General features: G+C 35.7%; 5 protein-coding genes and 1 pseudogene across 8 annotated transcripts; 1 reads left to right on the top strand and 5 right to left on the bottom strand.

The window, feature by feature from the left end:
- Positions 1-5,706: 5,706 nt before the first annotated feature.
- On the bottom strand, positions 5,707-12,858 carry LOC140986804 (calmodulin-7). Its single transcript, XM_073455163.1, has 2 exons — positions 12,673-12,858; positions 5,707-6,306 (listed from the first exon to the last, which is right to left on the bottom strand). Exons 1-2 carry the CDS (start codon positions 12,746-12,748, stop codon positions 5,933-5,935), a joined length of 450 nt encoding a protein of 149 aa, XP_073311264.1. The 5' UTR covers positions 12,749-12,858; the 3' UTR covers positions 5,707-5,932.
- Positions 12,859-23,017: 10,159 nt separating this feature from the next.
- On the bottom strand, positions 23,018-28,030 carry LOC140986712 (uncharacterized). 2 transcript variants are annotated; one of them, XM_073455037.1, is made up of 8 exons: positions 27,799-28,030; positions 27,044-27,151; positions 26,317-26,964; positions 25,467-25,546; positions 24,184-24,708; positions 24,016-24,102; positions 23,840-23,934; positions 23,018-23,365 (listed from the first exon to the last, which is right to left on the bottom strand). In XM_073455037.1, exons 1-8 carry the CDS (start codon positions 27,806-27,808, stop codon positions 23,293-23,295), a joined length of 1,626 nt encoding a protein of 541 aa, XP_073311138.1. In that variant the 5' UTR covers positions 27,809-28,030; the 3' UTR covers positions 23,018-23,292. The 2 variants fall into 2 exon arrangements, with proteins under 2 accessions (XP_073311138.1, XP_073311139.1); XM_073455038.1 differs by lacking the exon at positions 27,799-28,030 and adding an exon at positions 27,706-27,730.
- A 576-nt stretch (positions 28,031-28,606) lies between these two features.
- Positions 28,607-31,558, bottom strand: LOC140986273 (uncharacterized protein At2g34460, chloroplastic). The gene is made up of 9 exons (XM_073454401.1): positions 31,189-31,558; positions 30,450-30,562; positions 30,241-30,294; positions 30,035-30,119; positions 29,531-29,636; positions 29,342-29,428; positions 29,154-29,251; positions 28,953-29,062; positions 28,607-28,745 (listed from the first exon to the last, which is right to left on the bottom strand). Exons 1-9 carry the CDS (start codon positions 31,481-31,483, stop codon positions 28,665-28,667), a joined length of 1,029 nt encoding a protein of 342 aa, XP_073310502.1. The 5' UTR covers positions 31,484-31,558; the 3' UTR covers positions 28,607-28,664.
- Positions 31,559-33,868: 2,310 nt separating this feature from the next.
- LOC140986879 (uncharacterized) lies at positions 33,869-37,126 on the top strand. 2 transcript variants are annotated; one of them, XM_073455268.1, is made up of 7 exons: positions 33,869-33,999; positions 34,126-34,242; positions 34,809-35,267; positions 35,370-35,509; positions 35,681-35,801; positions 36,433-36,573; positions 36,833-37,126. In XM_073455268.1, the coding sequence occupies exons 1-7, from the start codon at positions 33,919-33,921 to the stop codon at positions 36,914-36,916; spliced, it is 1,143 nt and encodes a 380-aa protein (XP_073311369.1). In that variant the 5' UTR covers positions 33,869-33,918; the 3' UTR covers positions 36,917-37,126. The 2 variants fall into 2 exon arrangements, with proteins under 2 accessions (XP_073311369.1, XP_073311370.1); XM_073455269.1 differs by lacking the exons at positions 36,433-36,573; positions 36,833-37,126 and adding an exon at positions 35,888-36,028.
- A 790-nt stretch (positions 37,127-37,916) lies between these two features.
- LOC140986272 (hexokinase-3-like) lies at positions 37,917-42,890 on the bottom strand. 2 transcript variants are annotated; one of them, XM_073454399.1, is made up of 10 exons: positions 42,220-42,890; positions 40,677-40,827; positions 40,404-40,586; positions 39,829-39,903; positions 39,348-39,503; positions 39,143-39,241; positions 38,926-39,053; positions 38,762-38,843; positions 38,361-38,685; positions 37,917-38,143 (listed from the first exon to the last, which is right to left on the bottom strand). In XM_073454399.1, the coding sequence occupies exons 1-10, from the start codon at positions 42,489-42,491 to the stop codon at positions 38,133-38,135; spliced, it is 1,482 nt and encodes a 493-aa protein (XP_073310500.1). In that variant the 5' UTR covers positions 42,492-42,890; the 3' UTR covers positions 37,917-38,132. The 2 variants fall into 2 exon arrangements, with proteins under 2 accessions (XP_073310500.1, XP_073310499.1); XM_073454398.1 differs by having other exon boundaries at positions 37,917-38,685; positions 42,220-42,888.
- Positions 42,891-64,202: 21,312 nt separating this feature from the next.
- Positions 64,203-68,984, bottom strand: LOC140985512 (zinc finger CCCH domain-containing protein 55-like; annotated as a pseudogene).
- Positions 68,985-72,089: the final 3,105 nt, after the last annotated feature.

Below are 72,089 nucleotides of genomic sequence, written 5' to 3'. Positions count from 1 at the left end.
ATGCACAAACTAGTGGGAGAAGGCATGTTTGACTTGTCAGACATAAATTCTCTACCTACTTGTGAGTCTTGTCTAAAAAAAATGACCAAGACTCCATTCAATGGAAATGTAGAACGTGCGCATGATCTATTGGATTTGATCCACACTGACGTTTGTGGCCCGCTAAGTGTTAGCACAAAATTTGGGCGATCCTACTTCATTACCTTTACTGATGATCATTCGAGGTATAGGTATGTTTATTTGATGAAACACAAATCTGAAGCATTTGAAAAGTTCAAAGAATTCAGATCTGAAGTAGAAAATCAGCTAGAAAGAAGTATTAAAGAACTTCGATTTCATCAAGGTGGAGAATACTTGAGTGCTGAATTTTTGGGTTATCTAAAATAGAATGAGATTCTCTCACTGTGGACTCCAACAGCAACACCATAATTGAACGTCGCAATCGAACCTTGTTGGACATTGTTCGATCCATGATGGGATTCACTGAATTGCCTACATCGTTTTAGGGCTTTGCGCTTGAAACTGCGGGAATGTTGTTGAATAATGTCCATACTAAAGCAGTGAAAAAAATACCATATGAGATATGGATGGGAAAAATCCCAAATATTCTTACATGAGAATATGGAGATATCCTGCTTACGTGAAGCAGACAGTGAGAGACAAATTGGATAGTAGATCCACTTTGTGCTACTATGTAGGATATCCAAAGAATTCTGTTGGATATTATTTCTATCATCTCAATGAAGCAAAAGTGTTTGTTACAAGAAATGCCACCTTTTAGAAAATGAATTTATATTAGATAAAAAAGGAAAGATGATAAAACTTGAAGAAATTCAAGATACTCCCTCAACTATAGAAGTTGAACCTATTTCCCAACAACCAGTAGTTGAAGTACAAGCTCCTAGAAGGTCTGATAGGGTTATTAGACCACCTGCAAGATATATGCTTCTTCATGAACAAAGCCATGATGAGCATTGTGTTGGATGTGATCCAATGAATTTCAAAGAAGCAATATCTGATACTGATTCAACCAAATGGCTTGAAGCCATGCAGTCAGAAATGGACTCTATGTATTCAAACCAAGTCTGGACATTAGTGGATCCGCCTGAGAGAATCGTTCCCATAGGATACAAATGGATCTACAAAAGAAAGCTTGGGGCGGATAGGAAGGTAGTGACCTTCAAAGCAAGACTGGTTGCAAAAGGTTATACTCAAAGACAAGGAATTGACTATGAGGAAACTTTTTCACCAGTTACTATGTTTAAGTCCATTGGAATACTACTAGTCATAGCAGCATGGTATGACTATGAGATATGACAAATGGATGTATAGACTGCATTCCTCAATGGAGACATCAAATAAAAAATTTATATGTCTCAACCTGAGAGATACACATCAATAGGAAGTGAGGATAAGGTATGCAAACTTCTGAGATCAATATATGGTCTCAAGCAGGCGTCAAGGAGTTGGAACCTCAGATTTGATAGCACTATCAAAGAGTTTGGTTTTGCTATAAATCCTGAGGAACCATGCGTGTACAAGAAAGTTAGTGAGAGTGCAGTGGCATTCCTAGTACTTTATGTTGATGATATCCTACTCATTGGGAATGATGTAGGATTACTGCAATCAACTAAAGTATGGTAGGCAAGTAAATTCTCCATGAAAGACATGGGTGAAGCATCCTATGTATTGGGAATATAAATCTATAGAGATAAATCAAAGAGGATGCTGGGGCTCACCCAAGCCACTTATATTGATACCATTCTGAAGCGATTCTCTATGGAAGAGTCCAAGAGAGGATGCTTACCAATGTGTCACGGTGTTACTCTATCTAAAGCTGTGTGTCCCAAAACTGATGAAGAGATAGAGATGATGACACGTATTCCATATGCGTCAGCCATTGGTAATATCATGTATGGTATGATATTGACATGCCCTGATGTTGCTTACGCTCTGAGTGTTACAAGCAGATATCAGGCGAACCCTGGTCCAATGCATTGGAAGGCCGTGAAAGATATTCTTATGTACTTAAGAAGGACTAAGAACTTGTTCATGGTCTGTGGGGTTGGAGAATTGAAATTGGAGGGCTACACTGATTCTAGCTTCCAATGTGACGTAGATGATTCGAAATCGACATCTGGTTCTGTATTCATGCTAAATGGTGCGGCTGTCTCTTGGAAAAGTTCCAAACAAGACGCCGTTGCGGATTCCACCACTGAAGCTGAATACATTGCTACATCTGCTGCAGCCAAAGAAGCGGTTTGGATGAGGAAGTTTGTCCAAGAGTTGGGCGTTATTCCTAATGGAGTTGATCCAGTCCCGGTGTACTGTGACAACACCGGTGCCGTTCCGCAAGTAAAGGAACCAAGGTCTCATCAGCGATCCAAACATGTACTGAGTAAGTTCCACATCATACGAAAGATTGTGGGAAGAGGAGACCTATCAGTCAAAAGAGTTTCCTCTTCAGATAATGTTGCTGATCCACTTACAAAGCCCTTGTCATGACCATTGTTTGAGAAACATCGCGAAGCAATGGGATTAAAGTTCATGGGTAGTTGGCTCTAGGGCAAGTGGGAGATTGTTAGAGTAGATGCCCTGCAAGCAAACTGTTGGCTAGAGATTTTATTGACTCGGTTGTAATAAACAATCTTTATTTTAATAAAATTAACTTTTAATGGTTTCGTTTCACTTTATCTGTATACCCATGCGATCAGCATAGATAAAGTCCTTGATTATGCTTTAATACAAATGAATCGTAATTCGATGTTGAAACTCATTTGTAAACACTGCATATTTTAAATTCGTTCCTGCTAGGGCAGTGCTTTGACTCGTTTACCGGCTCCAGGAGAGTCATCAGGTGGCGAGGTTGGGTACAGTTGCGACACATATAGGAGCCAGTGCATTGTAGTCGGGGATTCACCGCTCACCTACGGGTGTGGATATCCTATGTGATATAAAGTAAAAATAGTGCATGGAATCTCTGGCCAGAGTATGAGATGTACGTTGGAGAAGGATTTTTCCAAATAGTATACGCGATACCGCTATTATATTTGTCACATTGTTATCGAATTAATATGCAACCCTCGATGAACCAATGGTTGCAGATTCGATCGAGATATATGAGATGAAGGGACCGTACTGTACGTTAATCATAATCGACTGGTTCTTGTAGGCACTATCAGTGATACCTAGGGGATCATGGGGCTAACTAGGGTAAGCCCGAATAAGAATTAATGTTATTCTGAATCACAAGGAGTTGTGAACTCACGACTAGCTGTATCCCTGAACCATTGAGGGTCACACCAGTACTGGATCGTTTGTTCCCATTGAGAGAATAAATTCAAGGAGTTGAATTTATAAAATTTGAGATTTTAATTTATTAAACTCAAATGTTGAGTTTATTAAATATTAAATTTTGGAGGTGATAAATTCAATGAGTTGAATTTATAATTTAAGTATTAAATTCAAATGTTGAATTTATAAGAGATTTAAATTAAATGTAATGGGTATATGTATAATGGGCTTGCAGGAGTACAAGACCAACATACATATTATAAGGTTCTTAATTGGACTTTAAAAGATTAATTACTTAATTAAACTAGTTGGACTAGAATAATTAATTGATTAAGCTCATTAAGTATTAAATTTAATTAATGGGCCTAAGCTTATATATATGTGTATTAGGCTTAGGGTTAAACACAATTTACTCACAATTTTTGAAAATCCTCCTCCTCTCCACAAAATTTCGGCCACTTCTTTTTGAAGGAAAAGTTTGAGCCGTCTCTCATTTTCAATCTCCAACGTAAAAACTTCTTCTAATTTTTCTAGTGCAAATTAGAAGAGGAACAAATTATTTAGTCGTGGACCTGATTAGAAGAATAAAGAAAGGAGTTTTCGAAGAAAGTTCGTAGGGATTCATCAAGAGCTATATCCGCCTAAACCGGATTAGTTGGAGCCAAGTGATTTAATTCACCAAAGGTATAAAATTCCAACGCCCTATGAATGTTTAATTATAAACCATACGAGTGCCTAAAACAAATATATTTTGATTGTCAAAATAAAATAAAAATTTTAAAATTTTCGCTGCGTTTGGGCACGAGAAAACCGAGATCCAACGGATACTCGGGGAAAATGGGTAGATTTGGTATTGAATTCCCAATCGAGGAGTCTCTATTTGTGAATAATGTCTGAGCTGAAATGAACGAGCTTCCAAAAATAGATTTTGACGGAAATTGAGCCCTAACAATCGAGCTCTTGGAATTGGATTCATGACAGCAACTCCTACACACACTTAAACAACAAACTCGTGAATGGTTCGTCCGAAAAGTTTTCTAATGCGGTCACTCCAATGTTAAAATCATATTGGACTCATGAAAAAAAAAAAAAGAAAAATCTCAATATATGTGCATACAAAATGCAATATGACCGAATCAAATGAACACATTAACCTTGGTGTCTCTAGGAGAAGAGTAACAATGACTTTGGTCGCAGAACTCGGAATTCTTGTACGATTAAACATTAGACAACTCTTGTATTAAATTCTTCCTTAAATTCCCTATTAAAATTTTCATTAGATACCACATTAAAAGCTATATTTTGTACCATGGACTAGGATATTCGTCATGTCACTAGCCTCATTAAGTCAACTCCATCTCACTCGTGCGCCACCTGACATGATCATGATTGCAAAATAGGTAGACATCTATAGCGTTGTCCAATCTTTCTCCACATTATTTGGATAAAGCGCTTATCCTCAGGGACGAAGACACCTACTTGATTCTAGTTCTCGTCTTTTGGTTCTAGTTCAACATCCTCCCGGCTGTCTGACTTCCTAACTCATTAGTTTCCCAACTCTCATAACTCGGGATCCGGTGTCAGGAACTTGCCTCTATCTACTTTAATTTACAGCCACCACGGCTTGACCACATTTCAAGTACCCTTTACTTGGATTGATTTAAGGACCTCATAGATACACGAGGTGTCACCAATTATGCTAATATTTATTGAATGTGGAGAGGTCTGCTGGGTGTCCAATCTTCACGGCCATATTTTCAACCCGAAATTACAAACTTCTTGAACTCAGTCAATAAATCGCCGAGTCCATCACTTCATCTTTACCATCTTTACTCATAGATTGTTCGACCTCCTCTTCCTCATATACATCAATTACCTCAGTCATTTACTTTAGTTAGTTCCAGGAATTCAGTCTAGGTCCTAGTGGGGACCTGACAACTATTGAGGGCATCAGTAGGTTCAATTTCAGTTTTATCCAAAAGTTAAAAATTTCAAGTCAATCCAAATATTTGTGATTTTGAAATTATGTAATATGGAGTAAAAAATCATGTGGCAAAATAACATACTCTGACCCTTCAACGAAATTAAAAGTAGCATGAAAGGCACTACCCCAAGCATTATTCTTCATTAGCATCATCGAACTCGCGCTAAATACTAACAGCAGTAACCCTCGTGATTGTTATATTTTCAAGTTCGAGATTATAAAAAACAAAAAACAAAAAACAAAAACAAAATGTAATGTCTCTAAAGTAGGACGCTAAAAATGGTGTTAGTCAAATTATAGTTCTTGTATCTACAAAAGCTAGAAATTGTATCTTATTTACGAGTTTCCAAAATATCCACAATTTTATAATTTGGTAATCGTGAATCACACTTAATGTGTGTATAACAACTCACATATTCTCCAAGTCATGACGCAAAATGATAAACCGAGGAACAATGCAAACAAGCATATAAAAGAATAGCAGCAACTAAAACAATACAAACAAGACACCAAAGCAAGCACCCAATCAAGCTAACAGTACCAGATCATAAAACAACGAGAAACACGAAACTTATCAATTTAATCTCCCCCCTGTTTTCCTTTCGTCAATATGATCATATATGGACAATAATAAAGTTTTAACTTGTTTGTATCTCACTTGGCCATCATAACCTTGACGAACTCCTCATAGTTGATCTGCCCATCACCGTCCACATCTGCCTCACGGATCATCTCATCGACCTCCTCATCAGTGAGCTTCTCACCAAGATTGGTCATAACGTGGCGTAGTTCTGCAGCAGAAATGAAGCCATTCTGGTCCTTGTCAAAAACCCGGAAAGCTTCCTTTAGCTCCTCCTCAGAATCAGTGTCCTTCATTTTCCGAGCCATCAGGTTGAGGAACTCGGGAAAGTCAATTGTTCCATTACCATCAGCATCAACCTCGTTGATCATATCCTGAAGTTCAGCCTCTGTTGGGTTTTGTCCTAAAGAACGCATCACAGTACCAAGCTCCTTGGTAGTGATACAACCTATCAGATTTACAAATGGTACACAAAATCGGGGATTTTAGATTTGAAGTGCATATTGTTGGAATTATTATATTAGAAACATTGTTTCCAGGGCTATGAACAAAAAAGATATCAAGTGAAAAAGCTAGTATCAGAAAATTGTTGTGTGATAGAAGCATTTGAGTTACCTTGATGTCACAACAAGATCGAAAAAAATAAACCTACACAACATTTGGAGAAACATTGCTAGTAATAGAAAATTGACAAGGAAAAAACGCATAATGATCTAAAGCCCAAACAATGTGCGTCCCGGCTAAAGACTCAGCCTTGTATGAATTAAATAAGAACAACCTTTGAGTGCAAAAGGCTCACAGAATCACATCTCGAATCTTGGGAATAATAAAGTGAAGGTGGAACGGAACGCGAGATAATATTTCTCATTCATTCAAAATACTTATATTTTTGCATCAATTTGTTTGTACGGTATACGGTAAGTTGTAAATGATAGATGATAGAAGTTTTTTCAAATATAGAGTATACCTTATTAGTGCTTAAAGAATACCATTTTGATTTAACGAAGGCAAGTGCCTCACCTTGTAGCTCTAAGCTCTACACAATACCCTGAGCTTCTCAGTTCTCATAGTTCCGCCAACAATGTTTCAAATTCCTAGATCGTGTCTTTGAAGAACATCAAAATTTAAATAGCTATCTAGAAAGTTCCCAAATATCCTATTAGATGACATTAATTTTTTTTGACTTATTTTGTCAAGAAAATTAAAAATATTGGTCTGAGATGTTTAAGATATGAAGATATGTTTTGAGATTTATTGAAGATATAACGAAAATGTTCGAAGATATTATCTTGAAAATATAGAAATATATGAATTCGGAAATATTTATTTTATCTTAAAAGATACGATACAAGATTTGGAAAGATTATGTCTATCTTTGATACGTTGGAGTGCTCTATTTTATTAGAGTTCTCGTTCATTTTGAAGATAGCCGGGTGTGGCCACGTGTGCCAAGAGAGGCCGATGTGCTTTCATTGTCAAATCTTTCAAAGAGGTTTTATGGTTGTTTCTTGTTGCTTTTATGCAATATATTATGTGTGAAAGCATCAGTTGAATCACACGGATTTTGGAGAAGAAAAGCTAAACTGTTCATTCTGTGTCGCAACAACTGTTACAACTAGGTGATGATAACTCCACTTATATCTTTTTTATTTTGAGGGTTTCAATTACTAGTGGTGTACACACATTCAAAACGTCATAATTCATTCCTCGAGATAGGAAGGTGACGTTATCGAGAGAGAACAGTCCGCATTTTTAAAAAGACTTCGATTAAGGCGAATCGTGAAGATGAGTGGAGCTCACCAATAGAGGTGTATTGAACGTGTTCCTGGCGTCATTAGAAAAGAGGGAGTTTTAAGTTTGAATAAGTCCTTGAATAATCATAATATTTTATATTTAGTAAACTCACTTGATATCGAGGAGTGACCCCATAGACATATGTCTGCTGGACCGAACTACGTTAAAATTGCATTTGTCTTCTATTTTGCTTTCAATTTTATTTTTATTAATTAGACTAATTATGAAAACTAAGCAAAATAAGATAAACCGAATCAACAAGTGGTATCAAAGAGGGTTCATTATTTAAGATGTTGATCATGGTGTTTAGAGTTCGGTTTTGAAGACAATGATATGATGCATGATGGAGAATACACAAGGCTGTTGCGAGTAGATTTGAAGAAATGGTGATAAATATGTGATGAAGAATCTAACAAGAAAATCACATGGATGACTTTTAGGGGACATTGTATCCATCACGAAGATAGGGGAGAACATTGATTGGAAACTCTCGGTTTGATTTCTCAACTTTTGTTGATTTTTGTCAGAAGGGGGAGAGTTATGTTAATGAGAATTTTCTTGAATATTTTTATGATTTTGTCAAAAATAAGCCAAAGGTGGAGATTGTTAGATGATATTTTTGTTGGCTTAATTTTTTAAATTTTGTAAAGAAAATTAAAAAAATATTGATCTAAGATATTGAAGATGTGAAATAATTAAAGAATATATTCGTAACACCCGAAAATCCGAACACACTAACCACTTGCATGCAAGAAAATTAATTATAACTTATTTAAATATGTGGTCTAAAAGTATGTTTAAGTATTTGGATGATTCAATGGGTATTTAACCGAATGTTATGAATTTGAGCTTTCTGCAGTCGAATACGTGACGTACGGCCAAGGCGAAAGAATCGGGGACGATTTTGATAAAATGTCTATTTTTAGAAGTTTAGGAATTGGAAACTTGTGATTTAGTAATCCAAAATAAGAAAGCGGCAAATTTATTTTTAATAAGAGACGAACTTAATCGGTAACGAACTTTTGCAAGAAAAAGAGAAGTTTCGGAACCTCGATACCAGAAACCAGTGACACCAAATATTTTAATTAGCATTTGGACTTCTACTGGATTAATTATTGAATTAATTAACTCCTTAATGAGCTTAAATTAGTAGTGACTAATTAAAAGAATTAGGGCCTTTAATCTAACCTAAAGCCCATCTAAAAAGTTAATTAAAACCCTAGCCTACTCTCCCACCTCATGTACGCCTCCTACACTTTCAGCACACACAAATCACAGACATTCCTAACCCTAGGTGGCTGAAAGTTCATAGCTAGGAGAGGCAGGGTTTTGAGAGTCCCGTTCATCTCTTGTCGCATCGTCGCTTGTTATTCGTAAACATAAACGATCAAGGCATGTTTTCAACCTTTCTTTGTGTACCATTCAATCCATAATATTGCATGTACTCGATTTGTGTAGAAATTCATGAGGATGAAGATTTTAAGTTTCATACATGTGCATCTCATGTTTTCATAAAAGAATCTTGACATTTTGAGAATTGTTGAAGGGAGGATGCAAACCAAGGGATTCAATAGTCGATCAAAACGTTAGGAGTAAATTTTGAAGGGACAAAAGCCAAAAGAGGGGCCACAAGGGCAGCACCAATTGCGTGCAGGCCGAGAGGGAAAAAAGGGGACGGGTTGGGGTCCCTATGACCAAGGGGGCTGCATGGGGCCCTAAACAAGGTATGGAGAGAAGGATGAGGGTCCTAGGAAAGTCTAGGAAGGGTTCGGCCAGGGCTTGGACAAGCTGGTACAGCTCTGTGGCCACGACTCCAAAAGTTGCACTTGTTGGCTTTGTTTGGTGCGTGTGGTTCCTAGGGGCTAAGGGGACGTGGAAGGGGCTGGACCAGGAGCTAGGGACGTGCTTTAGGGTCCTGGTGAGGGACTGGTGTGAGCCGTGAGCCGAGCCAAGGGCTGCATCTGCCGTAGGATAGCAAGGAGGGCTGCTGCGCGCAAGGGAAGCGCGAGGTAAGCTGCTTATGCGAGAGGTCTAGGGCTTAGGGCGTCGGGTCTGAGCTCAAAAGGGGCTGATCATGGTCTTAGTTAGGTCTAAGGAAGAGGTCTAGGGCCTGGTTCGGGATCATTTCGAGCCGTCGTCTATTCTTAGTCGTAAATTGTCCAAACGTGTCAAAATAGAGACGAATTGGACCTAGGTTTTCTTCAAGTTTCGGCTTTGTCTTGGGTTTGGGAAATTCCAGCAGCTTAAATTATGTCTTAGGATGTTAATAAAGGTCAGGTCTCGGGTTGGTTCGAGTCGGAAGGGTAGTTTGGTCATTTTTTTGCCCGAAAACGCAAAAACGAGGGTAAACGAGTCATCCAGTGAGCGAGTCGTTTTTGAAACATGTCCTAAAATGAAATTTCCAGCAAGTTTTTGGGTATTTTGGGTATTTTTAAAATTATGGAATCGAGTCGCTTTTGTTAGGACAAAGTTCGGAGCCGTGCGAGTAAGTTGAAACGTGGACGGTCGGTTTGAGGAAAAGTCGAGGGCGGTTAACAACTTCCTAAAACAATTTCATATCATGTTAAATGTTATTTTTAGAAGTTTTAACGTATTTGCATACTTATGCTATTTTTAGCAGTCTCGATGTATACAGATATAAGCCATTATTGGAAGTTTTTAGAATATGGATTGTTATGCATGTTTTTATGAAATGATAAAGTAAGAGAAAATATTTTTGAGGAATGTGAATTGATCGTGATGTAAAACTAGTAAGGGATCCGTTGAAAACGGGAACAATGACCTTGCAATGAAAAGGGAGTGAACGGACGAAAACGGGGTCAGGAATCTCAATAATAATGGATCCGTTGAAGAAGTGAACGATGAAGTTATTTTATGATAGTTAGAAAGATCGTCGAAAAAGTGGACGTTGAACCCGGTGGCCTATTACTATGGTTTAAAGATTGATCAATCGACTGAGTATTGTCACTATCAAGGATCGGACTTCACTTTAAAAAATTGTTATTTTTATGGAAAAAGTTCATATTTAAGCATGATTTCAAAAGTTGCATATTTTTGAAGGGTTCTTGTTTGCATGACAAAATCTATTTTTAGTAAACGTAATTTTTATACATATGATTGTATACTTATGTACTTGCTATATCAGGGTTGAGCATATTGATTCATTAGACTCACTAGGTTTGAATGGTTGCAAGTGATGATGTTGAGTCGTAAGGTGCGGACTATCGAGTCATCCGGGAGGCGCAGTGTATACCCAAGGACTTTGATATTCCGCATATGTTAAAGATTTCGATGGTTTTATGGATTATGGCTTTTATTTACAGACGAATAGGATGCTAGAAATGATTGAGTTTAAATTTAGACTTTTATTGTTTATTTTACTTATTCCGCATGAATGATTATGGATATTATGAAATTCATTTATTTGACTATTTATGCTAGTTTATTTATGATGAATTAATTATGAATGGTTAGGAATAAATAAAAAACTAGTGTAAATTAAATGAATTTAGAAGTTAGGATCGTTTCAATATTTGTTTGGTTTGTTGAAGATACGACAAAAATGTCGGAAGATATTATCTTGAAGATATGTAAAGACATGAGTTTGGAAATATTTATTTTATCTTGAAAAATGTTACAAAATTTGGAAAGATTATGTATGTATTGGCTATGATGGAATGCTCTATATATTAGTGTTCTCATTCAATTTGAAGGTCGCGACTGTGGCCATTTGTGCCAAGGGAGGTCGATGTGCTTTCATTATCAAATCTTTTGAGAGAGGTTTGTTGAAAGTTTCTTGTTGCTTTTATGCACTATACTATGTGTGAAAGAATCAGTCAAAGCACACAAATTTTGGAGAAGAAAAGCAAAATTGTTCATTCCGTGTCGTGGTAACTGTTACAACAAAGTGATGACAGCTCCACTTATATCATTCTGATTTTGAAGGTTTCGATTATTAGTGGTGCACACACTTTCAAAACGTCGTGATTCATTTCTCGGGAGAAATAAGCTGACGTTCTATAGAAATAACAATCTGCAATTTCTAAGAAGTTCGATTGAGACGTATCACGAAGACGAATGGTCCTCGTCAACTGAAGTCTATTGAATGTGTTCCTCAAATAGACATCGTTATTAAAGAGGAACTCTTTTAGTTTGAATGAGTTCTTGTATGATCAAAACATTTTATCTTTATTGGATTCAATTTATATCTAAGCGTGAACCCATGCATGTTGGTCTGTTGAACCGATAAACGTTAAAATTGCATGTGTCTTTTATTTTATTTTGCTTTCAGTTTTATTTTTATTAGTTAGGCTAATTATGAAACAAAATAAGATTAAACCGGATCAACATATCCAATTTAAAATCGAGGATCCTTTTCGTCTTTGACTTACAATAAATAATAAGAATACAAATAGAAATATTATCAGGAAAGTCAACAGCTTCATCAATCATCTCAAATCAAATGTTCAAAACTAGATAAACTGGCATATATTACAATTACATGAACAAATTTCAAATGACATCCCATTTTTCTTAACCGAAACAATCAAACATCAGAATCAAGTTACGAAATTTACAAGTGTAGCGCCACGCCGCAAATGGCAGTAAAATATTGAGTGCCAACTACATAATCATATATTCAGACTTCATAGGTTTCTATCACCAGTTCAAACACCAAAACTTGATAAGAAAATTCAACAAATTCCAGTCCTCTAAATCAATAATCAGATATACATTCAAACATGGTGAAATCCAGAACTCGATGAACGTTTAATCTTATTAAAATCCAAGCATTCGTTCATAACAAAATGATGGACAAAACAAACACACATATAAGCAACCATATGAATAAATTCAATGTCTACCCTCAGAAATACATCGAGCGATCTATATTTAAGGCACAAAATAATGTTTCAGACAAAATATAAATCTAGATAAATAGTTATAAACGAAATCAGATCTACGCAGTTGTATAGATCGAAAAATGGTAAAAAAATAATAAAATCAGGAGAATTCTGACCGTCGCCATCTTTGTCGAACAGAGAGAAGGCTTCCTTGAATTCGGAGATCTGGTCGTCTGTTAGCTGATCCGCCATTCTTGTCCCTTAAAGTTTTTTTAAGGATGTGTTCAAGAATTTTACGATCAGTTGAATCCTGGTCCTGAAAGAATGTCGATCTCCGCAATTTTGTAGTATATATTTTACGGATGTGTTCACGAATTTTAATGTCGTTATATATTATATTTGTACATATATTTATATTCCATACAATTTTGTACTTGTATTATTGTATATATATTTTATTTATATTTAAATTAAAATATAAGTTGAAAATTACAAAACTTATACTACAATATCTAAATCTAGTGCAAAAATTTTCACACATTGAAGTCAAGCTTTGGATAATGAGTGAGATTTTTCATGTGTTTTCATGTCGGTGCTTCGGTTGACACGCATGGCCAATTTTTTTCCCAGAAAATTTGTCTTTTCATGATATACAACTTTCATGTTGAACAATTTTCTCAAATTTCAACTGATCAATACCAGATTTTGAAAAACTAAAATGATAATCATGTTTGCTTCACTCGTCCGAAAACAGTACCACCGGGCTCCCGTGACCATTATATTTTTATCAATATGCTAAAATAATTTTTTAACTATATATTTGAGTTTATAATTATTTATGTTGAGATCAGAACAGAATTTAGAAGGGGTGAATAATTTATTTTTAAAATATTTGCAAAAAAAATAAGCTGACTTTATTAGTTTTTACTATTAAAAAATTTTTTTGAACTGCTAGATTAGGTTTGACCACAAAAAATAAATAAGTGGGAAAGCAGACCAACTAGACTAATGATATTATATATTTTCTACAAGCATCAATTAACAAAGAGGCTAGATAAGCATTGAAACAATATAAAATGCGTAAGTAAATGAGGCAGAATTTTATGGATGTTTGTAGATGAATACTCATAAGTCAGTCCTTTTTCACTTAGAAGGAATCCACTAAAAGATTTTGGTTTCACAATATTTTGTAACTCACTTCAACTTGGACTTATCACTGCTTAGTGATCACTAAAAATATGTTGGTTGTTTAAGAACCTTCATTTCACCAGAAACAACAATGTCCAATAGTTAGCTTTAAACGACTGGAGTTGGTAGGGTAAAACAAGTATATCCTCAGAAGATCTTGATATAAATTGATGAACGTGTGGTAAGTGAATAACTTGATATTGAAAGGATAAGTGAGCTCAAATTCTTGTAATGCATGTTGGAAAATGTGTTTTTCTGTTCTTGTTATCATCATTTCTTCAATTCTGAATCTGCATATTTATAGTTGAAAAGTTCCAACGGTCTGAAACATTTTTCAATGATCATCTGTTCTAAGTACTGCTGACATAATGGCCTTGTCCTTTTCATTCATCATACACTCTGATACCCCATGGATGGGCCCACTATCCCTGGCCCATCCCTAGCCCAAATGGAAGACAAGCTCATCAAGGGCCCAGGTATTCTCCTATAAATACCAAGTTTGAGCGTATGATAATTCATTCACTATATTACTTTTCAGCAGCACCCTTAGTTGCTCCCCCCATATATCCTCAGTCTCTGACTTGTACGGCGACCAAAAATTCGTGCGTCGGTGTTATGAAGGGGTAGTGAGGAAGGAAGAAAAAAAAACGCGTGTGGAGGTTAACATGATTAGGAAATGAAGAAGTGAGTGACTTACTCCTGTTGAAGGTACAAGAAGAGCAGAGAGAAAGTTGGCCCAGTGTGGGGAAGGTCTTTCAGAGTGATTGAGAAATTTAATTCTGGACCTCATTACTTGGATAATGCTCGAGGAAAGGCTTTAAAGAGGCCTTGGAATGCTTATCACCTTAGGGAGTATCATTCTGGATTTTATCGTTGATGTATTTCATCTTTGCATTTTCCCATGTAATCAGTTGGAATTCAATAAAATCAAGTTCTTTTTTTTCAGTTCTTGAATGTTGTATATTATGAAAGTGAGAAATTTTTATTTTCCTGCTAAGGCACCGTCTAGCAGAGGAGCAGAGTTAGGGAGGACAAAAATTTTATTTTCCTGCTAAGGCATCGCCTAGCAGAGGAGCAGAGTTCGAGAGGAGAAAAATTTATTTTCCTGCTAAGGCACCACCTAGCAGAGGATCAGAGTTGGGGAGGAGAAAAATTTTATTTTCCTGCAAACACACCGCCTAGCAGAGGAGCAGAGTTGGGGAGGAAAAAAATTTTATTTTCCTGCAGAGTTGGGGAGGAGAAAAATTTTATTTTCCTGCTAAGGCATCGCCTAGCAGAGGAGCAGAGTTTGGGAGGAGAAAAATTTTATTTTCCTGCTATGGCGTCACCTAACAGAGGAGTTAGAGGGTGAGGGTGGAGAATTTTTATTTTCCTGCTAAGGCGTCGCCTAGCAGAGGATTTAGAGGGTGAAGGTGAAAAATTTTATTTGCCTGCTATGGCGTCGCCTAGTAGAGGATTTAGAGGGTGAAGGTGAAAAATTTTATTTTCCTGCCATGACGCCGCATAACAGATGAGTTAGAAGGTGAGGGTGGAGAATTTTTATTTTCCTGCTAAGGCGTCACCGAGCAGAGGATTTAGAGGGTGAAGGTGGAGAATTTTTATTTTCCTGCTAAGACGCCGCCTAGTAGAGGAGTTAGAGTGTGAGGGTGGAGAATTTTTATTTTCCTACTAAATCATCGCCTAGTAGAGGAGCAGAGTGCAGGAGAAAAATTAAAATTTTCTACTAAGGCATCGCCTAGCAGAGGAGTAGAGTTGGAGTGGAGGAAAATTAAATTTTCCTGCTAAGGCATCGCCTAGCAGAGGAGCAGAGTTGGGACTGAGAAAAATTAAATTTTCTTGCTAAGGCATCGCCTAGCAGAGGAGCAGATTTGGGGTTGAGAACAATTAAACTTTCCTGCTAAGGCATCGCCTAGTAGAGGAGAAGAGTTGATGAGGAGAAATTAAATTTTACCTACCTGGGCATCGCCTAGCAGAGGAGACATGGGTGAGGAGGTGAAACATTTACTTTTCTGCTGAGATATCGCCTAGCAGAGGAGTCAGAGGGTGAGGAGTTGGAAATTAAAATTTTTTCTGCTAAGGCATCACCTAGCTGAGGAGTCACAGGGTAAGGAGATGGAAGTTTTATTTTCCTGCTAAGGCCCGGCTTAGCAGAGGAGTTACGAGATGATGAGGTGAGAGGTTTATTTTCCTGCTAAGGCCTCGCCTAGCAGAGGAGTTAGAGGGTGAGGAGGTTGAAGTTTTATTTTTCCTGCTAGGGCCCGGCTTAGCAGAGGAGTCAAGGGCGTGGGGATGTGGAAATTATTTTTCTTCAAAAGCTTAGTAGAGGACCTTGAGGATGGAGGCGACAATGGCATACCGTGTTAGAAAAATTTATTTGGTTTGTCGATAACAAATGATGTTTGTCGCTACGAAAATTACGGGGATGAAGCGAAGGGATGCGGGCGAAGGGACAGTGCGAGGCGCTGTGCTAGGTGATAGTGCGGGCAAGGTGTTCGAGGCAGGGGCGTTCGTCTGGGCGAGGGCGCGCCGGGCGAGCTTGAGCACTCGGGCGAGGGGCGAGCTGGCGGAGGGCGAGGCGAGATTGGCGAGGGTGGCCGGGCGAGCCTGCGCTGTCGTGGGCGAGGCTGTGCGATGAGGCGAGGCTAGGCAAGCGTACAGGCAGGCGCTCGAGCGAGGGAGAGAGTAGCGAGGAGGGGCGAGAGCGAGCGTGCGGGTAGGCGCTCGGGCGAGGGTGAGAGCGGCGAGGAGGTGCAAGGGCGAGGCAGGCGATGGGCGAAGCTGATGACAGGCGCGGGGTATGCGCGCTGGGCGAGAGGTTGTGGGCGAGGCTGGGACGTGGGGCGAGCGTTCGAAGGGGGAGGCGCGCGGGCGTTGGGCGAGGACGAGACGAAGTATTAACACTTTATATGATAACAACTTGAGTTGAAGTATTTTTCTCGATATGCTAAAATCTGACTGGTAGCGGTCTGGTTTGTAGCAGATGCACGAGATGATCTTCTTTTCTAAAGTTTGAGATTTATGGTAGCGATCTGGTTTGTAGCAGATGCACGAGATGATCTTCTTTTCTAAAGTTTGAGATTTAGATATTATGCTGAGCTACTCGAGTTTTCAAGCTGCTAGAAACCTAGAAATACATAGAAACGGAAGTTGTACCCTGAAACAATTTGATGTTATTGTTATTATCAAAACAGAGAGTATAATATATTCGAACAATTTTCCTCTTTTTGGTGATGACAAACCAAGCTACAAGACTAATTACAATGATTACAGATATTTAAGTAAAATATAGCTTGAAACAAAATAAGGTTTTTCATTGAGATAATGAATAACATTGTTACAAATTGCAGTAAATTTTAAAAGCCCTATTACGCCTACAAAAATGAAAAGCTTATATGTGTGAACTTGAACCTCCACTACCAATGCTTCTTCCTACCCTTTTCTTCTAGCCTCTTCCTCTTTCCTTCTCCTATCTTTAGCTTTCTTAACCTTTTCGTACTTGGCTGCAAATGCTCACACTCTTTTGGATATACACACTAGTAGGACATTTAGGCTAATTCAAGTGTGGTTCCCAAAAGGTTAATTCGATCATGATCCAATTAGATTTAGGTACCAGATGTTTAGTTCAATTATTGTAGGTACTTAAAATAAAGCTTATAAAGGAATCTGTATGGTATCTGAACAGTGGTTGTTCAAGATACATGATAGAAAATGTCAGAAGAATATTCTAATGGTAAGGTTGTGGGTAAGGGTGAGATTATTCAAGACAATGTAATTATTAAATATGTATTATTGATTGAAAATTTGTGTTATAACTTTATTAGTATCAGCCTACTATGTGATAATATATTTTATGTTTATATCCACAAACACACTTGCAATGTTACATCTGCTAATGGAGATATTATTAGAGTAAGTGTCCAACGAGTCAACTTATGTCTTGAGCTTCATTAAATCTTGCGTAAAACCTATTTTTATTTTAACAATATTTTAGTTTTATTCAATTATGGAATTTACTTTATGTATATAACTATGTAAGCTGCATAAATAAACTCCTTGAATATACAATAGTACCCTGAGTTTTATCTCGCAACGTAGAACATGAAATTCATTACGAAGAGTATTGTATATTATAAACTCGCTCCTAACCGATTCAGCTGCCTAAAATAAGAATAAAGGTCGCTCGAGCTCGAGACTAGCATTTGTGATGTTAATGTCACGTTTCATTGGTATAAACATGAAGATGTCCAATCATACAAATGAGTGATCATATGATGATTGCACTGAAAAAACCTCCCTCGGACTTTCATTGTGGTTATCACTTATCTAGTGGATAAGTCTGCAGTTATGGTTGTACACTATTAATCTTTTGACACTGGACAACATTGAGGCTCTACATACTAGCACTGTACTTTTATTCGTTTATTGACTCCATGAGGGTCATCAGGTGACGAGCTTGGATGTAATTTCGACATACGTAGGAGCCGATGCATTGTACTCGGGATTCACCACTCATCTGCCAGGGTGGATATCCTATGTGATATGATGGGTTAATAGTACAAGGTATATCTGTAACCATCAGTACTTACATGACATCTTAAAATATGCGAAAAATAAATTTTTTTCTTTTTCATTTAAATTCAAAATTCTTAACTTTTAAATTAAATAAATACCTACTTAGCATTTTCGAAAATTCATTAAATAAACTAAGGAAAAATTTGAAACCTCCAAGAATTAAATACCCAAAATTTCGAAATACAAACCATTAAAGGAATTTAAATAGTGACTATTTTAATGCATAAATATTATTCGTGTCAACATCCCTAAAATATTTCAAAAACAAAGCATACTAATAAATTTTCTTCCACCCATCAAAATTAAATCAGAGTACTAAATAATTTTTTTTTAACATGCATGAAAACTCTACGTAAACCGCAAGGTCTTCAGGCGTGCACTACCTACAGTCCGAGCTTGTTCACTGGTCAAAGACTCCAGCCTTCTCAACAATGAAATCTGCATCAATCAAATCTAGCGAGTCTAAAACTCAGCATGCACAAACCGTGTGTGGGGACCCGGACGCTAATCATGTTCTTAATCGTCATTGGGACTAATTAATCAATTATAATAAACAGGATCTAAAATTTTTTTTTTTTTAAAATACAAAGCGGAAACGTAATGTAAATCGATCTGAAATACATATTAAACATAAACATACAAATCTGGTATTGTCTATAATAATGCAGCTAGGTCCAACTACATATCAGTGTTGAATCCTAATTTAATTCTGAGCCCGAATCTCCACGCTATCTAGTCCAGCCTCGTTCTCTTCTTGACCCTGATCCTGTCCCACCTGTTGTCATGCACACATACACACAAGACAACAGCCGGATAACTCCGGTGAGAATTATATTCTCAGTATAAACCATGTACGCATGCAATCATATAATCAATGTAAAAGCATATAAAAGATATTCATATCATGCATCCTAATCAAAACATGAATAAAGTATTCGTCGCATGTATCACAATCCGAAACATGGATAAATATCAATAAAAAGTCATATTCTAAACATGTACCAAAATCAGGAACATAAATCAATATCAATCAATGAATCACTCTCCGTGATTCTCAGACTCAGACTCGACTCAGTCCTAATCTAGGGATCCCGATCTGAGTAAGAACATACACCCACCTACACTCTCGATCGGGGTGGTGGTACGTTCTTATTCACGGACTTTGGCCCTTTCCATATCGAACATCAGTAATAGAAGCAACTCCAATTCTATCCACTTTGATATGACCAAACATCCGGTGTCTTGACCTATCCGTCACAGACTGTGGCACTATCGCCATATTCCTATCCTGTGACAATGTGCAATGTGCCCGTGGCGATCCCACCACTATCAGGCACTTCTGTCACAAGATGACTCGTCTAATACTCGTCTAAAATCAATAGAACAAGCATATCAATTCATTAATTGCACATATCAATGCAATAAAATAAAGTATGTGATTTAGGGAAACTCAAGTCAAACCTCACTCGAGTTGTGCAATCCCAACTCAACATTAATTTATACCTTTATCTTCTCGGTCCGACGAAGACGAAGTCTCGAATTCAACTCTGTTCATACCTAATCTTGTAATGGCAATATCAAACAGGTACAATATCAATATACAACTCAATTCAAACCTGGTCTGATCAATACTCAAATCAAGACATACTCTGATCAATGTCAATAAAGTACGATAAAATCTCAATCAATACTGAATCTGATCAATATTGATCTACTGATGTTTCGACGGCATAACAATACATTCTCGATAACTCCGTCAATCTCAACATCACAGATATAATATCAGAACTCAAAATCAATAACGGTACAACTCATAATCTCAACGATAATACACATCTGATATCGAATCTCAGTCAATTCCTTCCGAAAATCATAATAATTCCATACGGTATCTATTCTTCAGTCCGGTTTTGATTCTACGATGTTTACTATGTCAAGAACATCATATATGAATTCTATTCAATTCCATCAACATCATATGTTCAACTCATATCAAAACGCAGTAAAACTTACGTCCAATTGTAGCTCTCGTCGAGAGGATCACGGTACAGTAGTTGGATGCAAAATCTAATAAGCGAATCTTGCTAAATCGCAATTTAAACCTACGATGGAACTTGTAGGATTTCTAAGGAATTCTCTGGAAATCTTAAGAATACATCATATATAGACATATATATACATAACAAGTGGCATGCCAAAGAAACGTGGCTGATTTGCAAAATGCATGCGTCGCGCATATGCGCGCCCAAGGCCCGCGCATATGCGCCTGGCTTCCTGTCCGGCGTTTCAGCAACTCGCGCATATGCGCGCCCTCTCCTCGCGCATTTGCGCGAGACCCACTGTCTCGGCCTACAATAGTCGCGCATATGCGCGCCTCCACTCCGCGCATGTGCGCCCACCTCTCTGGACTTGCCTTACGGGAAATCACCCTCTCGCGCATATGCGCTAGTCATGTCGCGCATATGCGCGAGATGTTCTGTCTCGCACAATGCTCAGCTCATTATTCCGCGCCTGTGCACGCCTCCAGCCGCGCATGTGCGCGCAATGTTCTGTTCCGGCTTCTTGGTTACTATCTTCTTCGACAATTCCATGCTTCCTCAAGTCTTTTGCTACTCAATCCAAGTCTCGGAACGATCTTCAATAATTATATTCATTTGTCGATAATTAATCTCAAATCACCGAAATCAAATCTCGGGCCTTACACCGTGAATAATGAATACTACATAATAAAAATTCATGCAATTTAAACATGCTTGATACATAAATTACATTAGCATAAATAAATATGACGTGACTTTCCTGCATAAACATTTTCTTAAAACATGTTTCGTTTGACATAACACAAACTTAAACATTTTGCGTAGAGTTCTGCTTATTGAAATGTGACACCATAACATAATTCATTTGATCAAACTAACACCACAGCAATTGGCCGACAAGGATCACCACAACCTTTGGACTGGATATTCACTACCAATCATAAGATAAGTTGGAAAGGTCTCCGAACACGTTCTCCGGCTTCCAAACCCGTACTGTGAGGCCCGAGGCCGAAGAGGGCGGGGGTGATCGTCGGTGCCATGAGGTTGAACGGACAATGAGCGGCTCCTGACAGGCTTCTAGGCAGAGAGAACATGAATGAACCGATCTTACACCGGAAGGAGAGGGATTCCGAAACTGTTCAGGTATGTGATTGTGCAGTTGAGAAGTGCTTAAAAGATTTGATATGTACTACTCATATCAAGAAGGTGCATCTTCTTTTCGGTAGCTCATTACATAAGAACTCCAAAGTTAAGCTTACTTGACTTTGGGCAATTTTGGGATGGGTGACCACCTGTGAAGTTTCCTAATGTGCGTATGACTGAGAACATAAACACGCTGGAAAGACTCGTCTTGCTACAGTGAAGACAGTTGTCGAATCTGGGGCGTCACAAAAAGTTAATAAGATGTTATTTTTAGGACATTATCTGCATACAATGATCGACATTCATTTTTTAAGGGTTCATATAAAAAAAAACGTTATGTAAAAATAAATATAAGTAGTTGGATACACATTTGGATAATGCTTTAAGGTTATGTTTACTTGTTATGATAAGCATAGAATTATACTTAATACTATCAATATCATATTTACTAGTTTGTTATGGTCCGTACTAGCTCTTAAAATCACATTCATACTTATCTAATTTAGACTTTAAAACAACTATGATTTATCACAAATAAAAGGTGTGATAAATAATCATTTTTAACTAATACTATTTCTCACTTAATAAAATTAATTAATACCCTTTATTTCCAAAAAAATAATATATAAAGGCTCATTAAAAAATTTAACATGAATAAAAATTCATATAATTTAAAATGCTTTTTTAATACATTTCATTTCCTTTTATTCTTATTCATGGAAATTTTTTAAATTCAATTTATTTATTATATTTTTTAAAATAAAATAATACATATACCCAATATTTTCGATGAATTAAAATAATTTTATAAGTGAATTAATAATAATTTACATTTCTCAATAAAAATCACATTATCTTTTTACAAATACAAATTTAAAATAAAATTATTTATTATAAGTAGAGGGGAAAATTATAACTCGTCACATAATCATAATTTTACGTTCTTACGGACCATTAAAGATCATATGACTCCTCCAGCTTTTTGAAATCCGGTATGTATGTTCCTGCATCTCTGTTGTATATATCTTGATAAGTACCTTTATGATATGTTGTATATATGTTTTGAAATGTTTTGAAAATGGCTGCATTGTAGGAAAATGCCTCTTGAGCGAAAGGTTAACGAAGGGAAGGATAGTTCGTCCCGTATAGTGGGCGAGTTTAGTAACTTCTTGCAACAACAAGCCACAGTCCACAGCGGACAAAGTCAACAGCTCATGCACATGCAAACTCAAGCACAAGGACGGGGACAACCTCAAGGTAGAGAGCAAGCTAGACAAGAACAACACAATGAAGGGACCTACGACCAATTTGGAAGAATGAACCCACCTGAATATGTCAGTAGCGCGGACTCTATGGTGACGTTTGAATGTCATAAAATCGATCAATCAAAGTAAACATGTTATCGTTTATCTATCATTATTCCACATCCTCTAAAAGTAGTTCAATAGTCTCAATATGATTTATCCACATATGATCACATCTCACTAAATAAACGCAATCTAATAGTAAGTTGGACTCAGACCATGATCTTTATTCGTGTTTTCACATTAATTTTTAGTATTCGGACCAGAATTCCATCTGAATGAAGCGAGGGTCTTGGGATTACATTTACAGGAACTAAGAAGAAAATTCTTTCGAAACATGGTGCTCTGATTACCACAAATATTGGAAGAAACTGCCTCTGTACGACAAACATCCCATAGACACAATGCAAGGATGATACCCAAAAGCCACTACCACAAATTGATGATAATTACACACTTCTAAGTTACAATGCCGATCAACTGTACAAACTACACAAAATTCTACAAGTGCACGGAATAGGACCCGACTGTAAACAATCCACACCTCGTCCTACTCCACCGAAGAACTTGTTTCTGCATTTCCCTCATCTTCACTGAAACTAGATGGCATCTCTGCTCTGGACCTAAAGCATATGATAAGCGTCATCAGGCAAATAAAAAAAAACCTATAGAAGTACCAAATGTGTTGCCATTTAAATTCTAATAATTATCTACAACTTCTTGATCTAGCTGGTACATATAAGTCGAGCTCGAGTATGAGTGATGATTCCTTGTCAATCTGAAGGCATACTTCATTCACATTATAAATTTTTTTTAAATTATTATGATATTTGAGTTGTTCAACCATAACCTGTCTTGCCGATAAATATTTTGAAGATATGAATTGTAGCTTAGTCAGTTTCAAAATTCTAAAATTTTCAACCTTTTTGAACAACTGAAACACATAACTGTCTGAGCTCGAGTATGTTACTGCTCAAACTTAATATGGCTCGTGTGCACCCCACTACCAAGACTCGTAGATTGTTAGATGTAAGGAAGATAGAGCCAAGATCACTGGAATTCCGTAAATAATTTCAGGGAAATGCATAAGGTCAAACCTCATCACATGAGAGGTCCATGGCCGGTTATCAACTGGTAAGGATCTTTGCTGATACTGCCGGTGCAATGTTTCACTCCTCATCCTTTTGGGAGCCTGTGTTAAGAAAAGATGTTGGGAAAAAATGCTTATTGGGAAAAAGTTGAAGATTGATGTTGGCATACAAAACGAACTTACAGGCATCTTATTCTTAAAAGGTATCTTGACTTCAGCTGGCTCATAGTTTTCATTCATTATTCTCCTTTCTCCATAAAATTTGTCATCCTACATAATTGGAGTATAGAATTTCAGCACCAAAGTATATAAATGCAGTACCTGATCGAAACTTCAAAGTTAACATCGCACCTTAGTAATATGTCGGGAACCCCCTCTGTCTGATATATTGCGATAATTGTTGCCTTTAATGGCCATATAAGAAGGCTCCTTTTTGACATCTCCCAGAGATATCTTAGCACTGTGATCATTGGATTTACAAGTCCAAGTCTCTGCAGGTTCTCTTTCCACCCTTACACCACTGGATCTAGGAGTCCAAGTCTCCGCAGGTTCCCCTTCCAACTTCACACTACAAGGAAGTACATGACCATTATTCAGCAATGAACGCTTTCTCACTACTTCAACACCTTGTCTTGACCTTATTTGGCAGTCATCTCCATCATCACAACCAGTTGCATACTTGGATGAATTTTCGGGCAATTCTACCGAGAAGTTCCTCCTCGGACAATAAGCACCACTATGGGGAAGCAAAGTCTGTAGCCCAAATTTTTGCTGGAAGTTATTGTCTGGAGTATGAGACACGTTGGTCGTTTTAGCTCTATCCATGTTCGACTTATAAGAGGTTATGCCCGAGCTGTATCCAACGTCCCGAGAGGACTGAGATAAAATGAAACTATGATAAGAATCGCTGTAATATCAGGTTATAACATTAATGGATGATCTTAAAATAGATTAATCTGCTCTTCACAACTTGTTAAGAAAGCAATTACCAAAATTCTGAAGTGTGATTGGGAAGATATATCATAATTTTCAGATAAAGACTCGAGGGATTTCTCACAGAAACCCCAAAAAAAAGTTGTTTGAGACATCGACAAAAATTTCACTATAATCAAAAAGAAAAAATTCCTTCAAGACCTCATCAAAAGCCTAATTTCAATTTTTGTAGTCCTGCGGGACATTATAGTTCTTCAATAACTTGTCCATTAGCAAAACATGAACAAAATCAAACAATCAGTTCTTATCAACTTTAGGTGTATCTCACAAGAATCCAAATAGAAATATGTTTTAGTTACTCAAGAATATGGTCATCCATGACATCGACCCTTGCACCATGTTTTTTGCCTTTCCTATCATAAGCAATAGGACAATAATGCATCCATAAAGTTTAAGCTTGCAGTGGTCATAGCATATGTTAAAGATTAGATAATCTTAGGAAAAACTGAAGCAATAATTTTTAAACTCCAACACGTGCTGTATTTTAACAACTTAATAAGCCTGAAAATACTCCAAGTAATCGTTAGTTCTTTAAGAAAAAGTCACAAAATTGACTCACTATTTTAACAAATTAATAAGCCTGAAAGTACTCCAACAAGCAATAGTTAGTTCTTTAAGAAGAAGTCACAAAATTAACTCACCTTGTCAAATGTGGGGTACTGGCAGATCTTTGAAACATCAGGAGAAGCAGGAACAATAGGTTCTCCAGAGTCATAAGGTTCTGAAAAATATTCACATGAGGAAAGAGAAGTCAGAAAAAACTGTTGAGTGGCATCCTAACAGCTCAGATAAAGTGAAGAATCGCCATGTATTGTAAAAGGAATCAGGTAAATACCACAAATTGAGAACATATCATATTGCCAAGTGAGAAGTAACATGAGATGAAATGATATTCACCATAGTTCCCTAACTGCTGACAGTTGCAGTTCAGGATCAACACGTCAATAGAGTAAACTAAGACCATTATTGTTAACATTTTCCAGGCATGGGTATGGCTGATAATTGTGACAATCAAATTTCAGGAAAATGGCTAGACCAATGTCTGACAGTAGTATCTCGAAAACGAAATTAAGATTTACACAGTGAAATATAATCTCACAAGTGGCGTATAAGGAAGTTAGCGTCTGTGAGCTCCATCCAAATATTACAAATACTAATCAGATAACAGTATTTTAGAATTCCACAGTAGATAAACAATATCTATTTCTTTTAGGAAATATAACACCCTGCAAATATTTTATCTGCTAGGCATCATATGAAATCTTTAACATTAATAGTTACCAAGTCAAGAAAAAATTGAAGTTTATCATGAATCCTAAATCAGCTCTTTATATGAAATGGTTTCAGATGATTCTAAACGCACTAAAATTAAAGCAAATGACATATTTCAGGGGGTTCACAGAATAAAACACTGACATGGTTTAAAATTGCAGAGCTAAAGAAAATGATGCACATATTGACAATTTATAATTATCAACTGTTCTAACTTACCATCAACTGGATTCTGCATTGGGACCTCAAATGCACCAGGCGGAAGTGGATCAAATTCAACACCAAGTGGTGGGCCATCCTCCCGATAATGCCTCCCTAGTTGCATTTTAACAGCTGTTATGGCAGAATTCTCAACTTGACCCTTCACTTTTAAGTAACCTGATGGACCAGACCTAGCTTTTACACCCTTCACTTCCACTGGAAACTTTGGTATTAGATATCTTGAAGTTGCCAAATCCAAAGGCTTCCCATTGCGACGGGAAGACATGTTAGGTAATGAAGAACTACTTCCTGAAGTTGAATCATTCACGGGAATGTTGTTTCCCATATACTGGCTAACACATTCACGTGTGAAGTCTGCTGTGGAAATTTCTTGGAGATTTAATCTTCCACTTTCAACTTCTCTGGTATCAAAATTCCTATCATCGCCCTGTTTTGTGCTGCCACAGGAATCCTGCCGAAGTCCACTACCTCGATCCTGTATGACTCCACTTGAACGGTCTTGTCTTCCAATTACACAAGTTTCCGCATTCAACAATCTCTTGTCCTTCAACCTCCGGTGGCAAAACCACCCAGAAACTTGTTTTTCTGTCAAACCTATAGACTCTGCAAGTTGTATTTTCATGGGTTCTGAAGGATATTTATGTTCTGTGGGAAAAAAATACTTTCTTCACAATCACGTCAGAGATGCACACAGAAACAGGAAGATTTAAATGAGCAAGTTTACCAATATAAAATTTCTCCAATGCTTCGACCTGAGCATGTGTCTTGACTATCCTCTTCTTGTTCTTGTCCGGAAGGGTTTTATCATCTTCAGAATGTACCTCACATGATTCTAAGACATTGAAAAGTAAATGATAGCTATAACCCCAAAGTGATCGATCACAAGAAGCCCAAAAAATCAATGACTGCAATAGTACCAAAAACCTTTTATTTTATCACATATTACCGTCTTATAATTTATCTGGTCTTATTCATCATATGGAAATTTTTTTTTATCACATATCATCATCTTATAATTTATCTTTCTTATTCATCATTTGTTTTCCACAACAATAAAAATCACAAATAATACACCATTCTTCTGTTTAATTAAAACAAACTGATCCTCTAAGTATACATGATTCCCGATGTTAGCACCTGAATGATATCAGTCACATGAACCAAAGAAAACCAAAGAAGATCAAAGTATAAAACCTTGCAACACTAACGCAAATAATTATGTTTACAGAACATTAAAGTAAAAACCAGTTGAAGCCAAAAAGAGATAATTTTGACACAAAACAGAAACTCCAGGAACCAGAATCCAAACCAAGGTAAAAAATTAGTTCTCACAACAATGCAGCAGAAAACTTAAACACGAAAAACAAAACCTAAAATCACGAATACCCGAAAACATTCAGGCGTCTAATCCACCAAGTAAATCTAAAATCAAAAGCCAATCACGATCTAATAAAAAAAAACTACAAATAAAAAAGCTACCTTCTTCCATATTTGAGGTTCTTATGGCGCAGAAATTTCCCAACGTTTTTGTGTTTCTACGTTGTACTCCTGCTTCGCTACTGACCCATCAACGTTTCGGACCAACCCCACTTGGCGGAGAATTCAAGAAATTCTGGACAGATAAAAAAAAAAGGAATCTTTGTGGGTTTTTCATGAGACGTTCAATTGATGTATATATCCCAACAGGATTAATTAGGAAGGATTTTAAGAATAATTCACATCATTTTTTAACTTGTTTGTCGAAAAAATATATAAATTTAAAAAAAAAAACCCACCCAGAATCATATTCCTTTTTTATTATTTCTTTTGGAGTACAGATTCGTATTTCTTCTGGGTATCATTCTGTAATATTATATATGTATTTCTAATTTGATTGTGTGTTTCAACTCGTACACTACAAGCAACTGTAAATATAAATTTTGACGATCGGTTTTGTTGAATTCTCATCATATAACCCTCTTACACATGGAGATTTTCCCATTCCTGGAAAATCACTCGAAATTTGAATCAGGTTCAAAAATTTAATTTTTAAATCAAATATATTCATTAAATAAAAACTTGTAAACTAAATATATTTATTAAAGGAATCGTCACAAGAGCATCANAAAATTATAGATTTTAAATTTTTTTCAAAAATTTTGTTTAACATATTTTCAATCAATTTATATCGGATAAAAATAAAGATTATGTCATTAATTTTGATTTTGAATCCAACATTGAAGAATTATTGTAGTATATATTTATGTAAAAAAAATACCTCCTACGCAATGGGTGCCTACAGTGATGGGTGGCTGTTTATGTATAAATAAATAGTGATGTATGTACATAAAACTTATTTACAAGAATCAGACTGCATGTTTTGTTCCCTTCTCGGCAGATTTAAACAGCTTCCGCCACTTTTGTGGATCACTTCCTGGGCCTTCCCCCTGCAAATAGTATATTGATTTTGCCATTTATGATCAGATTAAACCACAGAAAGGCTCCAAGAATTGAACTTTTGGTAACTAACTTAAATCTCATATCCTCTAATGGTGCACCTTCAAATGCATTTCTTGCATCTATTTTCGGATCGTGTGGAGCCAAACAGCACAGCGTGATAGAAACTGGTTGAATATTAAATCTAAAATGCATACCTGGACAGAGTTAATTTCGTAGATCTGGCCTACTGTGAAATCTATGTCGAGCGCCTGTACGCAAGCTTCTGCAATTACTAGTCTGCTAACCTCTCCAACAAGTTTATCACCTGAGACACGATGAAAAAATTGTCAAGTAACACCAAGCAAACTCAAGCTGTCAAATTTTCTTGGATTCATTTCATTACACTCCAGCTCTACCTTGATCTATGACTACTGCACGTCGTTCCCCAGATGTAGCCTGTAGTAGAGTATTGAGATCGTAAGATGTGTAAGGTCCATCTGTTAACCGGCCCGCCCTGGTACAAGGAAAACAGATATTTAAACCAACAGAGGTACACCGAAATGTATAAAACTAAGAATAGAAGTGTGTCCAGAACTCCGAATACCTGATTATTGTGAATGGGAGGCCAGAATTTCGAACAAAATCCTCCCCCATTTTCTTGTACTTCAGGACACCAAAAAGGTTCATGATGCTATGGCATAAGACAAATACAATATTACTGAGGCATGGGCCAATATTGTAAGTAACCAATCACAGAAGGGTGTGTGCTAGAACAGATGGAAGCATGCCACACCTCCAGGGAAGTTCGTTGAACTTGGTGACTCCAATCGAAGAAACAAGAACAATTCTTTCCAATGACGAAGGCAAAGACAGCACTAGGTTTCTCACACCTTCCCAGTCTACAGAGGCAAAACATAAGTGCTTCAGATAACGCATTATCATGAAAAGTATAAGGACACGGAATAAAAAATAATGAAGGCCGATTTGAAGGAGAAATACTCCAAGTTCGAGGACATAATCATCTGTAACAGTGATACTAATGATACAAGTTTTGCCAAAATTGAAGTGTTTAACTATTTTTGAACCAACCAATTTTCCGCTTCGTGCCTTCCTTACCTAGGAGTATTATCTAAGAGTAACTCCAATGTTTAAGGACTAAAGTAAAAGGTAGTGTAAATCCTAATTCTACAGTTTAGTTTGGCCTATTCACATTCTAAGGAATACTGCAATTTAAATTTTATATGGTGGAAAATAGCACAATGAGTAAGAAATTGTAATCCATTAACGGAATTCTGACCGACTCTTTCAGGTGTATTATCTCCATCCCACCTCCTAGATGGAAAGGCTGTCGTTCCAGTGCAGCATATAACATGTGTGACGCCCTATAACACAACATTTTCCAAGATTTATTACTTACGCTGAGTGCTAGAAAACAGGTCCATTTAACATTTATTCGCAAACAAAGCAAGAATGGAGATCTAAAGCAGACAGTGATCCACGAACCTCAAACATAGAGGGAACTAAATCCTCTGGATTCCTAGTATCACCTTTCCATACCTGAAAAGTTGAGAAATTTTCGTTTAGAACAAGGACACCATGAATTTGGAAAACGATATATTTAATTTTTTGGTATGCCAAATTTGAAAGAAAACAAAACAATGAACAGCTAATATTGTCAATTAGTCCATATTTCAGATAAGAAAATAAAAAACCTGTAATATTTCCTCGTCCTGTTTGCCAAATAGTGTGGTGGCCTTCTCTGGATTTCGGAGTAAAAGGCATATCTTGATTTTCCGATTGAGAAATGATGCTACAACCAATTGTCCTATACAGGAGATATAATCAACTTAGTGCGGAATAAAAAACGAGTTTCTAAAAATAGGCTCACAAGAATGAAATTCAAAGGCCTTATTCTGAATCTTTTATCCCATAAATTGATAGGAGGAGCATTGTTTAAAGAGTTGTCTACTTGTCTTCAAACTACACCTCTCCATGAAAAGTCAACTCAAAGAGACTAGTATCGACGCATAAAGGCCTCAAATAGTAATTGGTTCCAAAAGATTCTTGATGAAATGTTGCCCATCCCCCATTAAAAAGTGATTTTGGGATTTCCTCTATTCTACAAGATAGCATGGAAATGTTCCTCGGAAGTACACGAGTCAAAGTCAAATTATTTATTTTAACAAGATAAATAGACACGCTACTACTGTTCGTCTACGAAAAATTTCATGTATACAAGGCCAGCCAGTAGGTTGCAGATTCACATGAGAACAAATTTTTTTCATTAGTAACTTTTTTTCCAAATATCAAAGCGTCGCCAGCCTAAAATAAATCAATGCTACTCATCAAAAGTATCGAGTCGGTTTCTGCATATAAACATATGTATGCACATATGCGGCTGGGTATGTGCGTGTACATGTGAAAAATGCAGAGTGGAAATAAGGAAAATACCAACGCCACCGGTGCCACCAACCACAAGAACCAGCTTAGACCTCGAGGGCTGTAAAGGGGCATCTTCAAAATCCTGAATCGAGTCTATCGCCAAAGGTTCCCCAACTTTTTCACTGGCAGCATTTGAGCACCACAGATACGATGATTCCACTTTTCTTGTTCTGTAATAACAATGGAAAGAATGAGAATTCAGGGGCAGAAGAGGGAATAAAGGGACTGGATGGGGGTATTTGGGTAGTGGCACTCTAGATATCGGAAGATCAGTGGCGGGAGCTAGTGAAAATTTGGACGCCATATGCGAGAGAGAGTAAGCTCAATGAACACCAGACGTGGTGCGTGCAGTGTGTTGAAGGCAGTGGGAGAAATGTGTGTGGTGGTGATTTAATTTTCAAAATAATAAAAATACCAAATTGATCAACAATTTTTTAAAAAATAATCTTCTTAATACAACTTGTATTACATGCTATTTTATTTACTTATTTATTGACCTTTTGGAAATAAATTTAAGGGTAAATGTCTTAAAAATTCTCAATATCAAACTTTAATCTCTATACAAAATTCTTTGTTTGAGCTTTCTAATTCATAATTATATTCATTTTTATTGTTCTTATAGCCTCACGGGCGGAGCCATGTGTTGTTCCGCGCCCGGATGACTTGTTTTTTCTCGATATTTTTTATACATAAAATTTTGACTTATTTTTCAGTAGATCGAGGACTCTATTTGTCAATATTAGCTCAATCATGATTTAGAAAGGTTAATCACAAGGTTACATCATTCACCCGATCAACCAGATCATCCAAGGACCCACGCAGGATTCCCTTTATCCAGATTCATTGGCAGGTCATCCGGGAGCCCACCCGAGCCGACCTCCCATACTTCCATACTTCATCGATCAGCGAGACGTGGCCAACCTCTCAGCTGGGTCCGAGCCGACCTCCCAGAATATATTGTTTCACCGATCGAGAAGGTCTCGGGCAACCTCCCGAGCTGAGCTTTGAAATAAATCCTGGTATTATACGAGCTCATTCCTCAAGGAGCTCCCAGAATTAATGTGTGATATTTAATCTAACTATATCAAAGATTCTGATAATCTAGAGTATAACAGATTTAGGACTTTACAAATAAAAATTTAGAGTCCTACAGATTTAGGACTCTACAAATACCAGAGTTTTAATCGTCAAAGAATTCCAGTCACATAGGGACTCTTCTCCAATAAATACTATATTTCGGTCTTTATTTATGCATTCATACCTTCACTCATTCTGAACACACACAATATTATCTATGTTTTTCTATTATCTGACTTGAGCGTCGGAGATGTTACGCCAAGACAACCTTCCGACCCCATTCTAACGTTCATGTTTGTGTTTCTAGATCCGAAGGTCTGACCCGAGCTTACAAAACGAGATCCGAACTCCCAGCTGCCATGGCGATTTTCATAAACATTAATCAACGCATGACAAAAGTTCAATTATCGACTGTCGAAACTGAAAAATGGAGATAAATTCTTAACTTGGTGGGTTTCAGCATGCATTACGAATCTATTGATGTGGGTTCATAAGAAATGCAGCTCTTGGTGGTTACGAAATTAGAGGAAATGATAAGGATTGAGGGAAAATTAAACTTACGAATTGGTAGTTGAAGACGGATTTCATGGAGTGGAAGTCGGAAGTTTGCTGTATTGGGGAGAATTGTTTTTGAAGATAAAACGTGAGTGGGAAATATTTGGTCCTTTTTGCCCAACAACTATGGGAACCCAAGGTTAATTTTTGAGGTCAGAAATGTAAAATTAAGACAGATCAAATAAATTTTTATAGAAGTAAAGATAGATGTTTTATTTTATGTACTTATTAATATTTGTAACACATCTTATCAATCTTTCTCCATATTTTTCTAAACAATTCCTATATATTTGATAAACAATTTTTCAATTTATTTAATAATCATTTAAATGTAAAAAAAACTATATTAAAAACAATTATTTGAAAAATAAATATATATCATACATAAGTAAATAAACACAATGTGCGTACTAGGATAATTGTATCACTGTTTTCTTGAAAAAAAATAAATCATTATCCATAAAATATTTATGAACTACAACAAAATAATCATAAATATTTTCAATATAAGTGTTCATAATTTTATATAAAAATTAATTAAACTTAAATAATAATTAACTATAAAAAAAACCAATATCTATTATTATTATTAAGAATCTCCATAATAGAGACAAAAATGGTGTCTTAGTCTGTTTTTTGCTCTTCTATTTTTATCCTTATTGATATCAATATTACACTTTTTTTTTATTTCAATCAACACTTTTGTTTTTAATTTTTTTTAATTACAACAATTCAAATAGCACTTTAGTGTTTCGATAATTGTCAAATTTCACTTTAATCTCTCGATAATCATAAAAAAAATCATACAAATACGTACTACGTGTGCAAAGTAACTAGTTTTAAGAACGCCGACATATGTGACATGTAAAAAGTGAAGAATATTTCAATTATTTGAATAAAACTTTTAATATTAAATTGGTGCCTTTGTTCAAGTGTAAAAAAATTAACAGTGCAAACTATCCAAATAGCTAAAATATATGGGCCCAACACACTTTGGGCAAAAACTTAAATCCTAAAAATGAGAGCATGAGCCCACAGTTTCAGCCCAACATAGACAAAAAAAGACGTTTGTCTGCAACTTCTGCAATTTACCTTCGCTGCTCTTCAATGGCGACTGAGATTAAATCGAAGCCAAACAGCCACCCCAACAAAATTAACAAGAAAAGAAAGCAATACCTCCCTCACAATGTACTATGTTTGAGTTCATCTCTTTCCCATGATAATTGTTTTTTATTTTATTCATATATTTTCAGAATTTGATTTTAAGTTGATTGTTTACTGCTTTTCTGATATATTTTTTATGGGTTTTTCCAGAAGCCAGTGAAGAAGGGCGCTCACCCTTTATGCCCAGGAGTTCAGGGTTTCTTCATAACGTGTGATGGTGGGAGGGAACACAAAGCTTCGCATGAAGCCATCAATGTTATTGACTCGGTATATTTTTTTATCGAGAAGGCAAAGTTTGAGTTCTTGTTTTTTGTTTGCTGTTTGGTGTGTTAAAGATCGAAGCTTTTTGTTGTTTCCCTGTCGATTATTGTGGTGGGTGTAAGATAATGAAGTTTTGATGATTTCAGGAGGAGTGGACGGGGTTGTTAGTTACTTGCTTTTGAAGGTTTTCATTTTCATCTAATAGGTTATGTTCTCTCCACTGCACCCTACTATTTCACTCAACATAAGCTTTAGGGACTCAGATTTTCTCCACCGTCTAGCTTAATTAATTGGTGTAGTGTGATCTTGTTCTCCATATGCTTGTTATGGATCTAGTACCTTTATCATTAAGAACTCGCAGTCTGTCTCCAAAAACATGTTAATTACCATCTCTCGAATAAAGACCCGGACCATTTGTTTGGTTTTGGATCCAGGTGTAGGAATTACATTTATCCGGATGTGTCATTTACCACTACCTGGATTTGCTTGTTGTATCTATTAGTTTTTTCTTCTCGACCTTTTCTTTGAAGTTAGTTATAGTTAGTTTTATAATTTGTTGTTTCTTGATGCAGTTCTATGAAGATGTTGTGGAGGGGCTTGAGTCACAAGTTGAGAAACTGAAACCATCGGTGAAGCCTACGAACAAAATTACCAAATTCTCATACTCTGATTCATCCGATGAAGGTAATAATGAGAATAAAGATGCAGAAGATGATGGTCAAAGGGATGTGGATGAGTTGCAGAAAAAGAATGAAGATGAACCTGTTATTGGAGTAAACATTGTTTCAAGAGACAAGACAGGACCTCAGAATGAGGACGATGTATCTTTCAATAAGAAAACACAAGAAATCGAAGAGAAGCCTGAGGATCACCTCAATCAAGAGGCTGAAGCTGTGTTGCCTCCCGTTAAGAAACTACGTGTTCGAACAGATACAGCTGAATCTGGAAATGGATCGTCTCTCAAGGTAGAAAAAAAATCTGTCGATCAGCTAATCGAAGCTGAATTAGCGGAGTTGGGTAACAAGAGCAAGGTGAGTGGAAAATGGCTGCCAGATTTTTTCTTTTTTTCTTTTTTTGTGGAAAAACATGCTTTTGCTATTGATACAATGTCTCTTCTAAAAAAAAAAAAATAGAGGCGTTTCAGCAAACTAGACCCCGGTTGTAATGGCGTTGTCTTTATACAAATGCGCAAGAGAGATGGAGATCCTGGCCCGAAAGATATCGTCCAACACATGATGACCTCTCTTGCATCCACGAGGAAACACATATCAAGGTTCGTATTATATAAGTTGCTTCCTCTTGGTGTATTGTACAAGTTGTTTCCTCTTGATTTCCCCCCCTAGGGTGAATAACGATGGGTTATTTTAGAATACCCTCTGTTTCATTCATTTATTATTTTTAACATTTGGCATGAGTGAGCTTAGAACCTGCTATCTCTTACCAGGTTTTTGTTAAGAGTACTTCCAATAGAAATCACATGCTATGCATCAGATGAAGAAATCAGAAGAGCGATCAAATCTCTAGTTGATAAGTATTTTCCGGTAGAAACTCAGACCCCACGAAAGGTAAACGTACAACCCTGTAATTTTTAGCCGTATTGTATTTTGTACCTACCGAACCATTGTGTAATCGGTGTAACCCTATGTTGCAGGGATACAAATACGTGTATTCTATCGATTACGATACGGATATGCGGATACGGAAAATTTTGAAGATATTATACGCGATACGGCTAGGATACGACAGTTATTAATAAATCTATATATATATATTAAAAATTGTATAGATATACATATTTCTATAAATATATTGTAGAAGTATATATACATATTTATGTAAATATACACAATGTACAACTTCAGAGCAGTAATTTAAAAAGAAAAAGCCAATTTTTTTACCAAAACTTATCCAAAAACGTATCGCCGTCATGTTCATGGCATATCATTGCGGTGTCCAAGACGTTTAACCGCCGCGTATCGTATCCGTGTCCGATACTTCAGGGGGAAAAAATTTAGAGGTTTCTGTGCTACATAGATATAACCAGTTCTAGATTTCATTAACGAGTGAAAATTTTAAAAGGGTAGTCATCGAGCTTGTTTAAGTTACTTATTTGAGCTCGATATATATTGTATAGTAGTTACCCTCGATCATCCGTGATAAAGCAAATCTCCATGTTAATTTCTATTTCCGCTGCAGTTTGCTGTTCTCTATGAAGCTCGTGCAAATACTGGCATTGATGGAGCGAAAATTATTGATGCAGTTGCCAAATCTGTTCCACTGCCACACAAAGTCGATCTTGGCAGCCCTGACTTGAGTATAGTGGTCCAAATTGTAAAGGTAAGAAAAACATTTTTTTCCGAGATTCAAACCAGTGTATCTCTATGCATATTCGTCTAAACCACCAAAAGAATTGTGATAAATCGCGGAGGAGACTCGAATTTGGTACTTTCCCCCATTAACTGGAGGATGGTACTGTACAAAATTAGTAGCCGTTGGCGTTTGTTTCTCTCACAATTCAAAGCAACAAAATTCATGGAGACTTGGGGATGGACTTGTTTCTAAATGTGCTGACACGCTTGTTCTTCATTTCTTTCAGACTGTATGTTTAATTGGCGTTGCCGAAAGGTACAAGGAACTGGCCAAGTACAATGTGAGGCAGCTCACGTCAGCGACAACATAGCGGCAGCCAATAATAGTCGAGCCTCAGTACTTGAACTAAATTTGGTCGTAATGATATGGCAGCTTGCATGGTTTCATGACTGGTGAAGTTGATAAAAACCGAGAAATACATGTATAGTTGATGTTACTTGTTATAATCTTGGAACAGATTTTCACGGAGAGCTTCCATTCAAACAGTTGTTTATATTGAGTTTTTTTGAAAAAAAATATATTAGAGAAATTTGATATATTTCCTAGAATAATTGAAAATAGCCAATCGTATGATAAAAATATCAGGACATTCATGTGCTCTGATATTAATATGTTCTTATTGTTCAGGTCTTGAACAGTATGTGAAAACCAAACCAATTCTGTATCGAATTGATCGGTTCCAGGTTTACTGGATTGGAAGTGTATCTCAATCCAAACAGAAATTAGATTAAGCTGGATTGAAAGATGTATGAAATCAATCATAAACTAGTTTCAATACCCGATAAAAATGGACCGGAATAAAATGGTTTCAGATTCATTTTGAAGCAGACCAATCTGATTCACTGACTACGGTTGGTGTTGAATTTGATTCAACTTAGAACAAATTATATCAGTTCCGGATTGAACCGGGTTAAACCGGATCAAATTCGGATTGGTTTTGCATTGAATTTCCGGATCAATTCAAACCGTTAATCATGCTCAGTTTTGATCCATATTATTCAATCTTTAATCCGCGAGTCATCTAATTTTCAATTTCAATTTAAAACTGGATAAAATCTTTGATTGTTTTTGGCTTTTGAATCGATTGTTGGGTTTTAGATGTATCATGAAGGCCGTTGCTCTGCTTGATTGTATAACACTCACAGGAACAATCGACAAAATCCAATGGCCATCAAAGCAAGTACAGGGAAATAATATGATTGCTTTATATGTCGACTAACCAACCTGAAATGTCCGTGGTAAGTTGTTTGTCACAGCATACCAAAAAAAAAAAAATTAAAATTACAATCTGTGTGGGAAAAAAAATTAATATAAATGAATAAATAGAATTGAATTCAATATTTCAGACTCGGTTACACCATCTATCTAGTTTTGTAGCCTATGAGATCAACCTAGTATATATCATGACACATACACTACAAACTATACACCATAAGTTTATGATTCCCAGAAGTATCAAGGGGCTATACACATTTCGAATCGCCCCTAATACTTGGTGTTATATCTTCAATAACACGGCTGGATTGTCACCACATATCTCGCAAATCAAAATCTTGATTGAAACATGAAAACGTATCACAAAATATGCGGCGAGCTTTCCAAAGTGAAAGGGGAGATCCAACACACTAAATATACCAGGAGATGAGGTCCAGAGCTGTACATGTATGCATATATATCTATACATATATATAGCAACTACAGTACGGTATCCATAACAGAGGACGCTGATGCAGCTAAAAGGGCAGCACCAATACCTGATCCATCTTCAGTCACTTTAATTATGACATATGGAGCAACATCCTCACCTAGTATTTGTGCCATTGCTTCGTTTAAATACTCTCTGAACAATGTATAGTTCGTATATAAACCCCCCTCAATCGCCACCACCGTTCTTTTTATCTTGATTTGGCTTCCCACTTTGGGTCTGCCTTTCCCACTGGCGACTCCACCACTCCCATCGCGGCCGATCTTTTTCAGTATCCCCACAATTCCTGCAGCCGCCAATCTGGCTGCTCTGCAGGTCACTATATCGCATACCTTTACAATAAGCTTGCGAATATTAAGGGGAACATCAGGGATCTGAAAGGCAAAGCAATTGGGATCTTTTCAGTAAGATGCAAATAAAATGAGAATAAAGAGTGGGTAGGTGTTCAACCTCCAAGACATCTTTTAAGACTCTGGCTACCTCCCTTAAGTCAGGGGATTCATCCTCGTGCATGGCAGCCATTAATGGAGTCCTGGAATAGTTTTAAGGAGTGGATAAAAGAATAGATATGAAACACATAAACTATAGTACCAGGTTAAGAATGAGATTATTACCTCAAGATGAAGGGCACATGTAATTTGGAAGAATGGGGTCCAAAAACATCCAACTCCTGAGACATCCGTAGAATCACTCTGCGTACGATATCTCCTAGATACATTCCTGATATCATTTTCTCAAAACCCTATACCATAACATATTTTTCATTGATCAGTCGCCAGCTTGAATTATTGAGCAAAAAGTTGCTTCTTAACTGTTGAATTAAGATCTCACCTGATCTTTTGGGTTAGGACTCTCAACGTCCAAGTCAATGTCGTATGATGTTCTAGGCAAATGTGACGACCAAAAATTACCCCATTCCACGTTTACCACCTAATAACATTTCAGAAATGTTAAAAATTAATGACATTAGAAAACGAAAGCAAATATGTATTATATAAAACATGCAAAATACTTAATCGACACTTGGAAAGTCTACCATGTCTCTTGAAGTCGTAAGAAGGCCTTGACACTTAATTATGGCATCTGCTCTTTCCAAATAACAGGCATTGGTACCTGTCCCAATAATTACAGCGACCAATGTGTCCTCATCGTGATAATGACCCAAAGCCAAGGTCCCTACAGTATCATTTATCTGCTTACACAATAAGAAACATTGATTAATATATCTTAGATGAGCACGAACTGATATGAACATGATCATTCATCTAATTATTATAAACCCGCATAAATATATGATGTCGATGTTGAAGACTAAAGCAAAAAAGAAAAAGAAAAAAGCAATTCATTTACCTTAGCTAAAAACCAATACCAATTAGAGAAAATAATTAGATTATCTCCTTTACATTACACGTGAAATGCAAAACTAATAGAAATAAAACTTCAGCAGTCCATCATATAAATGAGAATAAACACTGTATGAGGCTATCAAGTCTGTTAGGATAGAATAAAGTACTTACAAGTGCAGTCACTTGAATATCCAGGCCTTTCCGAGACAATGCTTGTTGTAGGCACTGAGAAACATCTCTTCCAACCTAAAAGTAAACATGGAACCCACACAAAGTTATAATTCAACAGATCTCCATTCATATTGATGAATTTAAGGCAAAAATGTAGTTACTTTAATTTAATATAAGAAAAATGGCTTTCGTTACAAACTAGCTTGACTGAAAGATTTAAACCAAAAATGACAACAGTTTGTAGGAGTAATGTAAATTTGAAGAAGGTATAATTGCGACCAATTATGTGGCAAGAAGTCATTCGCTTTCAGAAATCCCTTGATTTCTTGAAATCTATTGTCATGATGTACTAAGGCGTGTTGGACGAGGAAAAAAAGGAAAAGCAAAGTCAACATTTAAGGGGACAAGTGAAGTACTGAAATAAATGACATTTTAGCACATATTTTATAATAACTGGTAACTTTAGAAAATCCACCCCCCCACCCCGGGTCCGGAAAAACCTAAGCTACTTGTTATCCTTCCACTCATTAAGGAAGACAACTAGAACCAACACAAAGCAAACATCTTCAACTAACCGTGTCTTCTATAGCGAATCCTTTCGTCCATTTGATTAGAAGTCCTGATGAAAAAGAAATTTGTTTCACCGGAAACGAAAATGTGAAGCCCAGTTCCCTCTTTCCCATTCTTGAAAGCTCGGAAACATTATCTCCCTTTTCAACAAAAACCTTCAATGATGTGGCTATGAAATCAAAAAGCTCCTGGTAGAGGAAACCACAATGAAGAAAGAACGTATGTGTCTCAATTCTTACAAATTATCATGAACATAAAAAATGCCTAAACTTTCCTACCTCACTTGTGCCAGTCATCAAAGGCTCAGGAATGGGTTGTCGATCTACGTCATGTCCAATAATAGCAGACCGTTGGCCGCCTAGCTGAACCCGCAATACTCGAAAGTTGGTACCACCAAGATGCAGAGCATAAAAGGTTCCTTTCTCATTCCTGGAGAAATAATGTAAGGTCGAACTTAACAAGCAACAGTAAACTTAAGAAAACAAAAGGAGTTTAAATTCCAAAAGGCTTTCTAATTTTATCCATAATGAAAAAGATTGAATACACAATTAGGACACTAAAAGAGAATAGTTTATATTGCTGAAAATTTTAGCTGTTAACTTGTGACATGCATGTTTAAGCACTGTGAGACTTAGCATTAACAAATAGTCGTTTGACACATTGCAAAAAATAAAATGAAAATTATTTTTGTTATTTCATCAGAATTAGGGGGAATAAGAACAAACAAGCAACAAAGACATACACAAAAAAACGGTAACAAAATTTACCTTATAAATGAAGAGAGAGAACAAAAATAATGATCAACTGCAATAGAATTGAAGAAATCTGAAAACAGAAACTATTTAACCATAGCGCCCACTGTTTTCAACTGACATAACCAATAGTTTAGTCAGGCAACAAAAAGAATTTCAAAGCAACTCCACAAAGCATTTAAAAATTAAAAAATTACCCCTAAAGAAGGCCTTCTTAAAGCAAGCCGAAACAAATTAGATTAATATCAATGATGTAACAACAATAATATATAATTATAAGTTATAACCAACCATATCAATTCTTTCAGCACTTTATATTATCAACGCTTTCCCTTTGGAAGTAATAAAGAACACAATAGATTTGAAACAAGATTATTCCAAAGTTACAAAAAAGGAAATACAGCATTTGTTAACTAGGAAATCTTAAATTAGATTAATTAATGGGTGTTGTTAATTGTTATCCCAAAATAACACAGCAGAACCTAATACACAATCCTATCGAACACCATCGAAATAATAAGCTTGTCTGCGAACAAAAATGGGGAGTAAATACAGCAATCAAAAAATTCAACATGACAAAATTATCGTCAAACATCTAAAAACGTTAAAAATGACGATAAATGATAAATAAAACACTATTAAAACCAATGAAATTATAAACCAAAAACAAAGAGAGAGAGAACAACAAAGAATAGTGCATAGGCAAAACCAGCGCAATCAAGCATATTCCTAATGAGGAAAGAAAAAATGACTTGGTGAAAGCAACAATTCACATCCCATTCTTGAAGAAAAAAAACCAAATTGATACCAACATTGGAACAGACAGAAAGAAGAATACATAATCAAGCATTAGCCCAAACACATAAAAATTCGATAACATCACTAACAATTACTCAAAATTACAGCAACACGGAAACAAGAAAATTCGAAAACTTTCACACCATTTAAACGAATAAAATCAGTGCCACACACAAAAAATAAATAAATAAACACAAGCAACAGCATATTCGAGCAGCAAAACATGATGAAACCAATGAACCAATGAAGAAAGATGTGTTGAAGGGTTTACCCGGTGGGAAGTTCATGAACGTAAGTGAGAAGCATCTTGAGCTTCGAACCTCCCTCGGAAGCAAGCCCTGCGTGCATCTCAACCGCCATTGCATCAACAACCTGGCGCAGCCTCAACACCGGGGTAGCGCAGCCCTCCTCCAGCTCCTCCACCACCCTCATAACCCTCCGCCATCCCATCTTCCTCCTCACCCTCCTCCCCACCATCACCGCCGCCACTAAACACGCAGCCACTGCACAACCCGCCGCCAACCCCAACCCCACTTTCCCCATTAAAAAAACGAAAAAAAAACTCCCCCTTTCCGCTTCTCAGTCACTCCAAAGAAAAGCAATCAATCCACCATCGTTACAACAAACCTCAATCAACCAATATCAGTGATCAATACACGACATCATCCCGCAAGAATCGGGTCCAATTAAAGGGCTCGCGGAACGGGCGTCGCCTGAATATTTTTTTCGATATACAACGATTCTTGCCCACTTCTTTTTCCCCCTTCAATGGCGAGACGGAGAAGAGTTGTTCGCTCACTGCTCTCCGAGGGAAAAAGTTTATTGGAATTAAGAGATTGTTTAGGAGTGTGCTGTGGAAAGCGAACTTCGCAATTTATACTGCGATCCGAAAGGACGGATTTGCCCTTGTACAATACCGAAATGCCTGATTTGTTAGCTTTCTCGTTATAGCGAGGGGATCATGGGTTTGACTGCTTGGAACGCCTTCGGGTGTGTAAAATTACATTTTTGCCACTGTGGGGTTTACAAAACAAAACAATGACATAAATGTAGACTAAGTTGTGTGTGTTGATTTTGAGTTGGACAATAAATAGAAAAATTAATTTATAGGGGAAAAAGAAACCTAAATATATATAGATCTAATTCTTTTTTTAAAACTCTAGCCAACTATATTTTTTTATAAAAAATTATATCTTTTCAAGTGTATATAATTATTTTTTAAGAAAATGATCTCGTGTAATTCAGTTGACCAGGATTATTTTATAAATTTAGATTATTATTTTCTAATTATGGTTTTCCCACTCAAAATCAACACACAAACATAGTCTACATATATGTTATTATTATTAGTCTACTTATTATTTATATATATATATGTGNAATAATAACATATATGTAGACTAAGTTGTATGTGTTGATTTTGAGTGGGACAATAATTAGAAAATAATGATTTTTAGGAGAAAATAATAATTTTTTAGTGGAAAAAACCTAAATTTATAAAATGATCCTGTTATATTTAGGGGTTTTCTCCCTAAAAAAATTCATATTTTCTAATTATTGTCCCACTCAAAATCAATACGTACAACTTAGTCTACATATATGTTATTATTATTAGTCTATATATATTTTTTATANGGGGGGGCGGGCAGGATTTTGGAGTTTGATTTGAAAAGGTGGTAGTTTAATTCGACGTTTTAATGATGATGATGGGGACATTTTCTTAATGATGGGAAAAATGAAAGGCATGAGACAAGCTTTTGTCTTATGATTTGGATTCTTTATGTTCGCCGATACCATCCAAACTTGTTAAATAACTCGTTAGTATTTTTAAAATATTTGACACCTTTATGTTGAAAAAATAGGTGTAATTTGATTATTTTAAAATCAAAAACCAAAAAGTGCACTTTTCTCCTTGATGTTGTGTTTGGAACAAAGAATTTGAAATCCATGATTTTTTTTTATTTTTATTTTTGAATTTGATGTTACTAATAATTTCACAACCTTCTAGTTGCTGGAACGTACTATAGAGCTAAGAAACTACCGACCCGAGCATTCCAGAATGAGTTAACGAGCCTACTATTCACACCTAGAGTACGGTCTGGTGAGCAAAAATGATCAAACCCTGATAGCTGGTGCGGAGGGAGCCGAGCAGAGCCTAACCAATTAGGTGCAAGCCGAGCTGAATCTACAAGAACTAACAAATATTAGAAGGCACCATAAGTGTTTTTGGCTTAGCTTCTTCAATACTTAAGTCAGTCGTGAAAGCAAATTTAAGTGTACGAGAAACGTAGTTTTTGTTTAAGTAATGTGTGAATGTGTAAAACTATGAAGAATACCTGATATTTATAGAGTTATCAAGAGCTGCCTACATCACCGCTTCGGGTTGAGAGGCCCACATATGGCCTTCAAGCGTCCTTCTTGCAAAACCCATCAAGTCCATTATCCCCAAGTCTGATGCAGCACTTCATCTCGAATTCCAATCTAAAAATAGTGTGGCTGACATCCAACAAGGAGCTTGATGAATAGATAGCTCTCGGCTTCTACCTGGTAATCCCTCTCTCATTCATGTGTAAGTTTAGAGCATAATTTTGTTTATGACCTTGTTTACAGTGCAGGCCTTGCTCAACGTCGAGGAGCGTACTCAACGAGCTGCTAAAGCCCGGGTTTGAGTCCAATCCTACCAAAGGGATATGGATGACTTATTGTAACGCCCGAAAATCAGTTCACGTAGATCGCATGCATGAAAATTATTAAATTGCTAATATATTTTAATTAAATGATTTTTGATGTATGAATGATATATTTTGAGTGGCTAAATGATTAATTGTGTAATTTTATTTGATTTAATAATTTAAAAATTTTAGACAAATATCAGTGGTTGGCTGGAACGGAGGACCGATGACGATTAAGGTGTTAAGATTTAAAAGCTAAATTTTTATTTTTAGTTAAGAAAATAAATATTTATTTTAGATATTTTAATAATTATTGCATTTTTAAGGTAAAATTTAATTAATTAGATGGAGCAATGAATTTTGTGTATTTTACAAGTGATTTTTGAGAAATAGATATTTTTAAACCTTTTTAATTTGAGGACTAATGATTTTATTAATTTTAATGTGCCAAATTTATTAATTAAAAATTAAGGTTAATTAAGCCCATTAATTAAGTGTTAGGAAACATTTTTAAATTATTTTTAAAAGAGTCCTACACACACCTAAACACACACACCCAAAAACACATACAAAAGTTACATGATTTGAAGGGAAAAGAAAAGAGTGCAGCGGCCGATCCTTTGGCTTGGGCAAGTGAACTTTTGATTTTTTTTCTCCTTTGTTTTTCGATTTTTTTCCTCGTTCTTCTTTACAACAGCAATCACCCGACTCCCTTGAATCCTAAGGTAGGTTTTCAATGGGGTTTTGAAGAGAAAAAATGGTAGAAAAAGGATAGAAATCGTCCTCCGTTTGTCAGTGACGTTCCACTGCTTTTGTATTCGTATTTCGAGCGTTTTAAAGCAAATTCATGTTTTCAAACCTTTCTTTATGCACCATTCAATCCATAATATTGCGTGTATCTGATTTTGTGTGAAAAGTTAATAAGGATGATGGTTTTTTTAAGTTTTATACATACACATCTCATGTTTTCAAAAACAAATCCTTGATGTTTTTTAGAATTGTTGAAGGAGAGATGTAAACCAAGGGATTCAAGTGTAGATCTAAATATTTAGGAGTATTTTTTGAAGGGTAAGAATTAAAAGAGAGGCTGGATAGGGGCTGCACAACCCTACACGTAAATCGTGTGCAGGTCGAGAGAGAAGGGGGAGGGTTAGGGCTCCTTCAGCTATGGGGGCTGCATGGGGTCCTAGCCGTGGTCTTGAGGGAAGGTTTAGGGTCCTAAGAAGGGTTTGGTCAGGGCTTGGACAAGCTGATACAGTGCTGTGACCGTGACTCCAAAATTTGCACTTGTTGTCGTGTTTTGGTGTGTACGGTCCTAGGGCTTAAGGGATGGTGTAAAGGGATGGACCAGGGGCTTGGGACATGCCTGGTGAGGGGCTGGGATGAGCCAAGGGCTGCGACAGCCGCTGGTGCATGAGGGAGCTACTGCTACGTACGCAAAAGGTGCGCGCGATGAACTGCTGATGCGAGAGGTCTAGGGATTAGGGTGTCGAGTCTGAGTCCGAAAGGGTCAGATCATGGTCTTATTTAGGGTCCAAGGAAGAGGTATAGAGCATGGTCAGGGGTTGTTTAGAGCCGTGGTCCGTTCGGGGTCATAATTTGTCCGAACGTGTCAAAATAGAGACGAAATGAGCCTAGGTTATAATTTGGATTCAAGTTTCGGTTTTGGATTGGAATTTGGGACTTCCAAAAACATAAATTGGGTCGTAGGAGGTTAATGAAGGACTGGTCTCGGGTTGGTTTGAGTCGGAAGCGTAGTTTGGTCATTTTTTAACCGAAAACGCGAAAACGATGGTAAACGAGTCATTCGGGGAGCGAATCGAGTCGTTTTTTAAACGTAGGTCATAAGATGGAATTTACAGCAAGCTTCTGGACATTTTTGGTATTTTTAAAATTGTGAGATTTAGTCGTTAGCCTTAAGTCAAAGTCTGGGGTCGTCCGAGTATGTATAGCGTTGAATCGTGTGCAGTCGGTTTGAGGAAAGTCAAGGACGGTTTGCAACTTCTTAAAACAGTTCAATATCATTTTAAATGCTATTTTTAGAAGTTTTAAAGTATATACATGATATATGTTATTTTCAGAAGTTTTAACGTATATGCATGTTTACGCTATTTTTAGCAGTCTCATCGTTTACGAATGAGATAAGCCATTTTTGGAAGTTTTAAAGAATATGAAAAGTTATAAATGTTTTATGAAATGATAAAGCAAAGGAAAATATTTTTGAGGAATGTGAATTAATCGTGACGTAAAAGTAGTAAAGGATCCGTTGAAAACGAAAACGGTGACTTTGCAATGAAAAGGGAGTGAACCATCGAAAATGGAGCTGGGAATCTCAATAATAATGGATCCGTTGAAGAAATGAATGGTGAAGTTATTTTTATGATAGTCGGAGGAATCGTCAAAGAAGTGGACGTTAAACCCAGTGACCTAGTACTGTGGTTTATAGATTGATCAATCGACTGAATGTTGTCACTATCGAAGATCGGAATTCACCTAAAAAAAAGGATATTTTTATGGAAAAGTTCATATTTATGCATGAGTTATAAAATTGCATATTTTTGAAAGTTTTGTGCTTGTATGACAAATCTATTTTTAGTAAATATATTTCTACGCATGTGATTGTATAGTTATGTACTTGCTATATCAGGTTTGAGCATGCTGAGTCATTAGACTCATTAGGTTGGATTGGTTGCAGGTGAGGATGTTGTTGAGGGAGATGCTGATGCTTGAGTGGATCGGACCCGACAGTACACTCCCGAGAAACTTTTATTTTCCACACTGCTAGATTTATTTTTAAATTTTTTAAGCAAAAGTTTGAGAATTATTTTATAATGATTTTATGCTTGTTTTGAAGTTTTGACGTTGGGTCCTTTTGGAATTATCTTAAGTTTTGCGATTAACGATTCATGGATTTTTTTTATGCATTTCACATTTTGGATGTTAAAATATTTTATAAATGTGATGGTTTCGAATTTTAAAGAAAAGTTTATATATAAAAAAACTCCTAGTATTTAATTATTTTAAAGATAAAAAGGTAGGGACGTTTCACTTATGGGCTTGGAATGCAGGACCTCCAAGCCTCCTAGACAAAGGCAGTAGAGGAGAAGACTACCTTTAATGCCGAGCTCGAGGGAGCTCCAGAGCAAGTTGCCTTGTCTGAGTGGGTGATCGACGATTTCGGTTGAGAATAAATCTAGCAAGCAGACTAGGTCAAGTAATAGTAATTGGATGATGAATCCAAGCATTGTACCCACAAAGATCAATGTTTATATACTATTTTTCATAATTTAGGCTAATCAAATTCAAGTTAGATGAGATAAATTACTTGAAACTAATTTAAACAATTTAAATAAATTAACTAAAGCAAAAATAATCCAAACTATTAATTTAGACGAAAATTTAAATTATTTAAAAACGACTAAGGCGCACAACGATACCAAGACAAACTTATAATCTATGTGTCAAATTTAAATCCAATAAATTAATTAATTCACAAAATTTCCAAAATTATCTATTAAACGGTTTCTCGAATTAATAAATCTAATTAAATCTAACATACCAATTATTTCTAATTGAATTTAATTAGATTCAACCGCATTAAGTCACTATGAAATTCTAGTTTTTCAACATAAAGTCGCACACTGAAACCGAATACTATTTCTAGTCGGTTTAACCATGTGTTGATTAATGTATGAGGCAGATATTAATCTATCACCTTCCGGTTTTAGATTAAACAACAAATATTCAATTTAATTGACCAGATTAAAAGAACACATGATAAACGTCGTCAATCAATGAATAAAAATAAATAATAAAATTGAATAAAACTCAAAACATCAAAAATAATTTGTCTTGGCCCTATCATGGCCTTAGTCTATAAAAGCATATTCCATAAATTCAAAACAAAAGTGCAAATCCATGTTTAAATTTAATGAAGAAAACATAGTTGAGAAGAAATGAAAGGAATTCTCAGTGATTTGGCGTGTGTTGAAAAATTTCTCCTTCTTCGGTCTTCAATCTTCCTCACTTCAATTCTTCTTCCGTGTTGTTGCTGCTTTACTATAGCCTTCTGTTCTGCACTTCCTCTCTCTCCCTCTCCTATTACAGCTCTCCTTTTCTATGTACGCTTTTGTCTCCCTTTTATCCTTTTAAATAGGCCTCCTCATTCAATTCCTTTTAAGCTCATCTCAAACTTAAACCTTGTAGATAAGATTGTAGATTTTATTTTCGAAGATGAGGCTTCATCTTTATCAAGATATACACAGATTTTTCTTCCAAAACTTCAATGATATCAAGATAATAAAATATAAGAATATTTTACTTTCTTTCTTTTGGTATTTTTTTCCTTTGAAACCTTGTAAATTTATTTTATTTCCAAATTTAATCATTTTTTCTCTTTTATTCAAATTTAAAATTATTAATTCAATATCCAAATATGGGTGGAATACGTGATTCATGAGGTCCAAGAAGATCGCTGACGCGTTCGTCAGTTCGAAGGGCATCACCATAAACTTATAGTGTCCATAACGCGTCCTAAAAGTCGTTTTGTACATATCAGACTCTCTCACCTTCAGTTGATGGTATCTTGATCGAAGATCTATCTTCGAAAACACTGATGCTTCCTAAAGCTGATCAAATAGGTCTTCAATCTTAGGCAGAGGATACTTGTTCTTGACTGTGACTCTGTTCAATTATCTGTAAACGATACAGAGTCACATGATGCCGTCTTTCTTCTTCACAAATAGTACCGGCGCACCCCATGGAGAAAAATCGAGCGAATGAAGCCCTTGAACAGTAAGTCATGAATCTGATCCTTCAACTATTTCATCTCTGCAGGTGCTAGACGATACGGTGCTTTAGAAATCGGCACTGTACTTGACATTATCTCAATAGAAAAGTCCACCCCTCTGTCTGGTGGAATGCCAGAAATGTCCTCAGGAAAGACGCTGAGAAAATCTATGGCGATCTCAACATCCTCCAGTCTCAGACTGACTGGCTCGACTCAGACACTGACACAATACTAGCCACAATGCTTGGCAGCCTCTCTTCATAAGTTTCCTCGCAAATTGCAAGAAATGATGTGTGGCATCTGTTGTTCCTGGATGCCTAAAAAACAAAGGATTTCCCGCTGAGCGGTCGCACAAAAACTGACCTCTGTCGAAAATCTATCGAAGCTCCATTCGTCGAAAGACAGTTCATACCCAGAATGATGTCAAATTCAGTCATCGATAACACAATCAGATCTGCCTGAATAGAATTATTCTGCAATCGAAGCTCCAAGTTCTTCTTTATCCTCGAGGTAAACATCTGACCCCAGAAGGAATCGAAACTCTGAAACTTAAATCCATGGCATCTGGTACGATCCCCAGTCGCTTGACAAAAGTCTCGGATATAAATGAATATGTAGCTCTTGAATCTAGCAGTGCATATGTGGTTACACCTGAAATAAATATCCTTCCTGCGACAAAACATACCATCAAATCCGATCGTGTTGAAACTTAAGGAATTTATATCGTTAATTACCCAAAATTCTCGAAATTCTATCTTAGTCATAGTAATTCTTCGAAAATTTGCATTCTAGCCCCATAAAAATTAGAATATGATCAATTTAGACTCGAAAATCATTATTTTGATCCCTAAAATTCCAAAAAATGCGAAAATAGCCCCCATTTAGTGAGAATTTGCAAAACAAACCCTCAACTTTTTAAAATTTGCAATTTAGTCCTAAATTTCAAAAATTTCAGATTTTGCCCTTGAACTTTCGGTTCTGTCAAATTCAGTCGCATGACTCTTGAAAAATTTTGGTTTAGCCCTTGGAATCTTGGCCTATGCAATTTAGCTCCTTAACTTCTCAGTTTTGCACTTTAGCCCCTATAATTTCGTTTTTTTTGCAATTTAACCCTTAAGATTCTTAATTAAGTCAATTCAACCCTTAATCTCACCTACTAAAGCATGCCACCTACTTTATTCTAAGTTCTCGATCCCAAAGGTAATTTACTCAACCAAATTAACATATCATGCAATCTAGGCGATAAATAAAAATTTTAAACAAGAATGTTACCAGTTATCAGTGTCGAGTCTGGCTTCGCCTCCGTCTCCTCGGCATGCATAACGTAGGCTCTGCCAGTAGTAGGGTGCACTTAAACGTCCCCACATACACTTACCATAATGAAAAAGGTTGCACTTCTTGCAGGGTTGTCTCTCTTCTGGCTTGGGGGCCCCCGGGGCCTGCGTCGGCCTCTGCTGCCCCGGTTTCTTGAACTGTCCTTGGGGCTTCTGTTGCCCCTGATTTCTGGGTGGCCTTGTAAGCTACTTCTTCTGAGGCTGTGAACTCTACTGGGCCTGATGTCTTTTCCGCTGCATCTCTACATCAATATCCCTCAGGGTCTGCTCAGCCTGAAAAACACAAGCAGTGGCAGCATCGTAAGTAGTCGGCTTCATCAACATGACATCTCGGCATATGGTGGGTCTGAGGTCATCCATGAAGTGCCTCAGCTTCTCAGCTACATCTTTCGCAATAAGGGGCACAAAGTGACAGCCCCGATCGAACCTCTTGATAAACTCAGCAACAAACAAGTCTCCCTGTCGGAGACTCATGAGTTATCGTGTCAGGCGTCCCCTGACGTCAGTCAGAAAATATTTGTTGTGGAAGATGTCCTTAAACTGATTCCACGTGAGGGTAGTCAAATCCACTCCATGCACTACTCCTTCCCACTACAGGGATGCATCATCCCTCATCATATACGTGGCGCATTTGACTCGGCATGTCTAAATACTAAAAGTGCAACTCCAGTGACCGAATCCAACCCCCTGCTACAAATGGGTCAGTAGTGTCCCCGAACTCTTTTCGGTTGAGCCGTTTGAACTGCTCATATATATCAGTCTGGGGTCTCGGAGCCTGCTCCATCAATCGCGCAATACCCTCTAGAACTCGGGTAGCGGGGTCACCTGGCAGTGGTCGTGAAAAGCCTCTGTCACCTCCAGTATTACCATCCTGCCTGTTAGTACTGGGAGCTCTTCTGGGAGACATAATATTTGAATACAGTCCAAATTCTAAAAGTAACCCATCATCCAATTCAGTCTAGTTTTGAAAACATTTAATCTCCAAAACAAATAAACAGCTAAACATTTACTGTAAAACATAAATCATGTAGATATGCAGGTGAGAGCATAGAACTTTCAAAACATGCAAACTTACAGACTTGAGGCTTGACGACTGAGCTTCTAAAGTTGACGGTGGCACAACCCTTTACAAGAAACCTGGCTCTGATACCAACTGTGAAGTCTACTACTAAAATACTACTAGAATTTTTTTTTTTTTTGAAAGCTATGTTCGAAAATACTCACACACATGCATGCGAATAAAAGCATTCAACCATTTTAAACATAAATCGGGGTCCCGATTTTAACCCGAATCAACCCGAAACTCAACCAAACTTTTATAAACTTAAACCGTGAATTGAACCTACATGAATAGCCCTAAAACGCTTATTTTAGACCACCTAAGACCTTCTAAAGTCCTCGACCAGCTGCTGAAATTGTCTGCACGTATCGAGATTCAAACCCTAGTGCACCTAGCCTACGACCTTCGACCCTAGACCCAAAAATGACCGTTCCAGACCTTGGCTAACCCTTCTATGACCATGACCAAACCCACGTGCACCTGACTGGACCAACCTAACCCATGTCTACAGCCCTTGCAATCGGGATCACTCAAACTTGCCCAAAACTCGACCTAGCTTGTCATCAAGCTTCGATCCAAGCCTAGCCTTTCTACCAGCTGACCATGGACCATTCGCAGCCCTGACACAAACCCCACACGACCTGAACTAGTGCTTGGAACGAGCCATGCACGGCTGCCCTCTCCCTTTCACCTGATGTAGCCATTCGAACCCTAGAAAAAAGAGATCACCCTCGGCCCTTACCCTTTCGATCTAGATCTGATATCACCCTTAAACGCCTAACCTGCTGTAAAATGCATCCTAAACCTCAAAGATCCGGCAGCCCTTCAAACATATCAAAAACGTGAGCATCATGGCATATAATATGCATATTTTCGTGTAAAAATCATGTAAATTCAATGCAAAGTGATAGATCTATGTAATATAAAAATCATGTAAATTTAATGCAAAGTGATAGATCTATGTAATATCATGCAAAAACCATTCAAAACACATATCATGATGTGATTGATGAGAAAAAAGAGGTATGGGGTGTGCCTTTGCGTATATACACTCGAAAACCTTGACAACAATTGCGTAGAACGGATACCGGAGGGACGAAGAAGAGTTCCTATGAAAATTTCTTGAGAAAACCTAGCAAGGTTGCTGCTGGAAAATCACGAGAGCTGTTGGATTTTTTTTGAGAGGGGTCCATGAGCTTCAATAGCTCGTGTTCTAATAATGTAAACACCGATGAATTAAATCGGGTTTGATATTAAACCAAGCGGAAAATAGTCGAAGTAATCCTTCGTTAAGAAAGCAATTTAACTTGTGTAAACTGATTAAATGAAATAAGAGGAATCAATTCTTGCATATATCAGCTTAGTTATGGTGAGAACTGAACTGATAACTGCTAGAATTGATCAAATCAATTTGAAAACAAAATTTAAACAGTTATGTACACAAGATATGTTTACGGATGTTCGGAGACTTCAACTGCTCCTACGTCATCCCTTCTAACGCCTCGGGTATGATCTACTAGAAGACTTTGATTTATACAATGCCTTATACAAACCCACTCAACTTAGGACTTACCCTACTGCCTAACTGAACTCCTAACCTAGACTGAATGTAGCACCTTCCAACCAACACTTGTTTAACGTCTATGTGTAAAAGACTACATACACAAGTTTAATGTCTTTGTGCAAGCCTCATTCGGTTATTCAATAAGCTTAACTCTTTGTATATGTTAGTGATTGTGTGTGCGTGTTTGTGAGAACTGATATGAGTACAACACAAAAGTGTTCTCACACACTGAGAGAAAAATACTCCTAAACTGAGCTGATAACACTTTGAAGTGTTCTCTCAAATCTGGGTTGTTGCTTCTTGTAAGCTGATAAGAGTTTGAGCGTGCCCTTCTTCTCGGATTGTTTCTTGTAAGCTGATAAGAGTTGAACGTGTCCTTCTTCTTCTCTCTTGTTTTTCGCACACATCTATATTTCCATGCTTTTACATTGATGATCTTGGTTTGGTATTTATAGAGACATTGAGACCGTACACCAAGACTTATCAAATATGTTCGTTGCAATTTGAATTCGTTCCTCGAAATGTGATTGTACTTTTCGACAGTCATTCTGAAATGTTTTGTCTTTAAGCTCTAATGCAACGTCCATTATTGTCCTTTGACTTGACAAAAGTTTTTCCTTAATGCGCAAAGATGGATTCCATTGAATAAGCTTGTCGTTTTCTGCAACTATTTTGCCTTTGAGTTGTTATCAGTTCACAACTCGAACTGATTAAATTAGTTTAAAAATAATAGTTAAACAGTTAAATACACAAGATATGTTTATGGATGTTCGAAAACTTCAACTGCTACTACATCACCTCTTCTACCACCTCGGGTAGGATCCACTAGAAGACTTTGATTTATACAACACCTTGTACAAACACACTCAGCTTAGGACTTACACTACTGTCTAAATGAACTCCTAGCCTAGACTGAAGGTAGCACCTTTCAGTCAACATTTGTTTAACGTCTATGTGTTAAAGACTACATACATAAGTTTAACGTCTTTGTACAAGACTCACTCAGCTTCTCAATACGCTCAATTTTCTGTATATGTGAATGATAATGTGTGCGTGTGTGAGAACTGATACAACACACTGAGAAAAATGTGCTTCTAATCTAAGATGATAACACTTTGAAGTGTTCCCTCAAATCTGGGTTGATTGCTTCTTGTAAGCTGATATATGTTGAACGTGCCCTTCCTCTTTTCACACACTTCTACATGCTTTTCCACACTTGTTTTGATGGTCTTGGTCTATATTTATAGAGGCTTCGAGGCCGTTCATCAAGACTCATCAAATTTTTCCGTTGCAGTTTGAATTTGTTCATCGATATTTGTGTGTCCTTTTCTGACAGTCATTCTGTAACGTCTTGACTTTAAGCTATGCTTCAACGTCCATTATTGTCCTTTGACTGGACAACTGCTTTTCTTAAATGTGCACAACTGGTTTCCATTGAGATAAGCTTGTCTTATTCTGCAAATTGATTGGTTCCTAAGTGATGCTTTGAACCGATCAACTGAACTGGTTTGGTGAAATCAGTTGACTCGTTAGCTGAACTGATTTCACTGCTTCAGATGAACTGATCAGCTGGACTTTTCATCAGTTGAGCTTTTAATCAACTGGCCGGGCTTCTGAAGGTCTTCTGCTGAACTACCTATCAGATGGTCAATCAGTTGAACTGGTTCAGTTTTGGGCAATCAGTTGATGTTTTCAGTTTGTGTCTCGATAGCTTCAATTTTGGCTCGATAGCTTTCTGCGCACTTAGATAAAGTTATTAGAAAAAATAACAAGTTTTGTTAAAATCAAAATCAAGATTGCGAACATGAAATGTTCCAACAAAGTAACTGCTTTGTAGATAATCATCTAAGGCATAGTTTGGTACACTTGATAGGATAAACATATGATATATAATATAAGAATAAGTTAAGAATAAATAAGATGTAGGATATTATATTTAATGTTTGGTATGATTTTAATAAGAGCGATTAAATTTATATACTAGATTGTAATGACAAAATTAACCTTATCATAATAAATTTTATAATTTCAAAGTTGTTGCTAAAGTTCATATTTCTTATCTGTTCATGCGCCGATAGTGTTTGCATGATTTATTTATTTTTACGTAATTTTATATATTATANCTCAATAAAATTATTAGTACCACTCGATTAACCTTAAAAATTGATATTTGACTTGACTCACAAAATCAAAGATTCAATTATCATATTATATAATATATAAAATTACGTAAAAATAAATAAATCATGCAAACACTATCGGCGCATGAACAGANTATATATATAAATAAAAATATTTATTTGATGGGGCGGTGAAATGAGAGAACGATATGGTTTAGGATTTTTATATATTGAGGGCAATTAAGTCATTTGTTGTGTTTTTTATCATTGAATTAAAATTATCACATCTCATAAAAATGATATTTTATCCTAGTATAAAATTATTTATCACGAACTCATTGTATTATCATGGGTTTTTTAAAAAGGTACCAAACGTAAGATAATGAGGATTATTTATCAATTCATCTCTTATTCATTGTACCAAACGGTGGCTAAGAGATATTGTTATGATATGATTTTGAATATAATTGATTATGTAGATAAATTTTCTATTAATCTTTCAAGATTGATATTTCAATCTTTTTATCTACATATTTGTATTACATCATTATATCATATAAATAAGGATTATGAGTTATGAATAAAATAGTTCGAATTTATTATCTGAACTCACAATTCTCTCATATCTACTTTTTTTTATATATATATAAAATTTATAACACTTTTTATGTAATCTAATAATTATATTTTGCAATTCTGGCATATAAAAGAAATTGTACAAAACAGACATTTTACCTTGGGCAGAGAACATAAACAAGGGGCGGATAAACGACGACGTATTTTGGCGTTTTCCGGTGCAGTGGCAGTACATGGTGCCAGCTGTGATCCGCTAATTCCCCAGCTGTACATCGAAAAAGCAACTGCACCAGAACCATATCATTCATTCCAATTGCTAGACATTTATTTTATTTTTGTTTTCTTTTCAAATTACACCCTGTTTTCTTTTTTAAATTAATAGACAGTATAAATATATATAAATTTAAATTAGCTGACACTATAATGAATGATATTATGATGATTTAAAATAGGAAACGAGATACATGTATTCTAAGAAAAGACAGCGGAAGATTTTGTTTAAAAATCGAGTTGACCGTGATGTCATCTCACGAGAATTTTTGTGTAAAAAAATAAAGTGATCGGATATTAATCTAAACATATCGACAAGCTGATAAATTATAGCATTATAAATATACGAAATAATATGGTATTTGTTGTGATAAAAATGTGAATCCTCTATTGAAGGTGTTTTTAAGATCTCTCAATTGCACGACTTATCAATTCATCAAGTTACATCAGACTCTCTTCTAGCCATGCAAGCAGTCACAAGGTCAGAAGAGAATCTCAGTTATGTAAGGTCCATAGCTAAGATATCAGAATTTTCTTAGAGTCTCAAAGTAACATTATCCTTAGTCATATCAGGCGATCGGCAAATGTAGTTGTCCATCCCATTGCTGCTTTTTCTATTTCATCTTCGTCTCACTTCGTGTGGGAGACTGGGGATTTATCTCTTTGGTTAATTTATCTTGTAACGAAAAACATCTTAACTTTTCAATAAATTACAAGATTTGACCATTAAAAAAAAAATGTGAATCCGCTTGGTAAGGCCAACTTGGACAAGGGATTTATGTGGAAGTATTAGTGATCCACTTTTAATCATTGGTCTCTCAAGCAGTCTCATTCTTTAAGATCATACAAGCATGGTTATACGCAATGATATCCGCTAACAGTTAGTATACATCTATAGAAATCCATGATAAAATGAGTAAATTTGTGAAAAATATCTCAGTCATTATTTGAATTAAGATTTAGTATCTGACCACAAATTTTTAAGAATCGGTATCTGACAATTTTATGATTTGGTTTTAACTCCCTACAAACCTAAATTTACATTTTTGTCATTTTATTATTTAAATAAATATGTTATTTTATTTACAAAAATTACACGTGTCTTTTCCATCTAAAATATAATTTTAAAAAAAATATTTTTTCTCAATTATAATTATAATAGAATAAGAGTATATACTTATTTTGACATACAAAGTATCTATTATGTGGTTTCAGATAATTGATTTCGCTCTTTTGAATACTCCAAATATATAAGAAAATACTATATTTTTCAGTAATCAACACAAATTCAGTCATTTAAGTCTTTTCATGAAAAATACATTAAAATGACTTATTCATGTCATTTTATTAAAAAAAACATAATTCATCACTCATCATGAAATAAGATTAAGTATTTATTTTGACATACAAAGTACATATTTTAGAGTTCCAGATGCTTGATTTGGCTCTTTGAATATTTCAAATGTATAAGAAAATACTGGATCTTCGAGAGATTACTATAAATTCAGTAATTGTTGGTATTTTCATTGAAAATACGTTAAGATGACTTATTCATGGCATCTGTTTTTTGGAAAAACACAGTTTCTCACTCATTATTAAACTAGAAAAAGTACTTATTTTGACCGATAAAGTACCAATTTTGGAGTTTCAAATATTTGATTTGGATATTTGAATACTTCAAATGTGTAAAAAAAACAAAATACTTAAATTTCAAGTAATATTAAGCGACTTTTGATGGTGTCATTTGTAAAGTTAAAATGTGATACCTAAATTGGTAGAAAAGAGTATCTAATTAGAGTCTATAAATACATGATTTTAATATCTAAATACTAATATCCAATTATTTGGGAATTCCAAAATATAATTTGAAGTTTATATTGAGTGGCACTGAAGACATCTGTTAAGTAAAAATGTGATACCTAAATTAAAACAAATAAGACATAATTCGAGTACATAAATACTTGATTTTACCCTTTAAATAATCAAATTTGATTATTTGAGGATGTGAAAATATATAGTTTGAAGTTAATATTGAGTGGCATTTGATGACGAGATTTGTGAATTAAAATGTGGTACCTAAATTGGTACAAATATTACCTAATTCGATCACATATAGACTTGATTTTATCTTTTTTAAGACTCAATTTTGATTATTTTGGGATATAAAAAATATAATTTCAAGTAATATTGAGTGACTTTTGATGTGTCATTTGTGAAGTTAAAATGTGATACCTAAATTGATACAAATCGTATCTAATTCGAGTCTACCAATACATGATTTTACTCCCTAAATATTAAAATTTAATTAATTTTTTATGTCAAAATATATAGTTTGAAGGTAATGTATTAGTCTACCAACACAGTTTCTTTCATTTTAGGTCAGTTTTTTTTATCCATACTCTTCAAACCCCTGTGACAAAAGAGTACATCAAATGTGTCAAAACGAACGAATTATGCAAATAATTGTGTTTCTACAGTCCTTATTTATGATTTGTGCTTCGTGTATTGCAATAAAAAAATGTTATATAAAAAAAATTAGAATTCGTGATACAATAATAAAGTTATTTATATACATAAAAAATTTAAAATGTTTTAAAAGTAGCACGTAGCTAAAGCTATTGTGGGGTAGCTTCGATGTTACATGTGATAGCACTGCCCCACATGGTTTGGATGGACAAGATTCACACACACATGTGATTTTAAAAAAATTAGTGGATCTCATGTATATATAGTTAAATTTGAACTCTTGATTCTATTATGGAATAGTGCTTGCATGTAAGATGAAATCAACCCTATTGTGGTTTGGATAGTTGGAGTATTTATTTATCTGAAAAGTGAATGGTTGACTCTTCCACATGTGAAGCCCACCAACAAAGCTAGCTTCGTGCCATCCCATTTTGTTTTACTCTAGCAACGTGCTCAAATTTCCCCATTTAATGCCCACACCAACCGCACTATTTTCAACTTTTAATCACGGGTATAATGAAAAATTTTCGTCGGATGATATCACGGATTAATTTTGTAAATTGAATATTTTATTTGGGTCATTCATGAAAAAGTATTACTTTTAATGCTGATAGTATTATTTTTTATTGTGGATATCGGTAGGATTGACCTGTGTTACAGATAATTTGTGAGACTGTCTTACAAGAGACTTACTCAATGTGATATTACTTTTTTGTAGTTGGTAAAATTGTAATTTTGCATTTCAGTTTTTAATACATGTCATATTAATGTGTTACTAATCTGATGATGATACAATGACATACAAGTCAGTTAGATAAAAAATGACTAAAACTGTCAAATTTTGAAATATACATGATTAAAACTCAATTTTAATGATATATAAAAACCAAAATTGCAACAAAACAAAGATAAATATAAATGACGTAAATTGACCCTTGATATAAATTCAAATTTAATAAATTATAATGAGTATACTTCATTAATCAATTGAATTGGACAATATCATATCCCGAAATTTAGGTTAAATATTTATTATAAGAGCCAATGCTCCGACTGGACTTAAAGCGGCGAAGATTTCAATCATACAGATTCGCCGATCTTCTTATTAATTATCCTTTAATATCTTTAATTTTCTACACATGAATGTAATTTATCCGTCCTATGTAGTAGTGGTATATTGTACTGTATCGTAACGAAAATCATATACCGTATACCGTACCTAAAATTACTATATAAGAAAATTAATATCGATATCGTACCGAAAATTTGGTATACCAATTTTCGATATACCGAAAATTTCAGTACATATAACTAGCATACCGATTATACCGAAATTGTACGGTATATCGAAATTTCAGTAAGGTATCGGTATATACCATTTTATACCGAAAAAAACTTTACATTATAAATTTTTTTATAAATATATTGTTTTAAAATATTATATATTTTAAAAATTTTGTATATTTTTTAAGTATTTCGGTATATACTGAAATTTTCAAATTGCATACTGTTATCGTACCGAAAAATTCGATATTGTTACCGTACCGTACCGAAAATTCGGTAAATTCGATATTTTTTCGGTACGATAATCTCGGTATACCGAAAATTCGGTATTTTTTCCCACCCATAGTCCTATGTTCTCAATTTTTATTTATTTTTTTAAAAAAAAGCCAATCGATTTTATCTGTCAACACTTTCTCATCTACAGCATATCACACAAGATTTGTCTAGTATGATTTACCTAGCTAACTTAGTCCAGATATTTTCTCAATATGCACTAAAGAGTAGCGGGTTCAATTCTATCATCATAAATAAATAAATAACATAAAATATTAAATCGGTAATTTTTTATTTGTTTTCTTATTTTTAAAATTGCATGTGGAAACATAATGTTGGTCAAAATTTATAATTCTAGCCCCAAACAAGTATCAATTACGACCAACTAAGAATATATGATCATCGCCAAATCTGCTTCCCACATTAAAGTGTTGAAAGAAGTGCCATTAAATGCACCTACATTAATTGCTCACCATTATTTTTTAATGTTGAAATAATTCATCAAATCACATAATACACGGAGGGACTATTGTATTTTTTTTTATTTAATTGTGTATAATAACTAGCATTTTTATATCTCCACATTGTACTTTTCTTTACTGTGCAAAGAGTAAAAATGAATCTTTGGCTTTCCATTTTAGACAAAAACTTGTGTGAAATGGTCTCACGGGTCGTATTTTGTGAGACATATTTCTTATTTGGATCATTCATGAAAAAATATTACTTTTTATGCTAATAATATTACTTTTTATTGTGAATATCGGTGAGTTGTCCCGTCTCACAGATAAAGATTCTTGAGACCGTCTCACAAGAGACCTACTCTCCATTTTATATACTCCATTCCAGGCACGATCTGTCTTGGGTTTGAATATGATTGACCAATTAATTAAACACAAAAATTTATATGAGATCTTCTGAGAAGTCGATTTTGTTAAATGAATCTGTTACCTTATCTAACTCATAAAAATATATTATTTTAATGTCAAAAGTATTATTTTTCACTCTAAATATGGATCAAACCAACCCATTTTACATATATATTTTCGTAAAATGATCTCACATTAGACACAATCTTCATCCAATATGGATTATCATAACTATTATTAAGCACTATTATTAACTAAAAAATTGCATCTAAAACGTTAATTATTCTATTATCAAACAGCCAATTTTTGGCCTTTCGTGACACAAAATTTTCTTACCCAAAAAACCCTTCCCTCACTTTTTATTATTTTTATTTATTATGAGAAAAACATAATGAAGTAAAAACCAAGTACATAATTAAATAGAAAAAAATTTAATCCAATATATTTCGTTTTGCACAAAAATTTGAAGTATATGAAATTATATTTTTATTAAATTTAACATGTATACGCACATCGAAAGCAAAAATAACCGATATAAATAATATTTTTCACTCTTGATATACATATCGTAAACTCCACAATATGGATAATATGTTTCATAATCGAGTGGAATAAAAAAGTTAATGAGATGCTACAATAGAGATATTATTCTCAGTGTAGATACAATTACGTCGTCATTAGACCAAACATACGACGTTCAATCTTGATTCTACTTAATTTTTTTTTTTTTTTTTAAAAAAAAAACACTTATGATCATAAAATCCTCTTTGAAGATAATGTCCTGAGGTAGCTTGAGCTCAATTAAAATAGAATTTTAATATAAATATATAAATAAGAAAACCAGCGTAATTTAAAAACACCACCCCACTATTTATTAGCATTAGTAAAAGATGAACACGTGTTGCACGTGTTATTATTATTTTTAATTTTAATAAATAATACTAAACAATGAACACGAAATTATTTTCAATTTAGAAGAGTTGTTCGATTTAAAAGGGAAGTTTTGTTTAGATTTTGTCTATGTAAAATATGGAATGATTTGAGGAGGTTTTTAGTAGGGTAAGAAAGGTAATTATGAAATTAAATATTTTGGTATTTTTTAAGTTAGTTACTCTAAAGATTTCACACTTAATAATATAGTATAGATTTATGATGAAGAACTACTAGGATCAACAAATTCTGTGTTTTTTTATTATTGGGCCCATTTAAAAATATACTAAATATTGGGCTAGCCCATGAATGATGGTTTAAGTTTTGGGCTTTAGCCAAGTTTGGAAGTACATTTCTTGCATGTGATATATATTTATTTAAAAATTGAAAAGAATATTTTTTTAAAAAATTTGATCATACAAAGATTAAATTCCTAATTTTATTTCTCAAAACATGGATCAAATTAATCCTGCACGCTACGCAAATGTCGTTTCTCACGTTGTCGAGTAGGTTTAAAGTGTAATTATGCGTGTAACTCAATATTTTTGAACAATATTCCAATTTGGAGGATGGAATATTGTCTCATATAAGGGTGTTCATGGGTCGGTTCGGTTAGGTTCGGTTTTCAGTTTTTTATTTCGATTTTTTTCGGTTTACGGTTTTACAAATATATAATCCGATATTCGAATCATTTTTCTTCGGTTCGGTTTTCTACCGAAATGGTTCGTTTATTTCGGTTTTTATACAATTATTTAAATTAATAAGATAAAAATATTGTAAAATATAATATGCTATTTTTTTACTTGATTTTTTAGTAAAACATTTAAATATAAAGTCTAAATGAATTACATAAACAACAATCAACTAAATATTATTCAAAGTAATTTTTCATTCATTGATATCATCTCAAAAAATATATAATAAAAATAAAATTATTAATTTAATGAAATTTCTATTTTTTGGTCGGTTCGATTTTGACATATATAATCCGAAATCGAACCAAATAAATTTCGGTTTTAACATTTATATCCAAATTATAAAATTCGGTTTTCGGTTCGATTCAGTATTCGCTTTTTCGATTTGGATTTTCGATATCTTCAGTTTTATTCGAAGTTTGAACACCTTTAGTCTCATTTTGAGTACAATTTATGGATAGGTGTATAGATCATAATACTGATTATAGTTTTATTTATGACATTCGAAAAATGCACCTCTTAAATTCATTGGCCTAAAAACCAATAATATTTGTATAGTCAGAGCAAAAGGAGTGTACCCTTGAAAAGTTTATAACCATTGAATTTAGTGTCAGTAGGACACCCACGTGAGTTGTTGCCCTTCCCATTTCAGGAAAGACAAAAGACTGTCCATTAAACAAGTCAACTGAACATCTTTGACGAACTCGACTCATTTAAAATATATATATATATATGTTCGACTCGAACTCGATTCGAATTTTTATCATGAAGCTCGAGCTCAACTTGTTTTAAAATTATAAAACTCGTGAATAACTAGATCTCGGCTCGTTATAAGCTTGTTTATTATGTTTAACGAGTCTGACTCGAGTTAGGCTCTCGTTTTTAAACTCGTCGAACATTCTTAGTCAAAAAATCAACTAAGATATGATAATTTAAGGGAACAAATTCTCATTTTATAAATTTTTAATCACTTCTCTTACACTCAAATTTCGATGTGAGACAAGGTAAGTTGTTATTATACACTGAAAACCCAACAAGTGATATCATAAGACATGGATTAATTTCAAATACACCTTGAGATTCTTCCCAATTCTCATTTCCCCCCAAATAAAGTATGAGTTGGTATCTCTCTCCACATGACCACATTCTTCATGAAGTTCATTTATTTAAAAAAAAAAAAAAAAAATCCAGCCCTAATCATAAAGCACGTTACAATTTTACATAATATTTATAAAATTCATTAGGAGTGATAACTCTAAACAACTATACCAAACATTATCTAGTTTATCGTATCATCTTTTTTATCAACATATTTTAACTTCTTATACATTTAATCATACAATCACTTGTTCTTATTACATGAATCAAACGATCTCTTATCTACAATGGATCCAAACATCTGCCCAAAACCACATTTTTATGCATAAACTAGTTATAATAGTAAGAATCAGTTTTGAACGAGGCGATTTATCGATAACTTTCCGAGCAAAGTCAATCTATGCAAGTAAAAGGGTTGAGGTTAGAGTAAGAATGGATAAAAAAACAGAGGGAGTAAAGTGAAATTAACCCATAAAACTACTTCTTTCTTTCCCTCTTTTCTTTGCGTAGTAATTTGACAGATGGCTTAAAAGCTGCACGGTGGAAAAGAGAGTGACAACAAAATCTTTCTTTCATCAACCCATTTCTGCGTTCAATATTAATAATACACTTCACACTAGTGTTTCACCCTTTCAACCAATCTAGGCACCAATCTAGGCTGCACCTAATCACGCACGCATAAATTTCCTTCCTTTACTTTGACAATAAATCCTGGACTGGAAGTGTCCCATGCAATCGTAAGATAAATATGAAGTTAATTTTCAAAGTTTTCCTTCCTCTATTTTTAAGATTTGGCTTAAATACAAGTGTCAAATCTTCTCATTTTCCTTTCAATTAAGGTCCTATATCCCAATACATACTTTTTTCACACCAATAGTAGATCGTTTTTCGAAGCACACTCCATGGTATCTTGATCACGGTAGGATAACCATTACATTCTGGTCAAGTATCCAGCATTCCATACAGGGCAGTAAAGAAAGCCCAAGATAATCAGAGGATTGAACAGAAGGTATAGAAAACAAAGAAAAAAAAGTTAAATTTGCATTCTGTGATAGTGAGAGTTGCTATCTGCAACTCTTTGATTGTTATATGTCATATAGTTCCAAGGGGTCCAAAAAACTACTGACTATATTAAATGAACAAAGTGCTACCCGGTTCTAATACATTGGTTCTGCTGTCATCTATCCATGCATTATGTATTGGTGTTCAGTAGCAGTATGGTATGAACATAGATGATGGATGATATCGAGGAGATCTTGCTTACAGATCCTTTCCTATTGTTATGGCCATTGTTTCGGCTATACAGCTACACAATGTAATTAGTTCTTTATATGTGATGCTCAAATTTTCTGCATCGAACAATGTAAAAAGGTGAACATTAGAATCAATCCTTCAAAAAATGAGTAATCCGTGTTCTTTATGATAAAACTGTAACTATGTTTACATACAACACAGCTGGATAAGGCAGCTAATTGTATATCAGAAAATGTTGACCTAAGATCAATGATCTTACCATGCTAAGCTAATTCCCAGCTTGTTTGTACCAATCAGCTCCAGCTAATTGTATATCAGAAAATGTTGACCTAAGATCAATGATCTTACCATGCTAAGCTAATTCCCAGCTTGTTTGTACCAATCAGCTACTGATACCTACATTTCAGTGGTTCCTTCACAATAATAAAGCAGCATGTAAACAACTGAAGATAGGTGATGTGATCTCGTTGATCCTTATGGGGGTATCAATAGGTAAATTTTTTCAATGTGGAAGCCAAGGAACAAAAGGAAGCACAAGGAAATGAGGAAAATAAGTACCTTGGCATTTTAATATAATGCGATCTGGAAACTATAGAGGGTCAGAGGATTCATCTGGAGCAGGGAAGTAAACTGGTCGGTTTTCTGAAGAGAATTTTGTAGGCGAAGCAAATAAGTTATCAGGAAGAGTGTACTCCAAGCCGTTTCATAACAATAACAACACATAACAGGACAAATTTTTTTAGCAAAAAGTTTAAAATTTTGGTAAACAGTTAAACAACAAGCAGAATAGTTGAAGCTTGGATTTATCATGTATGCTTTCTCAGCAAGGTTATCAAATCGCATCATGCTGCACTTCATTAAAATAACTTCTAGTACCTTTCAGATATATCAGATTCATCTTCGTCTACATGTTCTTGGTTATTGGCACCTGCAAGATCATTGTTAATTGCCAATTTAGTTCCTCCTGTCAACTTCAAATCATCAGCTGTAACGGCTTGAGATACAGCTGCTTCTTGGCCACCATCATCATCTGTAAGAATAAAAAGACGGCCACTTCTAATTTGTTGCACTCGGATGTCAAGCCACTTCAACTTGTTGCCTATGTGTTTGAGCAGACACACACACATGCTCGAGAACTTATGAAATCACGGACGTTTACAAATCTAACCTCCGGGGACCTCTTGATCAAACACGTTAGAAGAAACAAGGATATTCTGTTTTGTCAACTGGGACCGTCTTGGAAAGGAAACTGGAAAAGAATTATGCATTTGAGGCTGATTTTTCAGATCCATTAGGTGTAAATTCATCATCCTTCTTCGTTGGAGTTCCACAGCATGCTGTAATTCAGCTTCCTTCTCCATTTTTCTTCTCAACATCATCTCATGTGAATTGAGCAACATTCTCGGTTCTGTGCAAAAAAAAATATTTAAAGAAGAATTACGTTATAAACTCGTTGTGGTCGGGTTAATATGCAGCCATCTGCGTGTAAGTACCAAAAGGGATATCGAGGTGCTCTCTCAAATCAAGTTCCGTAGGGCTTAGAGAAGCAGCATATTCCCCTAACTCAATGTTCTGATGTTTCCTGCATGTGATTCAATAAAAATTGGACATCATAACCAATATGGCATTGATAGTTATAACTCCAAGGAAGGAGAAAGATGGAGTGAAAAAAGTACTTGTCGGGGAACATTCCTGTCTCTTTGTAAGGTTTGACAAGAATACGAGAACCACAAACAAAATGAGGGTTTCCTTTTGCCAAAATGAGCTTCACAGTCTCGGGAAAGGCGAAAGAGACAAACCCGAACATCCGTTTTTGTTGATACGGTATCCTAACATCTTGCACCGGCCCAAAATTACTTCAAACAAAGACGACCAAGCACATTTTGATATTAGTTCCATGAATGAAAATTTCAATAAACTGCAAAAGAAATCACCTACCGAAAGTAAACAGATACATCCACATCCTTAAATGTACAGTCAGCAGGAAATGTTAAGTAAATCTGCCGGGAGCTCGAATTTGCAATAGAACTGAGTCCCATTGAAAAAGAGTCATTCCTCTCAGGTAGATACGGGTTAATTTTTTGATACTATCTCCCATCATTGGCGCAGCGGTAGCCGATCTAACATTACATCACACTGCTGATGAGAAATTACTTAAACTAGTTCAAACGGATGACCAAAAAGTGTTATCCATTATCAACAGCCACAATTCTATACCAATATAGAATCTACTTGGTTAAGTTTTCCATTATAAACATACAAAACCACATTAAACGATTGTCATGGAGTACTATTTTAGCAGGCATTCAGTTCATACGCATCTACCAAAAACAAGATTTATCAGTAGAATATAGACCAAAGAATGAGGAAGGGAGGAAGAATAATACCACAAGTTACGATTAAAACCAGGTGAAGTAACATAAACGGCAAATACTAATAACCAGAACCAAAATGAGATCGAAATCAGAACTTAGCCGCCTTCTCAAAAAGCACAAAGGCACAAGGGAAAAAACTGTGAAAACGAAGAATGACAAAGACTATTTCAACTCTTCAGAAAAAAAGGTCAGTAATTGCACCTGTGATGAACTTGCTTAAAAAATGAAGGACAAGGTAGATTTCAAATAAAAATTTACCTCTGATTCTCATTCAGAAAGTTCGCACGCTTGCTGCATCCATGAGGAGAGTGACCTCCGGTAGCCATGAGAGCGAACCTCGGCTGCTGAATAGCCTTCATCCTCAAAAACTCATCAAGCCCAGAAGAATTCGGGCGTGGTCTTGGAGACCCTACATCAATACCTTCAGCACCACCACTGACACTGTGCAAGAACTTGCAAGAACTACCATTCTTGCAAAACCCCCTCGCATAGTACATGCAAGGAGTCCACCCAAATCCACTTCCAGCACCTTCTTCCTCAGGATTAGCAAGAAATGAATCATCATTCTCAGAACAACTCCTTCGGTGAAATGGGTTGGAGTGAGGGGAAATAATACTGCTGTTAAAATCCTCGGAATAAGGGAGAATCAGATAATCACTCCTTCCACTTGGGCTGATTCTTGTATCCACCATGGAATCATTCTGCTCGTGAACTTTCGGGTGCACCCGCACTCTACCACCACCGCTGCTGAACATTTCTTCACCAAACTCATCTCCATACAGAGACAAACTCGACGAACCCGAAAAACTATCACCACTAGTGTAAGCGTCATTTATTGCAGAAGTATAAGAGACGGGCCTCGGGATAATTTTTGGAAAAGCATCCGCTGGTGACGAAGGGTTGCTCAAATGGAATCCATCGCTTGGTATCGAGATTCTTGATGAACTAAGCGAAAATGGGTTCTTCGGCCTCATGGCATTTGAAGCGTCGGAAGAATGGCAACTTGGACTAATTCCCAAACAAATCTTCACTTGATTAATACAAGATAACAAAACGGTATCAGAAGTCTGGGATAATCTTATTATATCCTTCTCCCCTTCGTCTTGTATCAAAATAACTCCTATGATTTTCGTAGCATTCAAACTCTGAATTCTTGACATCAACACTTTGGTAGCCTCAGATGTATCCATGGAGAGTTGTTGGAACTTTTTTCTTTATCTTTTCCCAGTAAATTTTCTACAGCGACAAGTCGTAAACTCCAGCAAGAAATCCACTCCAACAAGGGCTTTTCTTTAATCTTTATCTTTTCGTTTGCCTATCAAAATCTTCGGGGAGAGAGTGATAATGACAGTGAACAGGGGAGGAATTTGTAGGGTTTAAAGTACTGGTTTTATAAAAGACTAAAGCTTTTTAGAGGGAAACCGAGGAGAGAGAGGTTTTTTTTTTATAAATAATTTTGAAATAAAAAAAGTTCAAAAATAATTCAAGATAAAAAATAATTTGCATGAATACTATAATATGCACTTACGAAGAACGAATACTAATTCCACGTGAGCATTATCCGTTCCTCGTAAGCACGGATGCTCCAACGTGTAGCAATATCCGTGCTCACGAAGCACAGACGCCCCAACGTGGAGCAATATCCGTGCTTCGTCAGCACGGACACTCCAAGAATCTCTGCTTACTAAGCACAGATACTTCGTCACCTCACCATATTTTTTGTTCTTTTTCGCTCAATATTTATACGGATGTATAGCTGAAATTTTGTATTTTTCCTTCAATAATTGAATCTTTTGCAAGATTTCCACATGATTTCTGATTTCTAAAGATTTTCATGTGATTTCTTATTTCTGAAATATATGTCGGATCAATCAATGAAAATTTTAAAATTTATTTTTAATTTTTTAGAGGCATATTATAATCTGTATAATGTTGTGAACTTCGAAATGAGTTTTATAAATTTTTTCTTGCTCTCGGCTTAAAATCTTGTTCGAGCATTCTGCTTAAATTTTCTCTCAAATTTCTTCGTCAAAATGTCTAATATCGATGTACTCTTATATTTTGGTGGTCATGTAGTTATCGATAATGGATCGGTTGAATGTAGTATTCCATTTGTTAGACCGATACGAGTATTACGATCTATTAATTTATTGGAGTTGGTTGAATTTGTGCATAAAATATTAGGAATCGATCCAATGAATTTTTCTCTGAAATTGTCAACCAAATATTCATTCATGGAGAGATAATCTTGACATGAAATTCAAGTCAATCTCGGTGATGATGACGCTTTACATTTTATAATGCAATGTGACAATATGCATATGTTACATTTATACGTGGAAGCAAATTCAATCGAGCATCATGTTGGATTTGATGATCCTGAATCATACGTTCCACATGCATCCGATTCAGGGTTCAATAACCAACCCGAAATTTCTATATATGGTGGTTTCCAGGATCTAGAATCTTATGTTCACAGGTTACTGAAGGACTCAGTAATATAAATTTCGATAATGTAAGTGGGTCTTGGGATCAATATATAAATGTCTCGTCGGAACAAAATCATGCTCCATATTGGTCGAATACAACATTAGATACGAGTGCTCGTTGTCCAGATCTGGCCATTAATGATGATATTTCTAGGAGTGATACTGAACCCGATATGTCATATAGTGAGTCTGAAGAATAAGAAGTGGATGATGATGAAGAAGTGAATAAATTTTCAAATTTTGATGAGGGGACATCATCTCGACAACCACCTCGTGAGACTTTACAGAGGCAAACCGTACCATTTCTTTCTAACACTTCTGAAATTCCATCATTTTTCAATAAATTTTTTGGGGAAGAGCCTCCTGATTCTATCGGTTTACCTTCTGAAATGCAAACAAGCTATTATAATCCAAAGAGAAGAGAATTATGCGTTAATATGTTATTTAAAGACAAGAATGATCTTATTGCATTTGTGAAGGATTATTCCGTTAGAGTTGTCAGGCGTGAGTACCGTGTCGTGGATAGCACACACAGTTTGTGGAAATTACGTTGCATAAATCATTCTTCTACGGTCATTTGTCGATGGGGACTATGCGCTTCTTTGAAGGCCAAAACTTGTTATTGGAAAATAACAAAATATGGCGGGCCTCACACATGTATATCTACCTCTGTTGGTATAAACCATCAGAACTTGAACATTGATATGGTGGCACATACGCTATTGGGAGTTGTTCGTTGTAATCCTTCGTACGAGATTAAGTATATCATTGAAAATGTGAAAGATAAATATGGATATCAAATCTCGTATACAAATGTATGGAGAAGTTTGAAACGTGCTATGGAAATTGCTTATGGTACATGAGAGAGATCCGTTCAATTACTTCCAAAATATATGTGTGCTTTGTCCAAATATAATCTGGGAACAGCTGTGGAGTGGAAGCATATCAGAGCCAACACTGAAATGATTAAGACACTGAACTATGTTTTCTGGGCATTTAGGCCGTGTATTGATGGGTTTCGGCATTGTCGAAAAATAATTAGTGTCGATGGTACACACTTGTATACCAAATACAAGCACAAAATGTTGATCGATGTCACTCTGGATGCGAACAATCAGGTTCTATAGCTAGCATTTGCTATTGTGGATGAAGAAACATCAGATTCTTGGAAATGGTTCTTGAAGAATCTAGGACGACATGTTGTTTGTGGTGAAAATTGTGTGTGCCTAATTTCTGATAGGCATAAGAGAATTGTGCGAGCAACTGAAGATCTACCATATTTTCAACTTCCTTATGGAGTGTATCGTTTTTGTTTGAGACACGTGTGTTCAAATTTTAATGCTAAATTCAAATACGTGCATTTGAAAGATTTATGCTGGGCGTCAGACACACAAAATCAAATTTGTAAGTTTGAAGCAACAATGGAGACAATCAAGCAAAAAAACATTTTGGCTCATGACGGTGGTTGGCGTCGTGGGGTGATGACAACCAATATGTCGGAGTGTTTAAATAGTGTGTTGAAGGGTGCTCGTAGACTTCCTATATTTGCGATTGTACACTTGACACTTATGAAGTACGTACAATATTTCATTGAATGTGTGACAAGAGGTGGTCATATGGTTCAGGAAAGTTAGCTGTGGTCAGATTATGCATTTCAGAAGTATGATAAATGGGCGAGAAAATCTAGTGAACATCGTGTTGCCAAATATGTTGTACGTGAGCAAACTGCTTCAGTTGCTACTGTAGGAAGACCAAGTCGTTGCCAACATATGCAGGTGGTCAAGTTATCATTGAGTGATTGTTCGTGTGGTAAATGGACGATTTTTGGCATCCCATGTTCCCATGCTATTTGCACCGCTAAGTGGCACTTGTTAGATCCCACGACACTTGTGCAGCCATGATATAATATATCTGAGTACTTAGCAACGTACGAGGGTAGATTTCCACCTCTTGAAGATGAGCGATACTGGGATCCTCCAACGTTCGAGTTGCACCACAACCCGGTTAGACGTGAAATAAGAAGAGT

The sequence above is a fragment of the Primulina huaijiensis genome, chromosome 10 (assembly GCF_012295235.1).
Source record: "Primulina huaijiensis isolate GDHJ02 chromosome 10, ASM1229523v2, whole genome shotgun sequence".
NCBI lineage: Eukaryota > Viridiplantae > Streptophyta > Magnoliopsida > Lamiales > Gesneriaceae > Primulina > Primulina huaijiensis.
The sequence above is the reverse complement of the archived record's forward strand: the minus strand, read 5'-3'. Positions and strand labels throughout refer to the sequence as shown.

Coding starts and splice junctions, on each gene's coding strand:
- LOC140986273 (XM_073454401.1), bottom strand. CDS start 31,483: ATGGCGTCCAAATTTTCACTAGCTCCCGCCACTGATCTTCCGATATCT. Junction 30,295..30,449: donor AGGACGAGGAAATATTACAG/GTTTTTTATTTT, acceptor TCAACTTTTCAG/GTATGGAAAGGTGATACTAG. Junction 30,120..30,240: donor TAGTTCCCTCTATGTTTGAG/GTTCGTGGATCA, acceptor GTTGTGTTATAG/GGCGTCACACATGTTATATG.
- LOC140986804 (XM_073455163.1), bottom strand. CDS start 12,748: ATGGCGGATCAGCTAACAGACGACCAGATCTCCGAATTCAAGGAAGCC. Junction 6,307..12,672: donor GTTCGACAAAGATGGCGACG/GTCAGAATTCTC, acceptor TAAATCTGATAG/GTTGTATCACTACCAAGGAG.
- LOC140986712 (XM_073455037.1), bottom strand. Junction 26,965..27,043: donor ATTGGAGAAATTTTATATTG/GTAAACTTGCTC, acceptor TTTTTCCCACAG/AACATAAATATCCTTCAGAA. Junction 25,547..26,316: donor AATGCAGAATCCAGTTGATG/GTAAGTTAGAAC, acceptor AATATTTTTCAG/AACCTTATGACTCTGGAGAA.
- LOC140986272 (XM_073454398.1), bottom strand. CDS start 42,491: ATGGGGAAAGTGGGGTTGGGGTTGGCGGCGGGTTGTGCAGTGGCTGCG. Junction 39,054..39,142: donor GTCCTAACCCAAAAGATCAG/GTGAGATCTTAA, acceptor GTTATGGTATAG/GGTTTTGAGAAAATGATATC. Junction 38,844..38,925: donor CATGTGCCCTTCATCTTGAG/GTAATAATCTCA, acceptor AAACTATTCCAG/GACTCCATTAATGGCTGCCA.
- LOC140986879 (XM_073455268.1), top strand. CDS start 33,919: ATGGCGACTGAGATTAAATCGAAGCCAAACAGCCACCCCAACAAAATT. Junction 34,243..34,808: donor CCATCAATGTTATTGACTCG/GTATATTTTTTT, acceptor TTCTTGATGCAG/TTCTATGAAGATGTTGTGGA. Junction 35,802..36,432: donor AAACTCAGACCCCACGAAAG/GTAAACGTACAA, acceptor TTTCCGCTGCAG/TTTGCTGTTCTCTATGAAGC.